The sequence below is a fragment of the Ctenopharyngodon idella genome, chromosome 16 (genome assembly GCF_019924925.1).
Source record: "Ctenopharyngodon idella isolate HZGC_01 chromosome 16, HZGC01, whole genome shotgun sequence".
Taxonomy (NCBI): Eukaryota; Metazoa; Chordata; class Actinopteri; order Cypriniformes; family Xenocyprididae; genus Ctenopharyngodon; species Ctenopharyngodon idella.
This window is the reverse complement of record NC_067235.1, coordinates 6,633,096-6,705,184: the sequence shown is the minus strand read 5'-3', so window position 1 is coordinate 6,705,184 and position 72,089 is coordinate 6,633,096. Positions and strand designations below refer to the sequence as shown.

General features: G+C 37.0%; 1 protein-coding gene across 1 annotated transcript; it reads right to left on the bottom strand.

The window, feature by feature from the left end:
* Positions 1-17,864: 17,864 nt before the first annotated feature.
* On the bottom strand, positions 17,865-62,037 carry LOC127497962 (lysophosphatidylcholine acyltransferase 1). The gene is made up of 14 exons (XM_051866818.1): positions 61,612-62,037; positions 41,158-41,297; positions 36,217-36,431; positions 33,400-33,512; positions 32,667-32,727; positions 32,273-32,331; positions 29,509-29,543; positions 29,262-29,316; positions 28,208-28,290; positions 26,017-26,142; positions 24,786-24,939; positions 23,834-23,932; positions 23,583-23,724; positions 17,865-21,468 (listed from the first exon to the last, which is right to left on the bottom strand). The coding sequence occupies exons 1-14, from the start codon at positions 61,723-61,725 to the stop codon at positions 21,308-21,310; spliced, it is 1,557 nt and encodes a 518-aa protein (XP_051722778.1). The 5' UTR covers positions 61,726-62,037; the 3' UTR covers positions 17,865-21,307.
* Between the last annotated feature and the right edge of the window lie 10,052 nt (positions 62,038-72,089).

Sequence of the window (72,089 nt, the reverse complement as noted above, 5' to 3'; positions counted from 1 at the left end):
AGTGTTGCCGCGGCCATTTCCCCTGTGTGCTTCAGCACAGAGAAAGAGAGTTCCCTAAAGGAGCATTGGGTTTGATTTTGCGTCTTTTTTTAAAGATGACATTCCACCTGTGTGTTTTTGGATGCGGTTGTTACCTGCCACCAACGGATGGATGATCACTGCCTCACGTATCTGGGCATGAAGCATTCTGAGTGGCTTTTGTGGACAAGTCATGCACCCACTGCGGAAAGATGACCATCTCGGAGTTGCGATCAAGACTCCAATGCCTGATCTATCTGGGGATGACAATTCGGCTGCGCTGCCTCCTTCAGGAATGGTAGTGTTGACTGAGTCAGACCCAGAGATGGCTATGGCTGTGCTTGTCCGGGCCACCGACAGGGTCGGACTCGTGTGGAATCCTCCACCATGTCCTGAGCCCTCGAGGTTGGATAATTGATTTCTCTGGGCGGCTCGCGCTGGTTCTCAGCATCCCGCCCTGGTTCCTTTCTTCCTGAAGGTGCATGAAAAGCTCACTAGGTCCTGGATGGCAGAGGGTGCGTGAGGGTTCATGTTTTGATTCTCCCTTGACACAGGCTGTTCCTGCACTTCGCGTTCGAGTATATCAGTACAAAGTCTTGCCCTTCAGGCTGTCCCTATCTTCCTGCGTCTTCACAAAAGTCATGGATGCGGCCCTTGTTCCCATGAGAGAACACAGCGTTTGCATCTCGATGACTGGCTCATACTAGCAGTCCCGAGATCAGTTATGCGAACACTGGGACCTGGTGCTTAGTCACCTCAGACAGTTCTATCTTTGGGTCAACTGGGAAAAGAGCAAACTCTCCCCTGTGCAGAGGATCTCTTTTCTTGGTGTGGAGTTGGATTCGGTTGAACGGACAGCACACCTCACAGAGGAACGCGCTCAGCCAGTGCTGAACTGCTTGAATGCATTTCAGCACTGGCTTTACGGCCGAGTCCCGAAATGGGCGTGGCAATGTGGCACTCACCGTGAAGTCAGTGCTGAAGTGCCTGTATGTGGACTGAACACAAAGCTTTAAGACCTCAGAGCAGCTCGTCTGTTACGGAGGCCAGCAGAAGGGAAAGGCTGTCTCCAAGCAGAGGATGGCCCACTGGATAGTGGATGCCATCATCTTGGCTTATTAAGCACAAGGTGTGCCCTGCCTGCTCAGGTTGCGAGCTCACTCTACTAGAAGTGGTGCATCCTCCTGGGCGCTGACACCTGGCAACTCTCTGACAGATATTTGTAGAACTGTAGGCTGGGCGACACCCAACATGTTTGCTAGATTCTATAGCCTTCGTGTTGAGCCAGTATCCTCCTTGTGTTCTCACCTCAAACAGGTAGGGACACCGTGAGGCCCCGGCTTAACGTTGGCTTGCTGCGCCCTAACTGTTGAGCTTATATTCTCCAGAGAGTTCCTGGTTGGGTAAACTCTGTTGAGTTCCTCCATCACCCGCAGCAGCCAGACGTGGCGGAGCATCTGGCACCAGGCCTACATCTGTTGTATCCATGAGAACCAGTACTAGGCAGGGTGCCCATATGTGTGATCCCCAGGCGATCCCATATGTGTTTTTTTCCATAGTAAAGCTTCTAAACAGAAGCTTTCCCTTGGCAGAGTTTTCTTTGCCATCTCTGCCACATGTAGCCTCCTCCCAAACTGAATGAGAGCAACTTTAGAGACTTCGTTATGAAATAATAGACAGGTCCGCGTCGGTTCCGGGTAGTACATTTATGGGATTTCTTGGTTCTGCACGGGTCCAGGTCCAACTTTTAAATAATAGACGGGTCCAGGTTGGTTCAGTGTAGCACGTTTACAGGTCTCTTCGAGTTCTAACAGTTTTTGGAACTGCTTGACAAAATGGCTTGGCCTAATCTGATTTTTCCTATAGCCATGAGAATTGACTTTATATGTGCAGAAGACAGACGTGCCTGCATCGTAGCAGAATCCCATATCACTCATAGAATAGTCCTCTGAACTGGAGAAAGCACACTTTTCTCTGAGTTTAGTCTCAAAACCAAGTACCTCATGTGGGCAAGAACGACTTCTCAATGTCGAACCGCCATCTCCTTGGACTGGGCTAGAATTAACTAGTCGTCAATGTAATTAAGTACACAAATGCCCTGGAATCGCAGAGGAGCCAGAGCTGCATCCAAACACTTTGCCCCCAAAAGCGAACCTCAGGAAATTCCTTTGCTGAAGAAGGATGGATATATGGAAGTATGTATCCTTTAAATCTATAATGATAAACCAATCCTTGGATCTGATTTGAGACACGATAATCACGATAAAGTGTTAACGTATTGAACCTGTATGTCCATAGATGACATAAATCTAAGATTGGACGTAACCCCTCATCCTTTCTGGGAACTTAAATGTACTGGCTGTAATAACCTAATTGCCTTTTGGGAAGAGGAATTTTATGACCTCTTTTACCAAAAGAGATTGAACTTCCTGTTCCAAAACCAGAGTCTGCTCTGTGCTCACTACTTAGCACAAGAAAAAAGGGGACGAGATTGAAACTGGATCCTGTAACCTTATTCCATGGATCGCAGAACTAGAACCAAAGGAGACACATTTGGCAGAAGTTGCCATGCTGCCATATGGTCTGATAGAGGCAGACCTCTGGTGTCATAGAAGTAATACATTCGGTGCCCTAAAATGGGGAACAGCCGAATATACTTCTCCAATATCCTCCTCAGAGAATGCAGGCATCCCAGTTCTGCCAAGTCCTCAGGCAGACACTGGGTAACTAATCTGCTGGAAATCACTGCACCCCAAAACACCACAGGTGGCGGAGTTAGCAGACCAATTTCCCAAGGGCAACAAGAGGGATGTTGGGAAACAGACCCGGGTGCCTGGAAGTGGCAAGGAATAAATTGGGAGAATGCTGCCAACTGCTTTTCAGCTTCCTGAAACCTCTCAACAACTGTCCTGACTGCGTCGCCACAGAGGCCAGATGGAGCAATTGGGCGTCCATTAAAAAGGCTTTGTCCCTTTCCTTAATGCCCAATAAACTGAGCCACAAATGTCTCTCCACAACAACCATGCCAGCCATTAAACAGCCAATGGAGCAGGCTGTTTGCTTGGTGGCACGGAGAGCCAAATCTGTGACCTGGCAGAGCTCTCTTACCGCCTCAGGCCCAATTCCTTTGCCTTCGTCCAGGTCTTTCAGCAGGTTCTGTATGTCTGTGGCTGCGTCCGAAATCGCATACTACATGAGTAGGTACTACATTTGAATTTGAACGTACTTCCCGACCGTTAAAAAAGTATGTTCTGTATAGTATAAATATGGGTAGTATGAATGGAATTCGGACGTACTACATCCGCCATGTTAATGTTGTCACGTGTCATGCGTCGTCACAACAGCGCGAAAATTTAAAGGGCCCGCTCTACTCCGCTTTCATCGGCAATGTTTTTATTAATGCAGATCACGCAGATCACGCTTTCGTCAACAACTTGTTAAATATTTGTCAAAGTATAATCACCTATTTAGCTAGCTATTTTACCTCAGAATAAAAAGACATGTCTGTGAACATCATGACAGAGGCTGATTTGGAGCAACGAAATTAAGTAATTTATTGTTATAAATTAATGCATATAAAAATACACAAGAGAAACAAGAAACATGAATCAATAACCAAACTTGAATACATATATATAAACAAATAAATAATGTGTAGATAGATATAGACAGAGGGAGAAATACACACAATATATACATAGCCTAAATATTATATACAATATACATAAATATAATGATAATAATAATAATAAATAGTATATACAAATTCTAAAGAAAAAAATATATATATTTACGTAACATTTAGAAACTGTGAGGCCTACAACCTACTGCTGTCTGAATGTTGCTGTCTGTTAAGTTTTCTAATCTCATTAAACTGCTTAACAACAAATGACTCTGTTAAATAAAACAGTGTTAACAAGCTGATGTAGCTCGATCTGTTCGTTAGCTTGATGTGCCCTTAGTAATAATGATTAAACATCTTTTTACAGCCGACTCTCAAAATATTCTCATCGACTTGAAAAGAACCGCATCGCCGCTTTCCGCCATTTTCGAATATGAAGAATCCTCTCCTGTGGCCTCACGGGATAGCACAGCGTCCATCGTATGCCTACTACAGAATTCGGGCGGAAGCAGTAGGTCATCCGGGAACTTCTCGCCTACTGTTTTTCGAATACTATGAATTCGGACATACTACTCGCCTCGCATACTGTTTTTCGCATACTATATAGTAGGGAAGTATGCGATTTCGAACGCAGCCTGTAACACCGGACATGTAGCGGCATACGCTTTGCTCACCAACCTCCGTCGCAAGTTCCTCTGTCAACTACATTTGTGACCCCCATTATCAGAGCCGCCAGAGACATAGAACCCAAACACAAGCTTGGACTTCCTCCTCAGAAAAAAAAGCCAAGCGGGAGCACAGCACTCTCAATGAGAGACGCTCACAATGCACGCAACCAGCACCCTCGAAGGGCTGACTGTGCATGCTCTGCTCCCAAACAAACAACACAGAAGTCGTACAAGTCACCAACCATAATGTAGTGCAGACATGGAGACACACTTTTTGAATTGCTTTCTTGACATCTTTCCAACCTTTTTCTTTTAGACAAACAAAACAATAAATAAGACATGTAGTGCTTCCTGAAGACAAAGAAGCTGATAACGTCCAATGCAGGCACCATTTTATAGTCATTCAACACACCATTTCACGTTTGCTTCAGAGACTGGTCACACGGAAGCGTTCCCATAGTGTCAACAACCTGACACAGCACTGAGTTCCCTCAAAAGGGAACTGACAACATCATATGGGTAACATGATAGATTTTTTTTTGGTGATTCCACAGGAAACATGAAGCAGCATATAGAGGAGACCGGGGCATTTTGTCACACCTGAACTACAGTGGGTATAGAAAAGAATAACATTTTTATATAATAATCACATTTTGTTGCTTTGCAGCCTGAAATGAAGACAGACACAGTTTTTTGTTTTATCCAGCTGTATTTACTCAGTGCAACTTATAACTTGTAACACCAGCATGTCAGAAAAAAATAAAATAATAATAACTGCACACTATGAAGCATTAGTTAAGCATTAGTAAACAGTCAATTCATCATTTATAAAGCATTAATAGACATTAATAAGCAGTTTATAAATACACCTATAAATGCTTTGTTCTTGATTTATGAGCATACCTATAATGTGTTTAATAATTGTATTTACATACTTTATTAATGATCAATTTCTCATTTTTAAATTAAGTATTTCATTATTTACAAACCAATTATTTAGGAGTTGTCAGTGGTTCATAAGATCATTTATAAAGTGTAAGTAAATGATTATTTAAACATACATTTATACATCTTATTATTTAGACATATAGTAATAGTTACTCGGTGTGTTAATAAATGCTTTATTAATAGTCAAGTCAAGTCAAGTCACCTTTATTTATATAGCGCTTTTTACAATGTAGATTGTGTCAAAGCAGCTTTACAATGATAACTGGTACATTGTTTGGCTGCACAGCAGCTCTTAAAGAATAGTGTCAATGCAGGCAGATCAAAGCACTGTTGAAATCAAATGTCAAGTCAAGTGTCCCCAACTAAGCAAGCCAGAGGCGACAGCGGCAAGGAACCCAAACTCCATCAGGTGACATTAGGTGGCAGACAAGTGGCAAATTGGTGTTAAAATGGAGAAAAAAACCTTGGGAGAAACCAGGCTTAGTCGGGGTGCCAGTTCTCCTCTGTCCAACAGTGCTTTGATACAATTCAGCTTGCTATCATAAGTCCAATAGGATCGCAACATTAAAAGTATTTATTTCAGTTCCATCCAATTTAGGATCGTATTCATCACGCCGGTATGGACGGTTGTTGAGGAACTGTGTCGTGGCTGTCGTGTCGATGAGGCCCTCACAGTGGATGATCTAGTTGACTCAATCTCTGCTGATACGTCAGGGCTGCGTTGTGGTCGTGTCAAGGTGCAGGTCCTTGGTCTCACCTGGATACGGCCCGGATCCGGTTGACTACGGTGAACCTCGGGATAAACAGAAAGACTAATATTAGCGTAGATGCCATTCTTCTTCTGATGTAACGAGTACATCAGGTGTTATCGGAAGTGTTCCCGGTTCCGGCTGACCTAATTTATGCAGCCTAATAATCCTTTAACGGATTTGAAAATATAAATTGGTAATGTATTACGTGTATGCCAGGTTAAAGAGATGCGTTTTTAGTCTAGATTTAAACTGACAGAGTGTGTCTGCTTCCCGAACAATGCTAGGAAGATTGTTCCAGAGTTTAGGTGCCAAATAGGAGAAGGATCTACCACCTGCAGTTGATTTTGATATTCTAGGTATTATCAGCTGGCCTGAATTCTGAGATCGCAATAGACGTGAAGGACTATAATGAATTAGGAGCTCGCTCAGGTACTGGGGAGCTAAACCATTTAGTGCTTTGTAAGTAATTAGCAAGATTTTAAAATCTATACGATGTTTAACAGGAAGCCAATGCAGTGTTGACAGAACTGGGCTAATATGGTCATACTTCCTGGTTCTAGTAAGAACTCTAGCTGCTGCATTTTGTACGAGCTGTAGTTTATTTATCAGGCGAGCAGAACAACCACCCAGTAGAGCATTACAGTAATCTAGCCTTGAGGTCATGAACGCATGAACTAACTGTTCTGCATTTTTCAGTGATAGCATATGTTGTAGTTTAGATATATTTTTAAGATGGAAGAATGCGGTTTTACAGATGCTAGTAACATGGCCTTCAAATGAAAGATTGGTATCAAAGAGCACACCCAGGTTCCTAACTGACGACGAAGACTTAACAGAGCAGCCATCAAGTGTTAGACAATATTCTAGGTTATTACGTGAAGAAGTTTTTGGTCCAAAAATTAGAATCTCTGTTTTTTCTGAATTTAGTAGTAGGAAATTACTGATCATCCAATTTTTTATATCAGCTATGCATTCCATTAATTTTGTGAATTGGTAAGTTTCGTCAGGGCGCGAAGAAATATAGAGCTGAGTATCATCAGCGTAACAGTGAAAACTAACGCCATGCTTCCTAATGATATCTCCCAAGGGTAGCATGTACAGAGTGAACAGCAACGGTCCTAGTACTGAGCCTTGTGGTACTCCATATTGAACTTGTGATCGATATGACATGTCTTCGTTTACTACTACAAACTGATAACGGTCAGATAAGTATGATTTGAACTATGACAATGCAATTCCACTAATGCCAACATAATTTTCGAGTCTATTTAAAAGAATATTGTGATCAATAGTGTCAAATGCTGCACTAAGATCCAGTAACACTAATAGAGAGATACAACCACGATCTGATGATAAGAGCAAATCATTAGTAACTCTAATGACAGCAGTCTCAGTACTATGGTACGGTCTAAATCCTGACTGGAAATCCTCACAGATACCATTTCTTTCTAAAAAGGAACATAGCTGTGATGATACTGCCTTTTCTAGTATTTTTGACAGAAAAGTGAGATTTGAGATCGGCCTGTAATTGACTAATTCTCTAGGATCAAGTTGTGGTTTTTTAATAAGAGGTTTAATAATAGCCAGCTTAAAAGTTTTTGGTACGTATCCTAATGATAAAGATGAATTGACGATATTGAGAAGAGGGTCTATGACCTCTGGAAGCATTTCTTTCAATAGCTTAGTCGGTATAGGGTCTAACATACATGTTGTTGATTTTGATGATTTAACAAGTTTAGACAATTCTTCCTCTCCTAAAGCAGTAAATGAATTGAATTTTTCCTCAGGGACACTACAATGCACTATCTGACACGATACTGTAGTAGACGGTTGCATGGTTATTATTTTTTCTCTAATATTATCAATCTTGCAAGTAAAGAAGTTCATAAAGTCATTACTGCTGTGCTCTTTGGAAACATCAGAAGTTGAAGCTTTATTTCTTGTTAATTTAGCCACTGTATCAAATAAATACCTAGGGTTGTGTTTATTTTCTTCTAAGAGTTTTGAAAAATAGGCAGATCTAGCAGATTTTAAGGCCTTTCTGTACTCAATCATTCTCTCTCTCCACGAAAACGAAATACTTCTAGTTTTGATTTCTTCCAGCTGCGCTCCATTTTTCTGGCTGCTAACTTTAGGGCCCGAGTGTGCTCATTGTACCATGGCATTGGATTAATTTCCTTAATCTTTTTTAAACGCAAAGGAGCAACTGAGTCTAATGTGCTGGAAAAGACAGAGGCAATAGTTTCTGTTGCAACATCGAGGTCTTCTAAGCTGTCTGGTATGCTAAGGCGATGAAAATGATCAGGAAGATTATTTATAAAGCAATCTTTAGTGGTAGAAGTGATGGTTCTACCATATTTATGGCATGGAGGCAGTTTAGCCGCCTTGACTAAATGTAGTATACACGAGACTAGATAATGATCTGAGATGTCGTCACTCTGCTGCAGAATTTCAACAGCATCAATATCGATTCCATGTGACAATATTAGATCTAAAGTATGATTACGACAATGAGTGGGTCCTGACACATGTTGTCTAACACCAATAGAGTTTAGAATATCTGCAAATGCCAATCCTAATGCGTCTTTTTTATTATCTACATGAATATTAAAATCACCAACAACAAGGACTTTATCTGCAGCTAGTACTAACTCTGATAGAAAGTCAGCAAATTCTTTGATAAAGTCTGTATTGTGTCCTGGTGGCCTGTATACAGTAGCCAGCACAAATGTCAGCTTACATAATGTTACATAAAGTACCATAGTTTCGAAGGAATTATATTTGAAAGACTTCTGACTAATACTGTAAATATTACTATAGATTACAGCAACACCTCCCCCTTTGCCTTTCTGACGGGCATTGTGTCGATAATCATAACCTTGAGGACTAGACTCATTTAAAGTAATGTAATCGTCCGGTTTTAGCCAAGTTTCTGTCAAACACAGCACATCTAGATTATTATCTTTGATAATATCATTAACAATAAGTGATTTTGAAGAAAGGGATCTAATATTTAACAACCCGAGTTTTATCATTTGTTTAGCATTATTATCTTTATTTTTTATTTGTTGAACATCAATTAAATTTTTACCATTAAATGTGTTTGGAAGTTTTTTGTTTTTACTAATTCGGGGTACAGACACAGTCTCTATTTGAAAATATCTAGGTGTAAGAGTTTCTATGTGTTGAGAGTTATCTGAATTTTCTGACTTCTGTAACGTGAGGCAGCTAGCAGACGGTCGGTTTAGCCAGTCTGTCTGCTTTCTGACCTGGGCCCCAGTTTGTCATGTTTCAGTTCTAAGACTATGTGCCATATTACTAGAGAGAAGAGCAGCACCATCCCGGGAGGGATGAATACCATCTCTTTTTAACAGGTCAGGTCTGCCCCAAAAACTTTTCCAATTGTCTATGAAACCTATATTATTTTGCGGACACCACTTAGACAGCCAGCCATTGAGTGATGATAATCTGCTAACTATCTCATCACTCCGACGAACAGGAAGGGGGCCAGAGCAAATTACTTTTCCTGACATTGTACTTGCGAGTTCACACACCTCTTTAATGTTAATTTTAGTGATCTCCGACTGGCGAAGTCGAACATCATTAGTGCCGACGTGAATAATAATCTTAGAGTATTTACGATTAGCATTAGCCAGCACTTTTAAATTTGCTTTGATGTCAGGTGCTCTGGCTCCCGGCAAACATGTGACTATGGTGGCTGGTGTCTCTATTTTCACGTTCCGTGTAATAGAATCGCCAATAACTAGGGCACTTTCAACAGGATTCTCAGTGGGTGTATCACTGAGTGGGGAGAACCTGTTTGATGTTCTTATTGGAACGGAAGAGTGGTGTTTTCCGCGGCTAGGCCGCCTCACCGTTACCCAAGTGCCCTGCTGCGCGGGCTCTACAGCCGGAACCGAACAATGTACAGAGTTCACTAAGCTAGTCGCATCCAAAACAGTATCTGAAGCCCTTGCATTCTTACTATCCTCGATTAAAGTTTGGATGCGTGTCTCTAATTCTGAGATTCTCTCTGTCAGCCTGACTATTTCCCTACATTTATGACATGTAAATCCCTCGTCGCTGACAGAGAGAGCTATGGTAAACATGTGGCAAATGGAACAGGTAGCAATGCTGGGAGAGGATGACATGACTCACCGTGTTTGTAGACTGATCCGACTTACCACAGCTGTTTGAAGAACGCGTTGAAAAAGGAGCGCGCGAGCGACTGTTAACAAGTTAACAAGCTAGCGCTGCAAATGCAAATGCGTTGTAACAGCGATTTAGATTCAAATATTACAAGCTAGCGATGTCAGATTAGTGTGGTAGGCAATATTACATATAAGGTAATAAAAAAATAACAAACAAAGCTATACGGAGTTACAGACGCAAACCAATCTGAGCAGCGAGGCAGCTACTGTACATATACATAAACATATTCCTACTGTAATTCATGATTAATTCGGGTAGTTATAAAACATTTAGAAGTGGTCAGTTAACTATTTTTGTGAGCTCATCTAAAGTGAGGACTATTCATGCCTCGTAAAGCTTTACAAAGAAGATTTAAAGGCTCAGTGATCTTCTGCAATGCTGTTCTCTAATGTTTTAAAGTTAGTACTGAGGTAGTTTTGACACTGTGAAATATTTTATTACATTATTAATGTTTTATAAAAACATTATTTGTTGTATTTTGGCACTCCTGTAATCCAGTGTTGGCACTGGTAAAATTTTATTCAGCAATGTTTACACTTTACAGAAATGTATTTTTATATCAGATTGCAAAAGCTTAGTTTCATTTTACTGCAGTTATGTTTTCTGGAGGAGTACAGGGATTTTTACTTTCTGTGAAATTGCAGAGGTTTACTTTTAATTTTATATCAAGTTACCCATTGTAAAGTTTCATTTTTTTTCCTTGAAATAAATATTTCTCTGTTCTGTATCCTTTAAATCTCCTTTATAAAAGCTTTACGAGGCATGAATAGTCCTCAGTTTAGATGAGCTCACAAAAATAGTTAACTGACAATTACTAAATGTTTTATAACTACCTGAAATAATCATGAATTACAGTAGGAATATGTATTAATAAAGCATTTATTAACACACTGATCTGGTCAGAGAGGCTACCAAGAGGCCTACAGCAACTCTGAAGCAGTTGCAAGAATTGTGTGCATGTGACAACAATATTATACACAAATGTGGCTTGTATGGGAAGGCTGCAAGAAAAAAGCCATTCCTCAAGAAAGGCCACATGCAGTCAGGACTTGAAGATTCTGAGGCCACATGGAAAAAGGTGTTATGGTCAGATAAGACTAAAATTGAATTATTTGGCCTCAACACCATACAATATGTCTGGTGGAAATCCAATACAGCTCACCATCCAAATAACACCATTCCTACAGTAAAGCACGGAGGTGGTAATGTCCTGTTATTCGGGTGTTTCTCTGCAGCAGGGACTGAAACACTTGTCAGGAAAGAAAGAAAAATGGATGGGTAAAATACCATCAAATTCTTGAGGAAAATCTGCTGCCCTCTGCCAGAAAGTTGTCAATGGGAAGAAGGTTTACCTTTCAACGTGAAAATGACCCAAATAGGGCTGTAACAATTCCTCGATTAAATTCGAATACTCGATTTTAAAAAATCCTCGACTTCAATTTGCCCGTGTCAAGTAACCGGTAAAATACCGGAAGTGGCGCTTTCCACGGACGAGAATCCATGAAACGCATTATTAGACCGTTTTCTAAGGCTGCACGATATTAAACCCGTTTAAAAATCATAATAAAGAATAATGCTATTGTGACTTTACAAAGGATGTAAATTAATTAAATAAATGTATGTGCTGCAGGTTTAATATTTATGCGCTGTAATTATTTACATACGTGTAGGTTATCCACGTGCGTCTCATGCGGCTACATTCACAGTATGCTGCTTCATGTGAACTGTTATTTACATGAGTGGCGCGTTTCAAACTCCATCTCTTCATATCCTGTGAGTTTGGATAGCTTTTAATGTTCATCTGGAAAGGCATTGTGCGACATTTAATCAGATTGTAAGGTAAGTCATCTATAAACCTTAGCAAACGCAGGAGAATACATTATACAGTTTCTACTGTGCTAACTGCTTGTCGCGATTTCAAAATATAAGTTTAAGCCCTCGTTTAAGTCCACATGTTCTTGTTCAAGAAATGGTTGTAGCATTTCTGTCATAAAGAAATGGCCAAATATTAAAGATTAATTGGACAGTTGAAATAAATGTTGTAAACCAATATTAAACAAGGATTAGATCGCGTTTAGAGTGTAAAAAAAAAAAAAAAATCGTCAGGCCACTGGCGCCCTCTGCAGGCATTTATAATACATAAAGAATATTGGTTGTACAATTCAATACATTATGTATTTTGACAGTTTTGTTTAATAAAACTATACGATTGCTTGTTTTTCATACTTGAATCAATTTTTATTGTGTTATTGCTATTATATATTTATTTTTAAGCCATATGTGTAAGTGAATGTGTTTTGTTGTGCAAGCACCTTCATAATGATCGCATTAGTAGTTGAGCTATATGCGCACGCCATGTTTGTTTATGCCATGGTCAGGAGAATAGATCTGTCGGATTTACACTTGAATTCTTCCACTTCTTTCGAAATGCACGGATAGATTTAAGTGTCCGGTTAATTGGGAGAAGAACAGGGTAAACTTTAAAGTTGCTTGCCTTACTCACAGTATGTAATATGTAGGGGAGAGTGGGGTAAGATGAGCCACTTTTTAATTATGTGGTCCTCAAGATAAGGGAAAACGAGGCAGAAGTACAATTAAAGTATTTAAAGTAATTTCAGGATGTTTCCTATCATTTTAAATGATCAGAATACATCTATGACAAAGAGTTCTAAAAATATGACTTCTTATAAAAAAGTGTTCCTCTGGCTCAGTTTACCCCAGGTTAGGGCTAAGTTGAGCCGAGTCAGTAGGTGGGTGTAAACTGACCATCTAACTGAATCTGAATCAAATCTGAATCAAATTTTAAAGATAATGTACCTATTTTAAAAACTAATTTAATAATCAAATTTCCTTTTACAAATATTCTTTGTAAAAATATTTTACAAATATTTCTTTTTTTAAAGCTAACTTAAGCAACATAAAACCAAAATGAAATTTCAGTGTCTTTAATTGTTTGCATCTCTGAAACAATATGTTGAACATCAAAGTTGTAACCTTCCCATAAACAGACTAAACAGAGAGTTTGTTGAGTAAAATTAAATAAAAACTAAATAAGAATGAATAAATGTCACTGAAACTAATAAACATTTTAGTTAAAAGGTTCTTCACATGTTAGGCCATTAGAGACTACAGGTGGAAAGATATATATGATTAAACATCCTCTGGTTCGTATCAGAGAAGGATTTGGTGTACCTGTACACTGTTCCTACCAAATAAACTCGAAAATAAAGATAAACTAAACCAGTTGCGTAATATTATATTGAAATGACACCAGTTTATACTTAAGATTTAACTTAAATTCATTGCCTTATGGTGGGCTAAGTTAAAATGCTGGCTCAATTTACCCCACAGCATTTGGCTCACTTTGCCCCATAGCTGCCATTTTAGGAAAAGCTAGCTAGCTTACCAATTCAGAATAATATTTAGCTAAATGACTTGCATGGTTTTATACATTGCTAAATCACCAATATTCATCATAAATATTTTTAGACCTGGACAAATTTGCTTTGATGAAACAGCCATTACATCTGTTATGCTAAAATTCTCTGGTGCGATTACTCGAGGAATCGTTAGAATAATCGAACGATTACTCGATTACCAAAATAATCATTAGCTACAGCCCTAGACCCAAAGCACACAGCAGAACTGACCACTTAAACCCCATTGAACATCTGTGGAAGTCTGCAGTCCACAAACGTTTACCATCAAATTTAACTGAACTTGAGAATTTCTGCAAATATTGCAAAGTCTAAATGTGCAAAGTTAGTAGAGACATATCCCAACAGACTAAAGGCTGTAATTAAAGCAAAAGGTAGTTCAACAAAATACAGACACGAGGGGGTGATCCTTTTTCCAACTCGGTGATTCTGTTTTTTCATTTTTTAAATTATCTTTCTGACATGTTGGTGTTATAAGTTCTTCACTAGAGTAACCTGCCCCGTTCTCCCCAATATATCTTTTTCAGTAACTTAATAAAAAAGCATATATTTTGTAAAATGTAACAGCAATAACATGAAAATAATTTGGTGTTTAGCAAACGGCACAGGCATCTTGTAATTCATATCCCAGAATGGCCTTTGAATAAATATTATTATCATTACTGGCTGACAAGGCTAATTCAATAATCAACACTATTCAGATATTAATTTTGGCACACACCACCTGCTAACATGATAAAACAGATTGAAGGTTTGATGTGGATTTTGAGATTTCACATTTAATGCTGATAGAGTCACACCGATCTGCTTCTTAATGATGGTGAAGAACAAAAAGAAATTTAGTAGAACAAAGCAATGAGCTTATGCTATATGAATCCTATATGACATGAGGGTTATGGGACAGGACAGTCATGGTCCAGGCGTCTTTCTCACAGACGTTACGCTATCATAGAGATGGACAATGTGGAGATTCCACAGACTGACAGTCATCAAGACTCACTGGTTTTAAACAATCCTCAACGGAGCTCGTTTCCGCCGCACACCTGGCTGGCTCCAATTAAAAGAGCATTTCATCCATCATTCGATGAAAACCACTTCTGTGAGAACAAGGATGCGGAGGAAAAACTCTGTTGTCAATCAGTGTTCTTTTACTATTCATCAGAGCCACTCTTGCATATATGAGAGAAGCAGAAAACACAGTGAAGAGCTTTTGCAGTCAATGCTGTGTGATCATCTGCAGTATATATATATATATATATGTTGGGCGGAACTTGATTGGGTAATTGTGGTTTGCTACAGTATTGGTCAATCTCACATGAATGACAGGTTGTTTTTTAATCATTATTAAAAAAAAAAAAAAAATATGTGCATGGGTGAATCATTTATAATAAATATGGCGGTATTCCATTAACAAAAAGAATGGTCAATTTTGATTTCTTGGTGACTTTAACAAGGTACATTGTGCCATATTTTTTTTTACAGACTTTTATAGAGTGAAAAAAGGACAGCACAGAATAAAGCAGCAAACACACTGAAATAAAGGGGTAGAAGGAAACTAAATCAGCAGTAGACAACATAATAGAACAGTTAGTTCCGGTTCTAGAATTTGATTGGTTGAGCAGCATTCCAAAAGCACTGATGTCACAGTCCAACAGCACTGCGAGGTTTCACTGTTCACCACAACCTAAATGGTTGGCAACATTTCAGCAATTCAGCTTTTTGTAAACTTTATGTTGAAATGTCGATTGTCACCCTCAGGAAGCCACGATGATATTACATGAGCTATTATATTTGAGGTTTATTTAAACTAAATGCGACACCAAAGTGAACTCTATGAAAAGGAACTCTATTTCAGGAACACTGTCTCAATCGCAGTTCCCTTGTGAGATATCCCCTTGTGATATAAACCTGTGACACCCATCAGAAGGACAATCTGCATTATCTTTTATGTCATTTAAAGGGATAGTTTACCCAAAAATTAAAATTTGATGTTTATCTGCTTACCCCCAGGGCATCCAAGATGTAGGTGACTTTGTTTATTCAGTAGAACACAAATGATGATCAAATTTTCATTTTTGGATGAACTATCCCTTTAAAGTGTTTAGATATATGTTTAGCATGCAGGATGATGATGCATTAGCCAATGTGATATTAAGGGAAATAAATAGAAATGTTTGCTAATTTAGTTATCATAGCAAAGTGCTAAATTATTCAAAGAGGCCACTAATGAGGCAAAAAAAGTTTTTTACTTTTACAGAATGTATACACTCACCAGCCACTTTGGTACACCTTGCTAGTACCGGGTTGGACTCTCTTTTACCTTCAGAACTGGCTTAATTCTTCATGGCATATAGGGTAACTGTGACAAGCAGGGCTCGGCTGAGAGCTGTGGGAATGGAGCAAGGCCGGTGCAGCGAGTGTTAATGAGTCCAATGAAGGAGCTCCAGGCCTGGAGCATTTATGCTGGTGTTTTGTTTTAATTTAGGCGGCAGTCATCTGTGAGGTGCTGCCTCTTTACTTTGTTTCGTTGCTTGTTTATTTTGGTCATTAAAATTATGTTGAACGTTCGTCGGTTCTCACCTCCTTCCCTGAACATAAACCTCGTTACAGTAACACTTTAGAATACTGTTCCATCATTAATGAATAACTACACAGGAACAAATGAATAAATCAATATTATCATTCTAGCAACTACTAACAAGAAACTCTGATTAACGAATTAGCAAATAATAGCGCTCAGTTGAATGTGGTTGATCACTATTAGCTAATCAATAACTTTTTTTTTCATACCTGCCAGAGGACTTCTAAGAACTACTACATACAGGTTCATAATGTGAATAATGCATAATATATAATTAATTCTAAAGTGAAGATCATGATAACCTAGTAATGACTCAAGTATTACCAAATCCTTCAGAAGGAATTACTAATTATTTGGAACAATATTGTAAAGTAAAAAGCATGATAACGCTCTAGAAATGACTGAAGTCATTGTAAGCTTTTGAGGTTTTTGTAAGGTTTTGGATAGTAATTGCTTCTTACAGATTTGGTAACACTTTTGAGTCATTACTAGTGGGTAACTGTGATCTTCACTTTAGAATACTGTTCCAAATAATTAGTAATTCCTTATTAAGGATTTGGTGCTACTTGAGTCATTACTAGTAGATTACCATGATCTTTACTTTAGATTAGCTAATAGTGAACTACCTCATTCAAATGAGCGTTATTACTTACTAATTAGTTAATCAGAGTTTCTAATTTGTTTTGACAATTTAGTTCAATAACTGAATAACCAATAACAAACAAGGCAGAATCCCAGTGATTCATCTAAATTTAATCCATGACTTATATACATGTACACATATGAATATTTACATTTTTAATTGACCATTTTTTAAAGATATCAACACTATGTATAGCAACACTATGAATACAAATTTAATGATTTCACTCAATTCACCTGTTTTAATGAAAAGCGAAGATGCCTGAAATCTAATTCATGAAATTTTTGAATATTAACCCTATGGATTATAAGTATTAAATGTAAACAAAATATATAGCACTAACAACATGCCACTCGGCCTCTTCTGTGACAATTCTGGTGCTTACCCCAGACGTCTAATTTTATATTTTAAAATTAAAAACTATATATTTTTTTTCTCCACAAATCTAAAAGCATTAATGTCTGCAAATCTCTTAATAAATAGATACAAAAAAAAAAAAAAAAAAAAAAACCTTTGATATTCAACATAAAATTGTAAATAAATATTTTCCAGACACAAAATTAGATCGACTGACTAAATCTCACAAATGTTGACATTCAAATGAAATGACAAAATTAAATATAGCATAGCCATTTATCAAATGTGTTTAGTTGTGCGTGAATGTGTTCACACTCGCGTGCATTTGTGGAGTTTTTGATAAAGTTTTCACTAAATATTTGTGCAATCTATAGTCTAGAGAAAAAAAATTAAGATGGGATGAGGGGGGTCATCTTAGCCGTACAGCTATATAATACATAATACATTAGATAAACTTCAAATCAATTCAAAATCAATGCATCATATATTATTTTCATATGACAACCTAAACCCAAGTATTCCCTGTGGAAACATCCTCATCATAGAAGCTGGTCTGAACTCGCACTCATGTTTCCTCTCCTCTAGAGGGCGACAGTGTTATTGAAGAAAACACAATCGAGAGAGAATGTAGTCAAGTGTCCCTTTTTATTAAAGAGTCAGAATGACAAGTCATTTCATTGCAGTCAAAACAGACAAGCCCAGGTATCTTGTAAAAATGACTCTTTTGATACATTACAAAATAAAAGTCAGGGCAAAATAGAAAACAGACCTAAAACATCTATGTCAGCCGGACAGGTGTCAGAAGAGCCATCAGAAAGACACGTGACCTGAAGGAGTTCAGTCTTTCTTCTTCAGCTCGGTGTAGGACACGCCGTCACGGGCAGAAGAGAAATAAATAGAGAACCCTTTACAAACACAGAGAAGAGCATGTCTTTCTCTGAGGTATTTAAAATAAACCATACACTGAAAAAATAAAAGTTACACAGCAGAGAGATGCTGGGTCCTTATTTCATTTAGAAAACTGATGAATAAAAAAAAAAAAAAAAAATCCATCTTAAATCACTGCTTCTGCAATTGTGAGAAAGGAGACTGGGATATTGCTCTGGTCTGAAGCTAACAAACATTTCTGATTGTTACATATGATTTCATTCAATAATATTTTGGCCATTTCAGCAAATAATCCAAAAACATCAAAGATTACAATACGTATGGATGAATCTCAAGAGAAAAAATTTGGATATTAAGAAACTATTAAGATATTTTTGAATGGTGACATTTTCATAACAATTAAAGCACATTCCCCCTCCAGCCATTTGACTGTTTTGGTTAATTCTCATTACAGTATCAAAATAATTAAAAAAATATGATTGTTTAATTTAAATCAGCATAAATTAAAGGCAGTTACATTAAATGTGTTTAATAGTCATGAAAATGTCACAATGCAAAAAACTCTTAATTGTTCTTAAATATAGGCTTCTTGCTCTTCACTGTGAAGGTTTTTTCGGGTGAAGATGAACATGTTCTTGACAGGTTTTAAGAGATTCACCTCTATACGCACAGAAAATCAATGATTCCCATCAGAGAAGATGAGAAACTAGTTCAGATTCAGAGCGAACCCACAATCCCTTTCTACTCAATCCAGTATCATCTGTGGTCTGTATAGGTACATATTAATACAAAGCCACTGTAACATCATAACCAATCACCTGAACATGCACACCAGCATACCGTCACATTTGTCAGAGAATTCATGAAAAAAGGCTTAAAAATCTAAAGTGCCAGCACAAATAAATGTACATCAAATTTGGAAAACATGGGGGAAAATCCATGAGAACTGGACTGAGCTGGAGAATCGAACCATCATGTGCACGGGACTGTACATCAGGGTCGAGATCCTTCACTCGCCATTTACTGAAGTATGATGCGCTTTTGACTGTTGATTGTGATGGATTGTCAATACATTCTCTTTTCCTCTAAAATTACATTGAAATTCAAGGCCAACAATAATATTTATGAAATGTGTATAGGACAAAAAGAAACTGTAACAGTAATAATTACATACATAACGTCATCACCAAGGAAAACATCACAAATGTATGTACAAAGGAGCTAATCATACTAGTTAAACCAAGTCAATCTGAAAATAACACTTTAGATCACAGATCTTTCATGGCAGTGAGAAGAAATTCTTTTATGTATATCAAAATTCACAAAATGCCCCGCATTCGGAATATTCAAAATACATATCAGAAATTGTTTTTGTATTTTTTTTTTAAAAAAGGTGGTGACATCAATAAAATATTGCTTTGCCATGGTGTTGAATTTAGTTGTGAACTGACAGTGAAGCTGAAAAGCCCTTTCAAGGGTCTGAGAAATTTCACTAGAAAACTAAAGTGTGAATCAAACAGATCCAGGATCAGGCTCTTGTAATAAATGCAGATGTCTAACATTACATGTTCATGAAACGCTGTGGACCGAGACTAAAGACTAAACTGATACTCATCAAGAAATAAAATCTGCATCTTTCACATTAGCTAATCAAAAAATTAAAAAAAAATCTTATAAAAGTTATGAATATTAACAGTATCTTTCAGCAAAATAAACTTTTGAAATCTTTGTGGTAAATTAAATTTATGACCAAAATTTAAAAGAAAAACTTCAGCCTCATTACGTGTAATATATAAAATAAAACAACAACAAAATCAAAAATTCAATTCGGTCGATGTTTTCAAACAATCACAGGCAGTAGATTTATTCTCAGCTTTTTGTGAATGAACTGTCCATTTACCACAAAACATCATTCACTAGAGATTCAATGCGACATTAGTTGGACTGACTGTGCGAAGAAATGAAAAAAAGGAAGACTTCACTGGATGCTTTACTTTACTTGATAAACATTAAGAGAGAAACTATACTCAAAAACATCAGACAGAGCCACTTTTCTTGGCCAAATTTTTGGACTTTTGGAATTTTTCACTAGCCTCTGTGAGTGAAAAATAGAAAAATACAGGAATATGTTGTCTATCAAAAAGGTAAACACTCCATTATTGACTATATCTTATGAATAACATCGTTTCAGATTCCTGATTTTCTAACTACACCAGTCATTATTCTGTATTTGGTCCATATAAATGCAAAATTTTGTCTGTTTATTTCAGTATCTGAAGTTAATTAAAATAAAACGTAAAAAAAAAAACAAAACAAAAAAAAACAACATTAAATGACCCCCCAAAAACCCAAGCTGAAACAGCTGATTGAGACGCGATGAAAAACTGGTAATTGGATGTCCAGAACTTACAAAAGTACAGTGCAACTTACTGTACAAAAGGATGAATGAAAAGAAAAACACACACACATAAAACAAACGGTTAGCCACTTTCCCGCACCCCTGAGCTAAGGGACGAAATATTAAGGAATAAAAACTGATTCATTTTGATTCAGACCAGCACTTAATCGATCGTATTTTGTACCTCAAATCTGATACTCATAAACGTCCAGCAGGAGGAGACAGAGTTCAGATATCTGTCACTGGCACTCAACGATCATTTAGTCAAATACTGAGTAATACTGCTGTCAAGCATCGAGCCCATGCAAATACTTACTTATGAATTCATAAAGGCATCTACAGTCATGAAACAGAAAACAAAAGATGTGGATGGTGAGGGACTGAAAAAGAGAGTGCAAGCCAACTGAGGAAACCTTTTCGTTCCGTTACTGGGACATTTACACTTATTCGCTTGCGTCATTTTCATCCCATATTTAAAGAACATGCACAGTCGGTCAAGTATCACTCGCACAAATAGATGACCCAATGAGAAATGAAATAAGTGCTTGGCTTTCAAGTATTTGTTTTACCAAAAAAAAAAAAAAAAAATATTCCCTTCAATTTGCTCTTAAAATAATCATAATAAGAAAAGTTCCCGAACTCAAAGTGATTGAAATTATGCTGAGGGGAAGAGAAAACCAGCAAGCGTAAAGTAACCAATCAAATGTCATGGATACCAGGTGGTAAACTTTGCAATAATGCTCCGCCCTCGTACTCTTGTTCTTGGGGATGTGTAAGATGGGCTCAGTTGAGTTTCTTCTGAGGAACGTGGTGGTCGCTCGGGCTGAAATCAGCGCAGAAGCCGTTGACGTGAGGAGGGGAGCTGCTGCCGAATCCTGCATTGTCTGAGTAGAGGAACTGCTCAGCGAAGTCAGGATGTTGCTCCGCAAACTCCCTAAAGCTCTCTGCCACGAGGTGGCGTCAGAGGAACAATAATAGTCAGAGAGGGAATACAAGCACTCATGCAGACTCATACAAACATGCAGTTCAAATGTTTCTGTTAAACACACCTTATGGAAATTATACCAAAAAAAGGCGGACTTTAAAGATGTTAATGTTATCCATCCCTAAATGACACCAGAATGAAGCACACTACTACTACTACACTAACCTGAATACATTAACCAGCATTAAGTCACTGTAAGGCCGCACGATTTGAGGAAATAATCTGAGATTTTTCTAATAAGAATTGCAATTGAGATTTAAAATAGGATTTTAAAAAAAATCCAGTTTTGCTGTGCTTGTTTGTAGGGCTGCACAATTTGTCCAAAACTTTGTGATATATTAATATTAGAGGTGGGAGAGGAAAAAAAATTAAAAAAAAATAAATTAAATTAAAAAGTCGATGCATTTCGATTCTCTCTCCAACGATTCTGACAAATCCAGAATAGATTCTGAGCTTAGTTTTTAAGATGCGCGATGATTCTGCGTATGTTTTAGAAACACCCATATTCTGCTTGCTTCCAATTCCTCACAGACACACAACACTCAAACCATAAAATAATCTTTCATAAAGTTTGGAAAGGTTGAAGCTAATTACAATGACATTCACGGGCTTCATTCTACAAGATATGCACGCTTTGCTTGATGTTATGCTTTGCAGTGTGCGGTCTCGCCCATCTGTATTTTCCTTACAAATGCTCTACGAAGGCATCATTTATATTGTTTGGAACACAGTGGGCTTATATATTAAAAATATGAAACTCACTGTCAGAAGGCTGCTTTCAATTTCAAATGCTCAAGTGTGCTTTGCGAAGAGCGCTCCGTGTAAGTGGTTAATTAAATGTACATCTCAAAATGGTTTTATGATGCAAAATTAATGTAAACAGTCAGTTGTCTTAAGGGATTAAACAGAGAGGACAAACCACATCTTATATTTCAAAAGAGATCTGTGCATTAGTGTGAATGCAGCTTATTAGTTTTCCTGCTGCCTATGATGTCATCAATAATGATCAAACAGTAAAGCTGAAAAAGAGAAAAATCACTCACAGCTCTTGAATGGAAAACGTTCAGATACTCTTAAAGGGTTAGTTCACCCAAAAATGAAAATTCTGTCATTTATTACTCACGCTCATGCCGTTCCAGACCCGTAAGACCTTCGTTAATCTTCAGAACGCAAATTGAGATATTTTTGTTTAAATCGAGGGCTCCGGAGCGCCAAAGTCACGTGATTTCAGCAGTTTGGCGGTTTGAAACGCGATCCGAATCATGATTCGATACGCTGATTCATTATGCTCCGAAGCTTCCTGAAGTAGTGTTTTGAAATCGGCCGTCACTAAATAAGTCGTTATTTTGTTTTTTTTTGGCGCACCAAAAATATTCTCGTCGCTTTATAATATTAATATTGAACCACTGTACTCACATGAACTGATTTAAATATGTTTTTAGTACCTTTATGGATCTTGAGAGAGGAAATGTCATTGCTCCCTATGTAGGCCTCACAGAGCCATCGGATTTAAACAAAAATATCTTAATTTGTGTTCCGAAGATCAACGAAGGTCTTACGGGTGTAAAACGGCACGAGGGTGAGTAATTAATGACAGAATTTTCATTTTTGGGTGAACTAACCCTTTAAATACTGAAAGAACTCTTTTTTTATTGCTTGTAATATGTTTTACTACTATTTACTACTTGCTTTTATGTTTTGAAGCTACATTAGTTTATATATTTAAAATTCTTAACATACAATTATTTTTATTTAATTTTTTAATTAGTATTTTTTAAATAGTACTTATAATTACATATGTAATTAATTTTTTAAAAAAAGATTTAAGTCGGTAAACAATTTAATTAATAATAATAATAAAAAAAAAAGTAGATTAAGAATTGTTTTGGAATCGGATCGTGACTCCTTCGACTCCCGGCGAAGGGGTAATTAATTATGCAGATCTAAACTGATGCATCAAGTAGAAGCGCTAAGTCATTAGAATAACGTCACTGATGAATCATTCACAAGACAAGGTAAAAGAATAAAGAAAGCAAACCAAGACTTTCATACAGAAATGAATGGTTCTCTTACCGAAGGTAATTTTGCCAGTGTCTTCATCATCAATGGCTCTGAACAGACGGTTGACTTTGAGTTTTCCAACGCCCAGCGCTGTCCTCAACACACACATCAGCTCGTTCTCTGTGATCGCACCATCCTCTTCTGCCTCAAACATCTGAAAGCAATGCATACATCTCATCTCAGAGCTGAGCATCATCACTGCAATGATCAATTACTCCTTAAAACTTGGCTTAACCTATTAGTTTTTAAGAGAAATCACACACCTTGAAGGCCAACCTAATAGTGTCCAGTGTTTTTGCAGGCCGGCACACCACAGAGAAAGCTATCACAAACTCTCGGACATCCATCAAGTTGTCTTCATTCTACTCAGGGAAAGAAAGATAGACTTATTTCACTGCATTGAGCACGAGAAACAGCTAATGTATGAAAAGATAGAGGAAACTGCAAAGCTTATGCAAATGATTTTCACACTAGGCAACTAAATATCTGTTGTTTGATATATTTCACTCGCCAGTGATTGAGTTAGAGACTAAAAATACATTTAGGACAGATATATTTTCACTGTGTGTCATGTATTACAACCATTTTACACTAGTTTCGCAGGGAAGAATGTGTTAACTCATTCATGAGGCTGCAGAAAGAGCCGTTCAATATTTAAATAAAGTGAGAATACAGTGAATTGGACCTCAGAAAGTTGCATTTTCCCTCTTCATCTTTACAGTGCACTATTCCCATTGATATCAATGGATTCACCACATTCTCAGCTCGTTGCTTATAGTCTCTTGGCTGAGAGTGCTATCTCTTGGTTTCTTTCTCTCACACACACGCAAAGAGTGAGAAAGGGACAAAATCCTTACAGAATTAATTATATTAGCTTTTCACATTAAACTAAGCCTTTAAGACCAAGCACTAATGCGCAAGCATCAATTTGTCAGAATTTCAAAGACAGAATGTGTCAGTCTGTCAGAATTTAGTATGTTTTATTAGTAATAGTATTAAATATTTTTTACAGAAACGTTGAATAATGTCTCAAACATACAAGCCCGTAATTCTCTAACTTCTGTTCAATACACAAATGTACTCATTGCCACATTTTAGTTCATAAAAATGCTCAATTGACTGAGTTTTCTATTAGTTTAGTTGAGAAGAGAAGCTGATTTTATTTGGAATGTGCCATACATAGACGGTAGATGTATTAAAAGCCAAATAATTTACCTCGTCAAAGAGAGCAAACATGTCTCTGAGCACGTCTGACACGGGCAGGTTGAGGAACTGGGCGAAATCCTCAAGACTCAGTCTCTCGCCCTGGAGTTTACGAGCCCTGTTTCCATAATCCTGCAGGAGCTTCTCTGGGTTCTCACGCTTCAACCTGAGATTAAACATTTACACACTATCAGCACACAGATGCAGGAGCAAACCTTACCTGAACCTGTCATCATCATGGGATTCACTCACATTAATGGAAAACACAAAAATGGAATTTACAGTATGATGCTGAATGTGACAGAATTTGGACTAATAAATCAAAAAGTAGGGCTGTACAACTAATCAAATGGCAACATGGAGTGCCTGTGAATATTAAAGTGACTGCTTTTGAAATAGTAAGTCTGCAACTCAAGCACGCGTCTGCCGTCTCACTACATGAAGATATAAACTTCTTCTGCAGAGCTGCTCTGAGAATCATTTCACCAACATTTTACCATTTCAGAAAACTATAGTCAGACACACAGGAACTCAAAGCTCTTTGCGACAACCAAAACAAAATAAAAGAAATTGTGACAGAAATACAGTATATTTCTACTGTACAGTAAAATGTTCTTCTGAAATTTTTATTAATAACATTTTTAAAACGTGCATGTTTTCATTTTAACAGTAAATTTCTGCTGTGCAGCACTTTGACAAAAAGGAATTATTACATTTTCATTTGATTACATTTTAAAAAGATTAACTGAAGTGTTAATGCCTTCATTTGATTACCAGAGTTTTGATAATAAATTTGTATTAAATCAAAAAAAAAAAAAAAGACCTTTCGTAGGGCCCTTTTACTGTTAAATAATAAATTAAGTTTTATGAATTCAATTGATTAGATAAACATTATGATCAATACAATTGAATTAAACCATTGAAACAAAATACAGAAAAATAACCCACCCCAAAAAACCAACAGACAGAATTTGGGAAAAAAATAAAATGGATTTCACAGGGCCCTAAAATGTGATTTTTGTTAAACTTTTAATAAATGGTTTCAAGATTTCAATTAATTAGACATGTTTTTGTTCAATAACATTTTATCTAACCATTAAAACAGAATCCAGAAAAATGTACCCAGAAGGAAAAAAACAAACAAAAACAAAACAAAACATAGGACCCTAAAAATGTAATTTTTGTTAAACTTTGAATAAATTGTTGTTAAATTGTTTCTGTTCAGTGACGTAATGAGACTCACCCCAGACTCCGGACCAGTTTTGCAAACTCCAGCAGACACGTGTCCACGGGCAGCCTGATCTGACCCTCAGCCATGGCTAACTGACAGTCTTCAAACGAGTAGTCTGTCACGGGGACCTTCAGGGCCCTTCACACACACAACACGTCAGTGTTAGACATTCGCTCTCATTTCATTCAGGCACAAACTATTCTCTTCAGATCTGTTATAACTCAAAGTTGCTGTTCAGAATACCACAAAAACCACAAAATAAGGGTGAATCTCATAAAACCTATCATGAGCATGTGCTGTCACATTTCATCACAATGTCCAAATAAAAAAATAAAAAAAATCTATATTTTTACATTAAGAAAATGAAGTTGTTCTAGGACTATTACATTTTTTTTTTTTTTTGGCATTGCTGACAGTTAAACACATTGTACCCTTTCATCTCACAGACTTGAGTCTTCTGTTATTATTCACAATATTGAATCTCACTAGATCATCATAACTTCAGAACAAAGATTTTTATTTAAGTGGTATAAATGAAGGTATTACTACCATCATGCATAAATTCTTTCAATAATAATAAAATCTTTGTTTTTCCCCTGCATTACATTATGAGAAATAGGGGGATGTGAGTGGGAGTAGTCAATGGATTAAAATGTTTAAAATCGCATTAATCACACTTTTGTTGTGATTAATCATGATTAATCAAGGAGTCCATATAATTGTATTATATAATAAATTTATGCACACCAAAGCACCCATGAAAAAAACATTACAGACATTATACAGTGTATAGTATGTGTACAGAGCAACAACAAAGAGCTTGTTTTCGTTTTAGTTGAGTCGAGCTGCGATACTGAACAGGACTACATGGAGGCGCCAAAAAAACTCCTAAATCAACCACCTTGACTTGACTACATAAACCTAAGATTACTAAGAACACAGCAACGTACACATGACAAATTAAATATTATCCTGAGTGCGTGTGGAAACAGTGCAAATGTACTGAAATGTGTCTGTACATAAACACAGTTTGCGATCAGTGATCAAGAGCGCGTACATACACGGTTTGTTCTTTGTGCATCAATATAACAGACTCTCACGTGCTTACTGTACGACTCCTGTACGTCACCAAAATTGCGCTCTTCAGAGACTATCACAGAATATGACAAGAGCTCGTGTTTTAAAGCAAAGTACATGCTCGAATGAATAATAATAATTCACTAAAAACTTAAGTCTCTCTTCTCTCTAATATCAGTCTGGCCTTCTTTACATTAGCGCTGTTTTAGACTGATTGTTTGAATCAATTTGATTACTGGATCACTGAAAACTTTTCCAGAGTTTAACATCTTAAAATGGTCTGATCACAAACAGAAAAGCAGGATCAGATTAAAGGGTTAAAAGAATAGAAATGTACTCCTACCAGAGTTACAGGTGCATGTAGATGGTCAGTGTGATAAACTCAGGGTTGCCAGGTTTTCACAACAAAACCTGCCCAACTGCTACTCAAAACTAGCCAAATCTTCCTCTGGTAAAATTCACATTCCGGGGGCTAAATATCATGTTGTTTTGGGTAGCTTCAACCCACGGACATGAAAAACATGACATTTTTTGGCTCCTCCATGTGGGAAATCTGCGGACTTGGCAACACTGGATAAACTCCCGACTTCTAAGATCATCTAACTGCGTTACATAAATTACGTTAATGATGCAGCTTCACGTTTTGTAATTTGTGTTAATTTTGAAATTAATCGCATGCGTTAACACTGACAGCAAAATAGAAATATATATAGAAATATATATGAAATATGACAAGGACATGTTTTTGGCAGGTCTTGTGAGATTCATCCATGAAGGCCTGTTTACAATGAAAATATAAAACTATTTGCAAACAGGTTTTAGCTAATGTTGACATATATACATATAAAAAAAAAATACAAATTAAAACAATACTGTACATATTACACTACTGTATATATTACACTAGCCTTTTTATTTCTTTTTCCTTTTCCTCTTTTACATCTTGCATGTTAATGATTTTCATGGTGAAAATTCAGACTTATGGACAGGTCACAATTTAACAGGCTACAAAAGGTATTCAAACTTAAATATCTAAGCATTTATGTTTATACACAAAACATATCTTACGATTAAAAAAAAAAAAATCCTGACAATCCAGACACAGCAAGGAGAACTCAGATCTTACTTTGCCATCAAGCGGCGCACATTGTGAGCGAAGAGCGCTGGATTGTTCTTCTCCTCCTCTGAGGGAGAGTATATGGGCAGATACTGAGAGAAAGAAATAGAAAAACCTGTCAGCAGTTTCCTTCACAAAGGAGACATGTCTGTTCAAATCCAGGTCAAGTGAGGTCTAGGCTCACAGACACAGCCCAAACACGTTCACGACACGCTTCACTTCCAGCGCGATTCAAGCTCCCGAGAGCGTGAGCGGGTAAATGAGGTCGCTTCACTCCCATAATGACAGCAGCAGGATTTACATGCGTCACCTTGTCCCTCTTTACCACTCACAATTAAAGCCACTTTATCACGTTAATGGCTTCTTCATGAAAAGAATGAGTCTGGAGAATTTTCAGGACTCTCAATTCAATGAGGAAGACAAAGCCATCAGCTCAGGAACCACTCTAAAACACAGTGAATATACTAATATGAGTACTCTACTGTTCTTGTTCTGTTCCAAGTCAAGCATCTCTAATATTACTGCTCATAAGTAGAGTTAAAGCATCGGTCACATTTCTAACCCTGTTAAATTTCAGCTCATGTAACTCCTGAACGAACGACACCTTACGTGGCAGGTTTTCCCCTGAAAGACCATAAAACTCTCACAGAGAGGGAGACATATCTAGAGATCATACTATCAGAATTTACCTGAACAACCCACAAGACCCCAGAAACTCCCTAAAAATGGTCCAAAACACCCCTGCAAATCCATATTAGGTGCCATATGAAATCAGTTTTTATTAAAAACTTCTGTTTTGCCATTTTAATTGTAAAACGCTTTAATATTCACAGACACTAGTCCATATCTTGATTTGATTAACTGTGAAACCATACTGTTAATTTATTTATCCAAAATTTGCCAAATTCCTTGACATTCCATGTTATACACTAAATTTTACTTTTATGACTGGATCCATACTGATAAAATCCACTACAAACACCACAGTAAGCCCTCAAAGCACCCAGTCTCATGGCCCCAGGTCTCCAGATAACAAATCAAAACATGGCTGAGAGAGACTCACCTCAATCTCAAACTCATTGTGAAGCTGACACAGAGTCAACCACAAGATCTTAAATCTGCAAAAGAACAAAGTTACACTTAGTGACGTTCCTTGATATTTAAAGTTTTATTAATTTCTCTTCTTTATAACAATGTTTAATTCTAGAGTTCTACATTTCAGTCTGGTGTTAGTAATTTGGTAGTAAAGATCCATCTTGACACTCATAACACACAGGCAGGCAACCTCTGGTGTGAAATGTGGCACTTACGCTCCAGGCCCCTGCCACGTCCAGGTAATAGTGTCCTGTCATGGGAAAGAAAAACATTAATCCATCATAATACAGCTCTGTAGTGGAAACCTAACCTTATGGAAGCTTGTTTTCACTATGGAATATAAAATAAAAATGTTTTTACAACTTTTTATCTCACAATTCTTTTTCCTCACAATTCTGACTATTTCTTGGAATTATTATTATTATTTTTTTTCCCTCAGAATTCTGCATGTGAATGCAGTCATGTCTAAAAAACTGAGGAAAAACAGAATTGCGATATTTAAACTCAGATTCTGAGAAAAAAAGTCAGAATCGTGAGATATAAATTCGCAATTGAGAGTTATAAAGTCAAAATCGCGAGATATAAATTTGTAATTCGGAGACAGAAGAAAATCATAGAGGTTTGAAACTACATGAGTGAGCACATGATGACAGTTTTCATTATTACTTTAATGGCATAAGTTTGTGGAAATGCAACTCCTTTAAAGGGGACCTATTATGCAAAATTCACTTTTATATTGTTTTTGTCTGCAGTTAGTGCAAACAACCACCCTATTGTGGTAAAAATCCAATCGAAATCTGAAACAGTGTCTCAAAATGAGCCGTTCAGGAATGCACTCCAATGTTACGTCACATTGGAACAGGCCCCGCCCACGACTGGTGACGGAATCTGCCCTATTAGCTTAACTCCTCCCCTAAATGGGCTGTACACAGTCCGCCATGTTTATCTCCTCACCACAGCATTTAACAGCAGTATTCAAGAAAAAAATGTATTCTTATTAAAGCTACTAAAGTTATTCATTCAATTGTGATTAGCGGTTATTCTTTTGTTGTTTGGTACATTAACAGCATATACAGCAGTTTCTTTACGTGCTGTTTATGTTCACAGACCGACTGTGTTTATGTGAACTTTGTGTGTTTTTGACATAACCTTGTGTGTATTTGACAGTTTAAGATGCGAAAGAGAAATTAGTGTAATTACTCACGCAACAGAAAACTGTCTGTTAGACAGTTGCGTGTGCATGCTTCGGATGTGTCATATCAGAAGTTTAAACTGATATGGCTTTAAAATGCATGCAAAAAATAAAGTTTCATGATGACAAAGAACTGCAATGTCACATGAGCGTGACCACAATAGAGATGAATGCTAAAAACATCTGCTTGGTTTTGATTGAGTATCCAAATACTTAAAGAGATTCCGCACACTCTACCAAAGGAGTAGTCATCAAATGCTAGATAAAAACAATGCTTTACTCAAAAAAGACAAACGTTTTGATCACATGTGACCTTTGTCAATGACAAACTTACAATGATCAGTGCAGGAGCCATCTTAATTTAAGAAGTCACATGGTTACATAGATCACATGATCAACCAAGCCAGACTATGACAAATAATCCAAACAAAATGTTGAACAGCATGCTACAGAAAAAAAAAAAAAAAAAAAATACTACTACTACTACTAAAACTATTTATATCATGATGATTACAATATTTATAATTTTGTATACATATTTTCATGGGTTTATATCTAGATCTATTGACCAACTTTGTGATTCAGTATGTGAATTTAATTTTTTTATTTATTTTTTTATTTATTTATTTATGTTTATTTTGTTTCTTTTTTATAATTTATATTATTAGTAGTAGTTTTTTTGTTTTAGTTTTTTTTCTGTAGCATGCTGTTCAACAATTTGTTTGGGTTATTTGTCATAGTCTGGCTTGGTTGATCATGTAATCTATGTAACCATGTGACTCCTTAAATTAAGATAGCTCCTGCACTAATCATTGTAAGCTTGGCATTGACAAAAGTCAGATGTGACTGAAATGTTTGTCTTTTTTCAGTAAAGCATTAGGCTTGTTCGACTTCATGCGGCGGGGCCACAAAGATCGGCTGCCGCCTGACAAAAGCAATGCATTCTGGTTAGAAAATTAGTCCGAATTTGATCGGCACTGCAGCCTTACGATCACGTGTGCCATCAAAGTACCGCGAGAGTAAAATGAGACCATCTGCCTAGGTCAGGCGCTGCAGTTGCTCAAAATCGGCTGCGAAAGCCTTGATGACGACACACTTTATTCTCATTGGTCAGATTCTGTGATGACAACGACGACGCATGTTGCGTGTTTTTTCTTAGACAAGTTCTGTATTTAACCAATCTTGATATTGAATATCTGGTATTCAAAACATGGGAATTTCAATCGCATCCACTTCTTCGGCTACAATCAATGCAAAAATCGCATGGTCTGCCATGAATGACGTTGGTTCAGCACACTACGGAAAGCACAAAGCGTCCGACCTGACGACCGTCTCCCAGCCGGTGGCAGGCTAGTGTAGTTCATGTCGAACAAGCCTATTGTTTTTAATCTCATATTTGATGACTTCCCCTTTGCAGACTTTATTGAAGTATTTTACTCTTTGGAATTTCTTGTCTATGCGCCTCATTTGGACTAATTTGAAGGCGCAGTGAGTTCCTGACTATTTTTCGATTGAATATCCAAGGCACAAGCTGTAAAGGCACAGCAGCAGCTCATTTGCATTTAAAGTTACATGCATGAAAACAGCAAGTTTTTGCTTCCACTCAAAAATGGGCATCGACAACATGGTATAATAAGAGATCGGTGGGGTATATTAAAAAGAAACACGTTACTTCCTTCTGGAAGTTGCTTAAAACCGGTTTATCATATCAGATATTGAATCAAGAAAAAGCTTTCCAGTTTTGTGTGCAATACGCATGAGTTGGTGTAAAAAGTCAAATGTCTCACCAGTTGGTTTGGGTAGCGGATCACTACAGGCTGTACAGGAACCGCTGGAATAAACGCTCCTGAATCACACAAACAACATCAGCACATCATGTTTGTACTGCACATTCGTTATGCTCTAAATACAGGCATAAAGGCATTTGCATAAAATCAGTACGGAAGAGACACTGAACAGAACCCCTAGAAAACGTATTAGCCGTTTTGTAGTTTCAGAATCTGAAAGAGCTTTATTGCCAAGTGAATTTGTCTTATATAAAGTATAAGTAAAAAGACACAGTTAGGTTAAGTAAGAATAGACATATTTACAGAATATGAACATATTTGCAGTATTATGGACTATTATGAATAAATAGGAGTGAATTTACAAGACAATCAGGAAGCAAGAACACACACACACCTGGTTTGAATGTGATCAGACAGGATCTATTGGTGCACGTCCCCTCTGGAAATATCATTATCTGGAAGACACACAGAGTTTTTGATTGGTTCACAATTATTCATTATTTCACTAAGTCATGTGACAAGACGACTCTTCTTACGCCTTGCATATTAGGAACAGATTTAAAAAGAAACGCAAACTCACAATGTACCAGTCATATATGATTTAAAAATCAGACAACATATTAAACCCACACATTATATATATCACTCCGTCCTCAATATCACTTTCCATCACGTTAGTCTTTTGTAAAATGCATTTAACAAAAGACTTTTCCTTAATGACATCATCCTGCAGGAAGTGACATCATTTTGGAGGGAAATCAACATCAGAAGCATCAGTAAGTATTATCAATGAATCTGATGAATTCTGGGATGATTTCTGGTGTTAGTTGGTTGTGTCTAAAACATCTATCCTGTTTGTCCAAATGACAAATCAGACTGATAAGATCAACATTTAAAAAGATGAATTTCAGTTATGGTTGGTTATATTTAATAATGTTAAAGTTTGACCTGAGCAGATATCTGGAAGTCTGATTTACGTTTATAGAAATACTTCCTCAAATTTCAAGCACATTCATTTAAAGATTTCAGAATGTTCTTCAAAAGAGGAATGAGCCTTTCACAGTCTTACTGACTTTCTTTGGGAAATATTGTACCGAATCAGGCTGAATGAGAGTCGGTGGTCGTACCTGAGGCCACTCTCCTCCTGAATGAGCTCTTCTCTTGATCTCTTCCACCGTCTTCCGTCTGGAGTCCTGATCCGACCGTGACACAAACACAGGCCGGATGTATTTGATCAGAGCTGGAGGAGGCAGAGATATGATCACATGGTTCACATGCGGATGTTCAGAAGGTCACACAATGCTGTAAAAACTCATCTGTCCTGGTGTGATGGCTGTACAAAGGTTTTTTTTAAAGGTGAGGTGCTATTTTTACCCTCGAGACCTTAATGAGCTGCTTGATTGCAGGAGCTGATTCAATGACACATTGAGGACAGTGTGAAACGAAACGCTATTGGGTGAATCTCATCAAAACGGTGAAGATTGAGCATAATAATTTAGAAAAAAAATTCTGTGACATTACAGGGTAAATCTCAGAAAATGCTTGGTGTCATTTTCCAAACCAAAAGATTTATAGTTTTCTATTTTGCATAAAGAAAAAGATGTTTTTAGGGCTGTTATGATCATCTTCATGCGTAAACAATGACAGAATGATCTTCTAATTAATAAAATACATTCATGTAGGAATTACATATGCTTAACCATCATGTTCATGTCCAACAGATTTTATTACATTAAATATTTATTTCTTAAATTATAATAACATTATTTCACCATTCAAAAGAAAGAAATAAATACTATTAATCAACAGGGACAAATTAGATAAGACATTTATAATGTTACAAAAGATTTATATTCCAAGTAAATGCAGTTCTATTGAACTTTCTATTCATCAGAAAAATCTAAAAAAAAAAAAAAAAAAAAAAGTTTCACGATTTCCACAAAAATATGAAGCAGTAAAATGGTTTTCAACATTGATAATAAGAAAAGTTTCTTGAGTAGCAAATCAGCATATTAGAATGATTTCTGAAGGAACATGTGATACTGAAGACTGGAGTAATGATGCTGAAAATTCAGCTTTGCATCACAGGAATAAATTATATTTTAAAATACATTACAATAGAAAACAGTTGTTTTAAATTATAATATTTCACTGTTTTACTTGCTTAGCATAAGTGATTTTTCAAAAACATTCAAATCTTAGTTATTCCAAATGTTTAAAATGTGTAAATAAATTATTGAAATTTGCTTTATTAATTTAAGCTTTTCTTGGCTTCTCTCTGTATAGTTATGTTGAGACGTCACAGTGTCACACTCACAGCTTCCTCTTTCACTTCCCTACAGCTGCTGCTAAAACTCATCATCCTCCAGACCCCGTCACATGGAACATCAGTCTACAGCAGCGCTGCAGGGAATGGAAGCGTGAGCTGCTCATCATTAGCTCTGAAGGTGTGTGGAGGAAGGGCTGATGATGATGATGATGATGATGATTGAGATCACTGCTGAGTGGGAGAGCAGATATGGACGAAGATCTGCACTATCCAGGGATTAAGCTGCAGCATGCGGCTCAGAGCCGCCTGGCTGATCAGGGACTTAACGCCTACACCAAAATTAGCATGCGCTAACCAGCTTCATCTAATTGCCCGGCCACAAATTGCACAGTGCGCACATGCTCTCAAAGGTGCATCATATAGACTATCAGCACACAAAAATTATGCCTGTAGCCCTGTACCATGTTTAAATGTGACTAACCTTTCTAAATGTTGTAGTTTTATTTATTTATTTATTTACTTTTTGTGGAATTTGCACCAGTGGTGTTCTGAATTTTTTTTTTTTTTTTTTTTTAATAAATCAAATGAAAATTCATGTCCCAGTTACACTTAATGTCACATTTTCCTGTTTAAATAAACATACAATACTATTTTATATTTTTACATTAACAATGTAATTAATGTTCTATTTAAAATCAAGTATAAATCTTAATCAAGTTAAGTGTTTTTAAGCATTTTACATTTATTTCAAAATAATAACTAATTAATAGCATAATTTTGTTTATTCAGTCCAATTCACAAAAGTGGAACATGCACGAAAACAAGAGGTGGGATTTTTCCCACGGACCAATCATATCCAATCATAACCAATGATATCCAATCATAGCATTGCCCCATCTCACGTGACTTCCCCCATTCATTCTCAATTTACCTCCACCGGACACTTTAGGGGGTCTGTTAAAACTCAACAGGCTCAGGGGAGGCAAGAGAAAAGCAGCCTCCTGCTGTAACTTCACTCGCTGGTGCCACTGTTGGACGGCGTTACTTTAGAAGACAAGTGATTTATACAATTTTAAATGTCATATTTTATAATATTTGTGTTGTTTTATTTTTGTGATTATGGATTATTTTCTCATCCAATTTTCTGAGGAGGCACTGCCTCCCTTGCCTCCTCGGAGGAAACGCCCCGATTTTTATGTCTAAATTAAATTAATTGAGTTCATGTTGTCGACCAGACTAATACAAACTAAAACTGTATCCAGCACCACCGTTTTAGCAAAACAAAAAGCCTAACACTGTATTCCTTAAAGTCCCTTTCCTCAGTGGGATAACTGGATGCATTTGAGAAGATAAAGACACCTGTGTATCTATGATCATTCAGCCTGCACTTGTGCATTTCACATGCAATCCCTCGATGTTACCTCAATTCTTCCTCTATTTTTTGTTGCTTATCTCCAAGGTCCCCTCAGTATAGCAACATTATAAACTGTATAAACTATTTATTTTATATTTATATTAGTGATCGACTGTATATATCGCCTAGGGAACATGACAAGTCAAACTCTTGTTATGATAATACAATGATAATGAGAACAGGCTGAATGAATGAGAAAAGTGTTCCTGTCCTGTTTTGTTTCGCTGCCTTTTAATAATGGATATATTTGTGCACACTTACTTCCCCACACAGGAATGTCTTTGCTCTCCGCTTTCATCACAATCGACGCCATGGTCATGGTGACAGGAATAGCGTCGAAATAAGACGAGTGAGGGCCGAGGGTGAGGATGGACGCTTCGGCAGGCAGAGCCCTTCTGCCTTTAATTCTGATCCAGTGGAAGCCGCCCGCAAACCACATGACCCGCATGATGGTCTTCAGCACCACGTCCACCACCCTACAGAAGAAGAGCGAGTCTGAGATCAGACCACATGCAGCATCATTCAGATGAAAGTTTTGGGAACATGAAGGGGGATTTGTTTCATTAGTGCGAGTTTTGTCTGAACACCAATGAGCTGTATGTGAACTGCTGTTATGTATGCTAGGGCTGCACCACACTGGAAAAAACTGACATTGCAATATTTTGTTTTTCTCTAATCGTGATGGTTCGGGACGAATTTATGTACCATTACACCCTATAGGGTACGGACATCATGGTTCGGTGCATACAGTCAGACGATGAATACAGCAGTCAGTCACAGGTTATCCACACTCCAATCCAGAAGGGGGAGCACGTAATGCAACACTGTTTGCCAACCGCCACAACAGGAAAGATGTTCAGAGTTCAGATGGCATGCAAGAGCTTGCTAGTAGCCTATATACACTAAGTTTCGATTCATTTTTGTGATGCCTACAGGGCTGTTGCGGTGAAGGAATTTCCCTTGCGGTAATTTTGAGTGGCTCAATAGAGCGATATGCGGTATTATCACCATATATAAGATCGTAGGGCTATTGTTATATGCATAACAGTTAGTTCTCTCTCGAATCTGACTGGACAAGAGACTTTCTGCTGATATTTCACCAGTATAAGCAGAACAACTCATCTCTGCGTGTTCTAGATGGGGTGTCAGTCAGTGCAGTTACACTGTTATGCCACAAGGTGGTGGCAAGGGACTGACTTTGAGTCACAAATTAAACAGTTCATTCAACTACACTGTTAAAAATGAATGTGATTTTAAAAGTAAAATATTGTAAAAACGCTACGGAAAAAAATTGTAAATAGGTTAACAGTAAGTTCCTGTACTATATACAGGGAAAAACTGTAAAAGCTCTTACCAGACATTTTATGTAATTTTCACAGTAAAATGCTGTAAATTTTACAATTTTTAGAAGTAAAAAAGAACAAATCAATGTATAATTTACAGTCAAAAACTGTAAACTGATATTCCCACAATTCCCTGTGTGACACTCCACATTTGAAAGCATTTTGTTTAAAAAATCATGTTTCTTAATAGTTTTTGTTATCAGTTATGTACATTAGGGTTTTATGTTACATCTTCTGTTGTTTAATGAATGTTTATTGCATTATGTAAGTGTTGTGGGTTACCATGATGGTGTTTTGCGTTTGCGTGAATGACTCTTTGCACCCTCTTTACATTAGTATATACTTCAGCTTCTTCATGTGGCTTTCTCTTTTACCACCTGCATTATTATGGTGGTTGTCAGTATATGTTAAAGGTACAAAACGGATTTTAGTAGTAGTGTGCATTGTTGAATTTACTTGTTTACATTCAAATTTTCTTGTTTGTAAATTACAGTTTTATACTGTAAAATTGACAGTTTGTTCTGTAAATGTGTTTACAGTTTTTCTGTATTTTTTACAAAATTATTCTGGCAACCACAGCTGCCAAAATTATTTTGTAAAAACTACGGAATATTTTTTACAGTGTACACATTAAAAAACGCTGATTTATTCAAAGAGCGATGCAATGATACAAGCTGTTGAAATCATTTTAACTTTAGTAGGCTCAGCTGACGAACAATGCATCGATACAAAGACAAAGATTTCATTTTCCTTGGACATGACAACCTTTCACGAATCACCATAGTACACATTATGTTATCATTACTAAATTATTTGCACGAAGTGTAAAACGAGAAGAGCATAACCTTCCGAAAAAGAAAACATGCAAATATCGCGTTCTTGCATTGCTTCACGGTTAGCTCCTCAATAGCGCGGTATTATGATATTGCGGTTATCACAACAGCCCTAGATGTGCACAAAATTCATGGAAAGGAAACCGGGACGGCAGAAAGTAAGCGGCATCCCGTTTGTTTTCTTCATTTTACAAAAGCACAATGTTTTGTTTTTATTGTGAGTATACACAAATAAAAATAGACCCTTTAGTTTTGAATGATGTCTTACTCTTATCTGTGAAATGAAAAAAATCTAGGAGTTTTGACCAGATGACTCGAGTAGCTCATAGGCCATATCCCCACTGTTTTTGACCCATTTAACCAATTATTATGATTTTTGTTGTGACTATTGGTAACAGACGTAGGCTAGTAAGAGCTGTGCGCGTAAACCTCACTCCCCTGATCTCAAGTGATGCTCTAGCAACTGACGCTAGAGGTTGCAGCTTTTAGCCTCCTTGTTAGAGCGTCTGACTCCAATGCGAACGGGACCGGGTTCGTGTCCCGCTTGGAGTGGGCATGTGCGAACTGGAGGGGCTACATATTATTAGATAAAAATATTAACCTGTTAACCCCCATTTTGTTGAGTTTTGAGCTTTAATGATTGTAGTTCATAAATGCTTTGGAATACAGACCTAATGTTGGTCTCTTTTTAAAGGCACTTGTGAAAGCACTTCAAATAAAAGTTTACTGTAAAACAAATGTATTGAACTATTTTTTTTTTTTTTTTTTTTTTATTCTTTAAAAAAAAAAAAAAAAAAAAAAAAAAAAAAAAAAAAATCAAAGCCATATGTATAATCAAGTTTTGTTCCAAATTTGGAGTTGATATAAAAATGTAGCCTGCTAAAAGTTTTTGAAGTACAATTTCCATGGTAATGCAATGACCAAACAAATCATACCTAATTTTGATGGTTTCTAAAATATGTGATAGGGAAAAAGGCAATTAAAAAAAAAAAACATAGCAAGTGTTGGGTTACCAGAACACTGACAGATAACAGGTTATAATAAAAAACACATACATTATATATATATATATATATATATATAATGCTTGTGTAAATGAATACAGTGCCACGTCACTCCGAAATACGCATTATGCAGCAGTGTTTTTATTTTTTAAAATTAAATCACAGCCTTTGCCATTTTTATAATCGCACACAACACTTGTGCATCAGCATGTACACTACACATGCAGCCCTGACTTCCTATGAATGTGGTTTGAGTGCTCAGATCACTCAACGTGGATATTAATACCAAGTTTAAATGGGGAGCAAACATTATACTGCAGTGCAGACGAGTACACGCTCAGACACCTGTGAGCTGAATCTGAGGAGCTGCTCAATGGAAAGCATTAAGCAATGCTTAACCATCTCATAGCTCAATAAGACACAACCGCTTCGTTAATTAGAGGTCATGTGAGGTTATTAGTAGTTATTAACATTGGTGGACATAATTTGCATCTTTAAAAAGAGTGTTTAATTAGATGCTGGATCTACTGTTCAGAAAGAGGATGTTTCCCAGTGGGCATCTTGAAATAGCCATTGAAAAGACAACAGCATGTGTATGTGTGTGTCATTGAGACTCAGTGTGACATAAGATCTGTGTGACTATGCCTCATATCTGCATTACACACCGAATCAAACACACCTCAGCTGAATATACACTATTGTTCAAAGGTTTGGGGCTAGTAAGTTGGTAAGGTTAGTAAGCAGAAATTAATACTTTTATTCAGCAAGGATGCATTACATTTATCAAAAGTGGCATTAATGTAATTAATAATTAATTTATAATAATTATAAATGTCTTTCCTGTCACTTTAGATTAATTTAGTGCATCCTTGCTGAATAAAAGTTCTGTTTAAAATAAATGCTGTTCTTTTGAAATTTCTATTCAATAAATAATCCTGAAAAAATAAAATGTATCATAGATTCTACAAAAAAATGTGAAATAACTTTTTTAAACATTAGTAATAATAATAATAATAATAATAATAATAATAATAATAAATGTTTCTTGAGCAGCAAATCAGCATATTAGAATGATTTCTGAAGGATCATGACAATTTTAAAATATATTTGCACAATTATTTTAAATTATAATAATATTTCACAATATTACTGTTGTCACTGTATATTTGGTTAAATAAATGCAGCCTTGGTGAGTAGAAGACACTAATTTGAAAAACATTATAAAAAAATCTTACCAAGCCCAAACTTTTAAACAATAGTGTAATATTAATTATTAAAGCAGACGTGCATTATACAGATTTGAAAAACACTTTTATTTTTTTTGCACTTGTATCCGGTGGTGCAGAAACAGAGAAGCTGCTTTGCTGCAATTGTGTTGTGCTGGTTTTGTGCAACACTTGTGTACTACACATCAGCTCTCTCATCAACTTCCTGATTTATGAAATAGAGGATCTGAAGTCAAATTCATTTCACCACAGACAAATCATAAACACTACAGCAAGATTCAAGAAAAAAAATATATATATACAAAGAGGTTGTTTTCAACTCTGAATTAGTAATAGGGACTTCAAGCAACAGCTGCTGATGGAACGGCAACTAAAGAATGCAAAAATCGCTAAGCAACAACAAAGAGGACGGCTTAACAGATCATTTAATCATTTGGCATAGTAAAAAATAAATTACATTTAAATAAAAGCAAGAGAATGGTTGCTTTGGGCATTAAATGACATACAGATACAATTAAAATGCCACATAACCCGAAAATATAACATTTACTTATCTAATCTGTCACGTATCATTGACTACGGCAAACCGGCTATTCTCCCGTACTATACGGTTACAGTAGAACGTTAAGAAGTAGCAGTTAAATTCGCGCATGCGCAACAGAACGCCGTTGCCGTTGTATCAGCAGCTGCTGCTTAAAGTCCCTAATAACTATGCAAATGCTGTAGCTGTTTGTCTTCAGTTGTTCTCGCTGTAGTGTATATCTGTGTTTTGAAATAAAGGAGAGGAGGTCTTTACTTTCTCCATAAGCACTGCGGCTCCACCACTGCCTCGGAGCGGCCCACGGATGCGATGAAGGCAAACGGCCAGGCCAACAGCATCATGAACGCAGCTATGAAGAGCCGGATTGGGAAGAGCGTCACAGTCATCAAACCGATCTGAAGAGAAAATGGCACACACACAAAACAAACCTTTTAAAAAGGAACCATTTCTAAACAGCTGAGAAATGGTTCACGTTGCCTGTTAAAGGGTTAGTTCACCCAAAAATGAAAATAATGTCATTTATTACTCACCCTCATGTCGTTCTACACCCGTAAGGCCTTCATTCATCTTCAGAACACAAATTAAGATATTTTTGATTAAATCCGATGGCTCAGTGAGGCCTCCATTCAAAGCAATGACATTTCCTCTCTCAAGATCCATAAAGGTACTAAAAACATATTTAAAACAGTTCATGCGAGTTCAGTAGTTCTACTTTAACGAGAATACTTTTTGTGCGCCAAAAAAAACAAAATAACGACTTTAACAATATAGTGATGGGCCAATTTCAAAACACTGCTTCTGAGCTTTACGAATCGAATCAGTGACTCGGATCTCCTATCAAACGGCTAAACTGCTGAAATCACGTGACTTTGGCGCTCCGAGTCACTGATTCGAACTACTGAACTCGCATCAACTGTTTTAAATATGTTTTTAGTAGCTTTATGGATCTTGAGAGAGGAAATGTCATTGCTGTGAATGCAGGCCTCACTGAGCCATCGGATTTAATCAAAAACATCTTAATTTGTGTTCCGAAGATCAACGAAGGCCTTACGGGTGTAGAACAACATGAGGGTGAGTAATAAATTACATTATTTTCATTTTTTGGTGAACTAACCCTTTAAAGGCTCATGAGGGGTCACATCTTCAGTTCATGGAAGTCCATTTCGACCATATAAGAGAAAAAAAAAAAAAAGCATGTTTTGGTAAATCATAATTATGACATACTAGGTTATAATTATGACATAAGTCAAAATTATAGTCGGAAATGTGTCAAAACTGACAAAATTCAAAATTTTAAGTCAATAAGTCAAAATTTTGATGTCATAATTATGACAAAAACTCAAAAATATGAGAACTTCGAAATTATGACATACTAAGTCATAATTATGATTTTCTGTCAAATGAGTTTTTAAAATGTCAATTTCGACTTTTTATAGTAATTTTAATCTTAAAGTCAAAATTCTGACTTTTCATCTCGAAATTATGACTCAGTGTGTCATAAATTCGACTTGTAATATTTATGGTTTACAAAAGCATGTTTTTTTTGTTTTTTTTTTCCTGATGTGGCAGAAAAGGGCTTCAATACATTATACTATGAAAACATGAAACTTTCAGAGCTCAAAACTTTGTCCAGAGTGAAATGAGAGCAGGTACTGACAAACAAGTCTCAAGTACTTGGTGAGTTACTATCAGACTAGGGATGTTCATTTCATTTATTTATTTTTTTTCCTAACCGACAACCGATGCTCATTAAGTGATCACTAACCGATAACCGACAAAATTATGTTAAATTAGAATTAAATTAAAATAGAATGGATAAGTGTTTGTGACCCATTAAAAATACCAACATGTGTTTTCCAGAGGTTGAGTTTTACAAGCACAAACAGCAGCATAAACAACAGAACAGTTTGTTCTACATACGTAGCATTGCTATCTTGACATCGCAGCATGTTCATTATCAAAATAAAATACACTGCTCAATTTAAATAATCCATACAATCTGTGCCATTCAGCGTGAGCACTGCCTCACTGTGGTGTTATGCCAAGCAATTCTTTTTGCATGTGAAGGATGATGTTTTACATGGATATTGGAACGCCAGTGAAGTACAAAGCCTATAGTTTACATAATAAGTAATGGTTTAGCATACAAATGCATCACGGGTATGAAAACATTTGGATTCGTGCTGAACGAGAGAGGTAGAGCCCAATGCCGGTTTCTGTTTTAGTTTCACTTTAAAGGAATTAAATTTGGCTTGACGTTTACATAGCGGCCTTTATTTTTCCATTATTGTTCTGTTCTGAATGACATGAGAAATCAAATTTGCCTTGATCTTTTGACATAATAGGTCTTTGTCACATAGTGACAACACAAACATAAATCGCAAACTATAAGGTGGAGATTCATGTTTTGATTTATTCCAATTAATCACTGAAGGTTTGGTGGCAGATTTAGTCACACAAACACCACAAGTGGCTTGTGAAGAAAAATACTGAAATCGTCATACTGGCTGTATGACGATTTCATGTAAGCAGAATATCACTGTGTAGATCACTAAATGTTTGTTATCAAATCATCAGTGCTTCTGCAGTGTAGAGAGAGCACATGCGCAGGGTTGCCAGATTGCATTGAGTAAAACAGTGGGCAGAAAATGTATCCTTTTAAGAGAGAAACATCTGTTTGGGGGGGATTTAAGAAAACACAAATGTCAAATAAAAAAAAGTGTTTTTAGGATAAATAACAAGCGGGCCACATCACCAAATTATTATTATTTTTTTTTTAAATAAATCGAGAGCAGCAGATATCGTTTTTGTGATTAAAATACAATTAGTCATGCAGCCCTATGCATAGTTATACATCATTGCTCCATAGGCCCCGCCCATTGCCGTTCAATCGCTAAATGGCTGTCATTTGGATCCGAGCATCAGGAACAAGTGAATGGTTTATTTTAATGGCATCCCGGATCGCATTGGAGGATTATGTTTGTTCAGAACATTTTGTTTTGTAAACGAGGCACAGTGTGATGGAGAGTTTGCAAAGAATCTTTTGTTGAAAGATGAAGCAGCCAACTTTATGGATCTCACAGCAGCTACAACGCGAAACACGAGTAAATGATTTCATAATGCTTTGTCATAACAGTTGCCGTTTACTGACAAGCCTTAAAGGAACTTGCCTTGCACTGCTCTGCGATGCGCCACTAATTACGTAATCACGTTGGAAAGGTCATGCGTGACGTAGGCGGAAGTACCGAGCAAGTGTTTACAAAGTGAATGTGCAAAGACTAAGTCAAACAGCCTTTACAAAAAAAGGTAACACAACCATGCCAGACGATTTTGAATTTAAAGGAGAAAATGAGATGGAGTTTTTCGCCCTACCCCAGTACTTCCGCCTACATCACCTGTGACCTTTCCAATGTGATTACGTAATGCCTGGCGCATCGCAAAGCAAGATGAGCATTTGTGGTTAAAAAGAATATAAATGTTTATTTTTTTAGAAAATTCGCTAGATAAGACCCTTATTCCTCGTCTGGGATCGTGTAGAGCCCTTTGAAGCTGCAGTTAAACTACAATTTGGACTTTCAACCCGTTGGTAGCTGTTGAAGTCCACTATATGGAGAAAAATCCTGGAATGTTTTTCTCAAAAACCATAATTTCTTTTCAACTGAAGAAAGACAAACATCTTGGATGACATGGGGGTGAGTAAATTATCAGGAAATTTTCATTCTGAAGTGAACTAATCTTTTAACTGACTGACAAAAACATTTGCAAGTGTTACTCATGTATTTTCCACAGAGAAGGCTTTTGGCAAATTGACATCAGTGAACCATAATATTTGGTATGGTCGATATATTTAGTTCACCTGATAAAATACATCCTGTCTGGAAGCAGGTTAGATGCCAAGACAAGACTGAGACATTGAGATGTCTTACAGATCTTCCATGAGCAGGTGTGACATGGGACACGTTCAACAGATTACAAAACAAATAAATAAAAGCTTTATTATGCCCTTAATCCTAAAGTGATCAGGCTGATCCGCCGCCTTATCAAACAGAAGCACATCTTATCAGCGGAGGGGTGTTATGGGATATCTCCAGTCAATATTTATCTTGCTCTTATCGGCACTTGGCTGCATTTGCACACTGATAGCTTTCAAAGTGACCAATTAACAGCACTAGTGCTGTGAGCGCTGGAAGATGTTAATGGTTTCCAATGAGCCGCTTTAATTGAGTTGATCACAGACCAACAGGCTGCCAATCCTATATCAGTGAGCAGAAGCGTGGTATGAACATGCACTGAAAATACATGGCGAGAGCTCAGGAATCAAGGGTTTTGCTGATATCACCAGCTTCATGCTGGAAACATTTAGAGGTGGAAGTAATGAATTACAACTACTCATGTTACTGTAATTAAGTAGCTTTTTCTGGGTTTTTGTACTTTTTTGAGTACATTTTTAAATCTGTAATTTTACTTGTACTTAAGTACAAATTAAGCTAAGTAATCTACTTCGCTACTTGTAAAATCACATTCCGTTACTGAGTACGCCAACAATTTGAATATTCAAACCTTTGACTGGCATATCGGTAGCCAATAAAGAAATCCGAGCAGCGCGTTCTTATTTCACTCATCTCCCCGACAGCGAGTTCGACACACACCCGCCTCCTCCTGTCACTCACACGTTTCAGATACAGAGCTTGAATGTCAGCGCGAGATTGCATGTATTGCGCATAATTTTAATCATACCCGCAGGTTTCTATGGCGTATTTTAATTACAAATGTCGAGAGCGCATTGTTGTAACGTGCAGAAAACAACGCAAGCTCTCAAATGTACAAGTGAACTGCCTCTCCTCTCACTCAGATATTGAGTGCACAGTGCACACTGTCAGACTGTGTAGTGTGCAATCGTGAATCTCTCCATGCTCTTAAATTAAACGTTGTCAAAAGTTAACAATCAGAATAGACCTCCAAGCCTGACCAATGAAAATGCTACAGGAAATCTTATTGGCTATAAGTGAAATGCACCAGAAAGTCTCTCATCAAAGGTGGATCTTTAATTTCTTTACAATGTAAATATATGTTTCAGAATGGGCCATTTGTATAATTACAAATAAAAATAACCTAGTCTGTCTAACTGCATCACTATATTGTACAGACATTACAGGTTAAACCCCTCTGATGTTCTTTTTATCTAAATAAACAACATATTATATGGTTCTTAAAGGGTTAGTTCACCCAAAAATGAAATTTCTGTCATTAATTACTCACCCTCATGTTGTTCCACACCGTAAGACCTTCGTTCATCTTCAGAACACAAATTAAGATATTTTTGATGAAATCCGAGAGCTTTCTGACCCCAGACTGCAACGTAATTGCAACTTTCAAGGCCCAGAAAGATAGTAAAGACATTGTTAAAATAGCCCATGTGACTACAGTGGTTCAACCTTAATGTTATGAAGTGACGAGAATACTTTTTCTGCGCAAAAAACAAAAACAACAACTTTATTCAACAATTTCCTCTTTCCATGTCACTCTCTGAAGCTGTTCATGTGAGCAGCACGACACATGCGTGTGATGCTGATGCAGAATCCGGCCAATAATGAGCCGACCTTCTGACGTAGAACCTGGAAGTGCTGCACTGTGTTTACTACGTCAACAGTGTCAGAGACTGACACAGTAGAGAAGAAATTGTTGAATAAAGTCGTTATTTATTTTATTTTTTGCACACAAAAAGTATTCTTGTCGCTTCATAACATTAAGGTTGAACCACTGGAGTCACATGGACTATTTTAACAATGTTTTGACTACCTTTCTAGACCTTGAATGTGGTAATAATGTTGCAGTCTATGGAGGGTCAGAAAGCTCTCGGATTTCATCAAAAATATCTTAATTTGTGTTCTGAAGATGAACGAAGGTGTTATGGGTGTGGAACGACATGAGGGTGAGAAATCGTCATATTTCGAATACCTCAACTGAATTTAGGTAATTTTTTTTTGTTCTTATTTTTATTACAGACTGTTTGTCTTTTTTGTAAATTCAATTCAGTTTGAAATCAAGCTTTCTTGTGGTGAGTGTGAGCTATTGCAACAAAGTTACCCTATTGTAAAGACACAAACACACAAAGTGCGCAAATGTTTAAGTGAGATTATTGTAATGGTAATTGATCAATGTTTAAATATGCAAATAAAAGCCTAAATTAAAATCTGTTCATCGTATAAAGCGGACGTGTCTCTTCAGAAGACTTGAATTAAACCGCTCCATTTAAATTTATTACTGTTACGAGTCTTGTGCTTTTTGAAACTTGAAAATAATGATTGTCTTGACAAAATGGATGGACAAAAAAAGTTAGATATTAAAATATCTACGGTATACAGTATGTGGTGGTTTTTCCCATGGTATTTAAAATGATACTGAATATTGATCACTTTCAAGGTATTGTATTGAAGATAGAAATTCCAGTATTGTGACCACTAAGTCATGCACTTCATCAATAAGGTGAAAGTGCTTTGTTTAAAGTAGCTATTTTCTACTTAGATCCATGATTTGATTGAATATTTTTTGATAATTTATTAAATATCGCCGGCTAAAATGTAATTTGTAATTTTAGTACTTTGAGTAGTTTTTGAGAAGAGTAATTTGTACTTTTACTTGAGTTCTTTTTTACACCAGTACTCTTACTTGTAATTGAGTATTATTTCAGCAATGTAACAGTACTTGTACTTAAGTACAAATTTTCAGTACTCTTCCCACCACTGGAAACATTAGAAAAAACAAACTTGCCGACCAGCCGTGAGCTCCTTTGTGATGTCATTTACTCACCGTATTTGTTTTTCTATATAGTACAAAATGAGAGTCTTCAATTAATCAAACAGCTCAAGCTGAAAATTACAGCAATATAACATTGATTACTGTTATTGTTGAACACCAGGGCTCGACGTTGTGAGCATTTCACTCACATTTGCAACTAAAAGTAGATTTGACCCAAGACAAAGGCTTTTTTAACACTATTGGAGCATAAGAAACAACATTTATGAGACAGTTCTTATCAGATTCTATTAGACAGATTAATAATAGTCTTGAAAGTTTGTTAACATGGGGAGGTGCACAGCATTCGCATGTAAATGGTAAAAAACAAACGCAACCAAGAAAACAGCTTCGACCATGTTGATTCAGTCTTAATTCAATATAGAATTTGCTGTTTTTGAAGGCAGACAAAGTAAGTTCTCTCAATGTTTTACACCATAATTTCACCCAAACTAATTAAAACAAGTTTAAATGGGTAAATCTTCTATAAATATTTTTGATTCTTCATTTTCTTTTCTGACATAATCCAGTTCTTGTTAAAACACAATAGACATGCTTATTCTGTGCATTTTGAACACTTTTTGTGTGAAATCATATTTATTTTGTCCATCAAAATTGTGCTTTCACTTTAATTGATTGTGAGCAGTGCAGCAGAAATAGAATTGGCACAGAAAGCCTCGCTTCACTGCTGCTCGTGTGTTGCTCCTACTCCAGGTGTGAATACACCCATTTGTTAACATGAAAAAAAAAAAAAAAAAAAACGCTCACATGCCGCTTAAAGCTTGTGGTGTAAAACGGCCGCAATGGTTCAAATTTCTCATGGTTTGGTTTCTCATGGCTCAAAAAAAGAGAACAAAATAAGAACAAATAATCAAACTACAAGCAATAGCACAAATAAATTTAAAATAGCAAAGATACAAATTAAATAAACTGATTTTCAGGTTTTTCAGGAAGGTCTAACAGAAATTAAACAAAGTAATCATTTGTTGTGTGAGATGTGATGTTAAACAAATAAGCAGCATTTCGACTATACCACTTCTACTTCAGCTGCACGAGATGAGAAAACATGTTTTTATCATTTCTTGGGTCAAGAAAGATTCTGAGTTTGCGATATATTTCCTCCTCCCCACCACGAAACGCTCACTCTGTCTGGATGCACTTAAGTAAGGACAACTATCACATATCACACATGCACACTACAATAAACAGACAGAACACAGGTTAATGCAGTGGTACAGTTACGCTTCTTTTCAGTTACGTCGCGTCAGTTACTCTTTTTTTTGTAAGTTGAATAGGGAAGGCATAGGACGCAGCGTAAGCATTTTGAACTGCAAGAGGCATTACACTTTCTTCATAAGTTGAATACGGAAGGCGGTCTGGAGAAAGCTAGATATTTTACTTTATAACTTGTTAAATATGGATATTTCCCTTACACAAACACGTCGCTGCGCTTCAGAAGGCCTTTATTAACACCCTGGAGCCGCGTGGAGTACGTTCATGATGGATGCACTTTGAGTTTCAAACAGGTGGCTTCTGTGCCCTGCCATTATAAAGATTAGGAGCATCAGGGTGATTATTAATATAACTCTGATTGTATTCATCTGAAAGAAGAAAGTCAGGATGGCTTGAGGTGAGTAAATCATGGGGTAATTTTCATTTAAAAGTGAATTAATCCTTTAAATAAATCTTTATAAAAAGTACTTTTGTAGTACAATAATGGTATTAGATTATATTTTAGGAAAGTCTTTTTTCCTTATAATGAAACTCAGTTGTTTGGACACAACGGACTTTCAAAATATCTTCTCGTGTCCCACAGAAAAAAAGTAGTTCACACAGGTTTGGAACAACATCAGGGTGAGTAAATGATGACAGTAAATAAATGTCACTTTTGGGTGAACTGTCCCTTTAAAGACACATACTAGGGTGACAACTGCCTTATTAACCTTGTCCCCAAGAAAACCAAAATCTTTTACTTGAATGATTACAGACTTGTGACCTTGAAACTGTCTTGAAGTGAAGACTCATTCTGCATCATCTGAAATCCATGATTCATTTCCTCTACAACGTCACACAGTGCTGGGATTCTTTCCTCCTGCTCGGTTCACGCTTATCACTCAGTGAGTCTGTCAAACCTGTCAAGCCTGCAGGTGACACCACCTGTGCTGAAGCCACCTCAAACTGCGATGGATACACATATTTACATGAAGAACCATCTGGTGTCATGGTGTGGAATCAACCACCTGGAGCTGAACACCAAAAAGACAGTGGAAACTAGAGCTGCAGTATTAATCATTAAAAAAAGATTGTGATCTTAATTCAAACACATATGCAATCTTATTCCTAAATGCCAATGATTCGGCTACGTCTCTCTTAAACCTTTTACAAGTACGAACAAAGTGTAACATTCAAATCTGCGTTTGCTCTGCTGCTGATCCAGAGAGAGCAGATGTCATGTATACACTGTAAAACCCGTTAAGTTCAGAATACTCAATATATGTAGTCACCGATTACCTCAAAAAATTTAAGTAAAGCAACTAAAATCTTTTAAGATAAATAACATAACAATAAATAACAATTAAGTCAAACTGAATTTTTAATGTTTAAGTCCACTGTACTTAAAACTATTGTTTACCATATGTAATGTTTCTCATTTTTCAATTATTTTGATGTAGTGGTTGTAAAACCCGATGAGTTCAGAATACTCAAATAATTTGAGTAAACAACTCAAAGATTATCATAGCAGGAAAAAAAAAAAAAAAAAAATGTATTTTGTACTTACTATTACAATTTAATTGAAATATTGAATAAACTAACACCTAATCTTTACGGTTAAGTGTTAGTGAGCAACAGCACACCAACATGCGTAGTAAATAGTAATATTACTATTTACTTGCATGAATTGTTAATTGACATGCATACAGTGGCAAGAAAAAGTATGTGAACCACTTGCAGAATCTGTGAAAATGTGCAAAATTTTAACAAAATAACAGAGATCATACAAAATGCATGTTATTTTTCATTTAGTACTGTCCTGAGTAAGATATTTTACATAAAAGATGTTTACACATAATCCATAAGACAAAAAAATAGCTGAATTTATTAAAATGACCCAGTTCAGTTCAAAGTTTGTGAACCATTGATTCTTAATACTGTGTGTGGTTACCTGGATGATCTACGACTGTTTGTTTGTTTTGTGATGGTTCTTCATGAGTCACTTGTTTGTCCTGAGCAGTTAAACTGAGCTCTGTTCTTCAAAAACTGCGGTAAAGGGTTCAAATATGCAAAAAATGCTAAAAAAAACTGAAGAATCTGCAGGACCTGGAGATTTTTTCTGAAGAACAGAAGAAAAAAAGAAAAAAAAAAAAAATGTAAAATGTAATTGTTTTAAGTTGCATCAATGATTTAACAGACTTTAATTGCAGTGTACTCAATCTTTGTAAGTTAGTAGTACTGTTCAGGATTACAGTGGAAACGGCTTGACAAACAGTCTTTTCAATAACACAGCATCATTATTTCTGTAACAATAATTCAAATTATCCCAGAAGTACTGGGATATACCTATACTAGGGGTGGGCGCTATACCGGTATGAAAGTGACAACCGGTATGATGTTGTGCCATGATATAGATTTTGCTATACCGTGGATACCGTTAAATATTCATGAATTCTAATTTTGCCTTTGTATTTTTGCCTTTTAACACTAGTAATGACAATACAGAGTCAAGGCTGAACGTTTAACTTTTTGTCTTCTACCGTGTCCAACGCCTCACTACACAGGCATTAGTAATCAAACACAGAGAGCATTGAAACAGTCCAAATTAATAGAGCACAAACCGCCTACTCAAAAACACAACAGCAACAAATAAGCGTGCATACAGACAATAGGAGTGGGAGAAAAACAAATCGATGCATAGATGCAACGATTCTGGATTGATTCTGAGCTTAGTTTTTAACCGATGCGCGATGACGCTGCATGTGTTGGTGCGTGTCCATGGCATGGAGAGAGCGAGCGTTTTAATTAATTCCTACTGAAGTTGAGCGTGAAGCTCGGAAAGTTCAGAAAAGCTGAAGCACATTACATGGAAAAGGAGATCAGAGTGGCAAAGAGGAATTATTCCAATAAGCTTCGGAATCAGTTCTCTTCTAATGACACGGCTTCAGTGTGGAAAGGTCTGAAAGTCATCACCAATTACAAGACACCATCCCCCAGCTCTGTGGAGAATCAACAACTGGCAGATGATCTGAACAAGTTTTATTGCAGGTTTGAAAAACACCATTCACACCTCCTGTAACCCCCGTCTCCCCCACACCTGCAATTCAGTTCAGTGAAGATGACGTGCGGCAGGTCTTCAGAAAGAACAAGAGAAGAAAGGCACCAGGCCCAGACAGCGTTTCACCAGCCTGTCTGAAAACCTGCGCTGACCAGCTGGCCCCCCATCTTCACACAGATCTTCAACAGATCACTGGAGCTGTACGAAGTCCCCTCATGCTTCAAATGCTCCACCATTATCCCCGTCCCAAAGAAACCCAAAATTACTGGACTTAATGACTACAGACCTGTGGCTCTAACGTCTGTGGCCATGAACTCATTTGAAAGACTGGGTTTGGCTTATCTGAAGGACATCACTGGACCCTTACTGGACCCCCTGCAGTTTGCTTACCGAGCAAACAGGTCTGTGAAGGATGCAGTCAATATGGGACTGCATTATGTTCTGCAGCATCTGGACAGACCAGGGACTTATGTGAGGATCCTGTTTGTGGACTTCAGCTCTGCTTTTAACACCATCATCCCATCACTCCTCCAGCCCAAATTAACTCAGCTCTCCGTGTCCACCTCTGTCTGTCAGTGGATCACGGCCTCATCCACGGACGGTGACGAGTCTGCTTACAGACTGGAGGTTGAACAGCTGGCTATCTGGTGCAGTCTTAACAACCTGGAGCTCAACACGCTCAAGACAGTGGAGATGATCGTGGACTTCAGGAGAAACCCCCCTGCTCTCCCCCCACTCACCATCATGAACAGCACTGTGACTGCAGTGGAGTCATTCAGGTTCCTGGGCACCACAATCTCCCAGGACCTGAAGTGGGACTACCACATTGAGTCCATTGTGAAAAAGGCCCAGTAGAGGTTCTACTTCCTTCGCCAGCTGAGGAAGTTCAACCTACCACAGGAGCTGCTAAAACAGTTTTACTCTGCCATCACTGAATCTATCCTCTGCACATCTATATCTGTCTGGTTCAGCTCAGCTACCAAATCTGACCTCAGAAGACTACAGAGGGCAGTCCGGTCTGCTGAGCGAATCATCGGTATAACCCTCCCCCAAGGACTGTACTTATCCAGAGTTAGAAAAAGGGCAAAGAAAATCACTCTGGACCCCTCACATCCAGCACACTTCCTCTTTAAACTGTTGCCATCTGGTCGACGCTACAGAGCACCAGAACGACCAGACACAGGAACAGTTTCTTCCCTCAGGCAATCCATCTCATGAACACTTGACAAACACGGAACACACAACACTATTATACATTATTTACTTAAAACACATACTTATTTATATTTCAAATTTGCACACATCATAACTGTACATACAAATTGTCTATATTATATATTGTTTTTTGCTTTTTTTGCACTTTGTCTATCTTGTATATTTGTATATTATTCCTTTATTCTTTTTATTATCTGTGTCTTGTCTTGTCGCTGTCACTCTGTTGCACTGTGGAGCTTCTGTCACTACAACAAATTCCTAGTATGTGTAAACATACCTGGCAATAAAGCTCTTTCTGATTCTTTCTGATTCTGATTCGTGGGATTCATTGCACGCACAGGGTATGAGAGAGCTGTGAGAAATGCGCACTTTGCTTGATGTTACGGTTGCAGTTTGTGGTCTCACCCGTCGGTAGACCTATTTTCCTTACTAATGCTCCACGAAGGCATCATTTCTTTTGTTTAGAATGCTGTGGGCTTATATATTAAAATATGAAATTCACTGACAGAAGGCTGCTTTCGATTTCAAATTCTCACGTTCGCTTTGTGAAGCGCGCTCGTGCATGCGGCTGTAAGCGACTAGTGCTTAAATGTACTTGTACTTATTATTTACTAGGTGACTCGCTTGTTTTGAAACTTTATATATGTCCCTATATAAAATTCTTAAGATACAGTTGTATTAATGTATTTTTTAACTTTTAATTATTTACAACGTAATCTACTTATAATTCCATATGTAATTAAAAACAAAATTAATAAGCAAATTAATTAATAAGAAAAAAAAGTATCAAGGATTATTTTGGAATTGGATCGTGACTCCTAGAATCGGAAATGGATCGGATCATGAGGTGCCTAAAGATTCCATTTCCCACCCCCTAGATAAGATACATATATTGCCTGCAATTTAACTAAGGTCTACTAAAATGTGATTCCATTTTTTTTTTTCTCATATCACGATATAATATCGATATTATCTAGACAGTGGAAAAAATCGTGATATGAATTTTAGCTCATATCGCCCACCCCTAACCTATACCTGACTCACCATCACTATTTTTTTCCTGTGAGTTTGTCCACAGTGTCACAGAGAAATGAGCTCTGTGTCTTTAAAAAGTTGTGCTTCGATATATATGGATATGGAAATAAAGTTAAATGTCATGCAGTAAGTGCAGTACTAATTTAGCTTCCACACGCTGCAGAAACACTTAGATTTGCATGTTATAAATAAGTCGTGTGTAAGGTCGCACATCATGCTTTTGTGGTCATCATTTACTAGAGATGCACCGGTCATACATCGGAATTTAGTTTTATTATGGCCATTCTCTATTCTACAATATGCACTTGCACACAAACTGCATTGCAATCATTTCCCAAAATGTCATTTGTGTGGTAATATAACGAAGTCTGTAAACAGGAAGTTAACAGGCCAGAGAAGGGACACTCTGAAAACAGATGCAAAGAGAACAAAGACGCACCAGCAGAGCAAATACTGTACCAGGCAGAGCAAGCTCACTGTTCGCAATGCTCGAAATATATTAAGAAAAATATAAATACTGAACTGGGGGTGGGGGTTTATATGAATGTATATAAGGGAACTGACTGTCTTCAGAAAGGTTTTGATGGCATTTTCTTTTCCTCTTACTAGGGCTGGGTGATTTTTCCGATCTTTTCAAATAATTTAATGTTTTGCCTAGATTTTATTATCTTTAAATCGAGAAATCATGACTTTGAATAAAAATGTTAGCAAACGTTACAATTAGACATGTTGACAATACAGCAATTAAAACTGTTAAGAGAAGAAAATGATCCGACCACATGATGCCGCACCTGATTAACTGCTCTCGTTTGGCGCTCTACAAACGTAGAACACATCGCTAGTCTTAAGCGGCTGTTCACTCAGAAATGCGTTATTGTGTTGAAAAAAAATGAGACGCTGCTTTGTGTACAAGGGGTTACCCCAAGACTTTTACTAAGACGTGATCTTCGCAAACTTTTCCAGAAAATGTATTTATATTCAGATATAAAGGACCAATTAAAACAGCGTGATAACTTGAAGTTTGAAATGCTGCTTGGCAAATTATTATAATTATATTATAATAATAGCTACTCGTCTATGGAAAGTTGACTGGCACAAGCTTCTTGTGTTCTTTTTTTAACTAGCACAGGAAACGTGTCTGAGGATGATGCAGCTAGGGGGACCTTTTTAGTTTTATCTACAGTAATATTTTATATTATATAAGTATATAGCTAACATTCCAATATTAAATCAAATGATGGCTCCATATGCATCCACAGGAGTCTGGGCTAAGCCTTGAATATCCACTGACCCTAGACCTGCCCCTGGTGTATGGTTTCAGAAAGACAAACAAGTCACAGAAAGTAAATTATTCACTCATAACTCGTCATGAAATCTCATTGGTCCAAAATCAAATTCCGCATAAACTCCAAATGTATTCTGACTGGCCATGTCAAGAGGTAGACAGAGAGGATGGTTCTCAAATAGTGTTGTCAAAAGTACTGGTACTTCAGTACCAAGTTGGTACTGAAATTTTGAAAATGTGACGATACCCGCATTTCTGTAGTACCGAGAATCCGGATATATTCGGTGCCCACTGATAGGCCTGTGCCAGTATTTACTTGAATATGACACGAGTGAAGCACAAAGCTTTGTTTACAAAAGAAATAATAGGTTAGCAATTAAATGTGACATCGCAGCCATGGAAACATTTTGATTCATGCCGAATGAGAGAGGTAGGTGAGTCCATAAATTTAAGCTTTGTATTCTGTTTTGCAAATCGCGATCTGGTCACCCGATTAGCAGAGAATTTAACAATATTCCATTAGTTATTCCACTGAACATGGAATCTCTGTTTCTTTTCCCAAATCTTCACTCACGCAGGGGATTATAAACGTTTCTTTCTTTTGTTCGCATTTAGGCCTTTTATAGGCTATTCGCATTCTTTACTGTGGTAAAGTAGAAAAAACACCGTAGGACAGAAACCTTTTTGCTTGCACATCAATTTCTATTTAACACAGTTTGTGCTTGTTATTAGACTTTATAAGGCACGTCAAGTTTATTTGTATAGCGCGTTTCACACACGCTGGTGATTTTTACTTTCGCTTTCTCTGGCAGCGCAAAATCAAACACAGCCTGAATGTCTGAAGATAAAACTCGCTCTTCAGACCTTTTACAACAAGTGTCAGTTGCTTGTAACATCAGGAGATAACATGAAGATATTATTAAAGAGAAATGGTCTCTTTCCTGCTCTTGTCCCACATTCCTCTCAAAGCGCAGAGCGGCTATATGACGCATCTTTGTGTGGAAATAAAAACAAATGTTTTTTTTTTTTTTTTTTTTTTTTATTAATATATAACTTTCTTATTATTTAAGTTACCATTATTTACCGATATTTATTTCATAGTTTTACAGGCTGTAGTGTGTTGTTTCACTGACGGAACAGGTAAAATAAACACGCACGTCAGTTACCCCTGTTGAAAAAACCAGCATATGCTGGTAAGGTAGGTTTTGAAGCTGGTAAGCAGGTTTGAGCTGGTTTATGCTGGTCCTATGCTGGTTCAGGACCAGCTTAGGACCAGCAAAGGACCAGCATAGGACCAGCACTTGACCAGCATAAACAAGCTCAAACCAGCATACCAGCTTCAAAACCTACCTTAACCAGCATATGCTGGTTTTTTCAACAGTACAAAATAGATGTTTGAGCATTTATTTATTTTTTAAATTCAAAACTTATTTCATTGAGGTAGCCTATATATACACACATGCTCCAAATCATATTTAATATGTTTTTAAAATAGGCTATATAAAATAGTAAAATAGTTCCAACAGATTTTAATGTGGTACCGAAATTGGCACCGAGAACCGTAAAATTTTCATGGTATTGGTACCGACTACTGGAATTTTGGTACCGTGACAACACTATTCTCAAAACTTTCTTACACGAACTGACGGAAACACTTCTGCCTCCACTAGACAAATGACTTTCTTCTGTGAAGAGAGTAAGAATCAGTCCAACAGGTGTCATTCGTCAAGGTGGGTTTAGCGTTATCTACACAATCACAGAGATGTGAGCCTGTATTGGTCAATTATGAACCCAGAAGTAATTCAATAATCAATTATAGTGGGTGAGACTGAGAGCAGTCGATATCTGGTCAAACATGGTCAAAAGGATTTGCACCATAAAACATTATTCACCATCTCATCACAGAAATCTCCATAATCAATAATTCCTGGCAGTAGAGTTGCCACAATACCAAAATTTCAGTAGTCCAAAATTTGCCCCCCAAAAAAGAAATAAATACAGGTGAATGAGAAAAAAAAAAAAAAAAAAAAGTGCATGTCAGCACACTGTTGTAATGTGAACTGAAATCTGATAAAGAACATGTAGCTAAAAATATCATGTGGTTTTATTTTTTGGTAAATGATTTAGGTGCATCACAGCACAGAACACTGAATGTTAAAAAGTACTTTCACAATTGGTTCAATTGCTTGGTCTGAGGATTTCGACCGATCCCGCTGCCCTTGCTAGACTGTGCTCACACTGTATTTTTTTTGGGTCTGATCTGCGGTACACTTGCGTCAAAGCGGCAGCTGTTTACCCCTGTTTGCTAGGTAACGACACAGGAGAAGACGGATAAATGCAAAGTGATTCTTGTCCCAATTTGTATAGTTTGGATACCCCAGACCAGCTTTTTAAGCAGATTCAGGTATGGTTCATGGGTACACACCAGAGCTCAGAAAACAGCATTCACATGAGCCGAGGTCCAAGAAACAATTTCCATTTACTGAGTTTTTCCATTCACTTTTAAAACGTAATCTGCTGAAAATCTACAGAAAAGCAGGAGGCAAAGCAGGTCTGGAGTTCGTCTAGCACTCAGTGACCTCAGAATGAGTTCACAGCTAGCAAGCATGAAGAGTTTTACTCTTTTCTCAGAGTCACATCTGGGATTTTCTAAAAAAAAAAAAAAAACAACAACTAAGCCAAACAAATAGCTGATGTTACAAGCATCAGAACGATGTTACAACTTTACACAAAGTTACTGGGTTCCTTCAAATATCCTGAATAATCTCACTGACTGAAGGACTGAATATCAGGCATTGCAAGAAATGTGAAAGATCACCACTTTACAGCCACAAAGCACAGGAAGTCATCAACGTGGAACTACGTGACAGCTTCTTTATTCTCACATGGCTGCAAAAAACCACCACATGAGCTCACAAACTGAGTAAAAGCCAGTCCACTTTCAAGTTTCAAGCAATATTTGGAGTCAACCCCTCTTAGTTGACTTTGCATTGAGTATTTAAAACTACATAAGAGCAGATCGCACTTGTTGAATGGTTTTTAATGGAAAGCACGCCCTAAATCTGAGAAATAAAACGTCTGTTGTTGCATGATTGAGAAGAAAATATTTTTGCTGATGGTCCTCTCTGCACGCACTCTTAAAGACAATTCTAAACCACTATGACGGCTATATTTACATTTGTTCATTTAGCAAACACTTATCCAAACTAGTGACTTGCAAATGCTTAAAAGCCAACAATATTCACAGTTAACAATGTCAAGTTTAATGTATAAGCTAGATTGGTACATAAGCTAAAGCAGAGGTGAAATGCAGAAGAGAAGAGAAAGAGAACAGAATTTTTTTTTTTTTTTTTTATGAAAGAGCTCATCCTTTTTTAAAGTAGCCAATAGCGTTTCATTTACATAACAGCCCAGCAAAGCCATATTTGTTTACTTGTTTGTCATTGACTTTTTCACACAAAGCTATCCTATGACTACAAAAGCGCTATAATATATATTTTGAAGTCTGGCTATTTATTTTTGGATGAACCATCCCTTTAAAAAAAAAAAAAAAAAAAAAAAAGACAGTGGCAGATTACTGAACCTCTTGGGAAAACACGCTTTAAATTAACACTTAAAGCACTCAGGATTGATGACAAATGTAATAAAGATTAGGACACCGAAAGAACGCAATTGCTTCTGCAGGAAAAATCTAATGCACTTATACCATTTGTAAACATGACCATTTGTTTATTATATCATAAAGATTCCTCAAGGAGCCGAAAGTGATTTAAAGTCACATAATAACTTAACGCAAACATTCCACGAAGCTGAGTAAGCAGTACAAAAGCACATAATTACACCCAGCATGGACAAAACTGCTGCGTTTGTGCTACTAATGGCTCACCATGAAGTTCACTTAAAAACCTTTTGAGAAACGAGTGGGCTGTACATACTACCACAATCGTCATTACATAAAGCAATAACTGTACACTTGACATCTGATTATGTTGTTTTCATTTAAACACTGACATCTACATGAAAAAGTCATAATACCCAATGCAGATATATTGCTTTTCAAACATACGCTGGTTTTCAAGTGTCTGAAAACATATGAATCTGTGGTTATGAACTGATGACTAGACAAACCAGAAGACTTGAAATACTTAAGATTAATGGACAATTCAAAATGCTTCCAGTCATTCTGACCAATATCTCGACAATTATATTTCCCTACTGTAGAAACAACCTAATATGAAAGGATGCTAATAGAAGTGAAGAAAAGGGATGAAGTAAAGTTTTAAACTGGCCCTTGTGAAAACAGACCAAGTGAGGATAAAGCAGAGATTTCATGTGCATTTCAGTGGAATAAGTCATGGGATATTGTTCACTCTACAAGAAAGAAAAGCCAAGAGAGATTTCATGTGCATTTCAATGGAATAATTCACAGGATATCGTTCACTGTACAAGCAAGAAAAGCCAAGAATCTGCACTTGATAAGACTAAAACTGCCCTGGCCACAGCAGTTCTTGTGATATCTGTTACGCCACAATAAAAATATGAGGCGTTACAAAACTTTACTGACAGATAAAAACAAAAGAAGTGGGAAAACTGACAAAGCCAGTCTATTGCAATGAAGACTGATTATTCAAAGTTTGTGTCTCACAAATAAGAAACTTCTGTCTTCAATGGCCCATTACCTTGAGGCTTCAAGATCACTTTTAATTAGAGAGCTGAAGAATTAAAGGATTTCAGAGGCATAGACCCGAGAACCAAAGCCTTTAACATTGAGATGCTAAAGGATCCTGGAGAGGTCAATTCAGTCCTTGTTAATTGCTTGGCAGTCCTTGAAAAGACGGCTTGTCACACACCTTTACATGTGCTGATGCATACAGGGCGACTAAACTCACACATTACCATGAGCATCGTCAGATGTTTTAGGATTATAGTTCATGCAATAATGCACATATAAAGAATAGTCGTTTTCTTTATTAAATGATAAACATAAGAGTCATTACAGCTAGTGTCATTTCTGAATTCTTCATTCTTGTCAATGGAAAGAACACATTTTTTGTTTCCCCATACTTTTAGGAAGTTTTGATTATATTTCGTATAAATACAGAATTTATTTGAATTTAGGAACTTGGGTATATCTTTACATCCAAGAGTTTGAGATTAACCCGTTTTATGATTTTAAAAATGAAGATCAAAAAGAAATATCCTTCTAAAACTGCATTATGGATAACCCACTAATCAATAAACAAATGAGAGTCACCGATCATGTGACTCTTTGTACAAAGAGTGCGATTTTCTTTCTTCCACTGAAGCACAAGAAGCTCTGTGGATCATCTCAGATCCTGTTGGCGAACACGATCATCAGCTTTAGTTCATGTGGCTCCAGTGCTGCTGACCAAAATACTGAGACGTTTCGACTTATGCTGAATATGATTTTTTTAAAAATGCATTACATTAGAAAAATGCAACATAGCCATTTTAACTAGTGGTCTTTGCTTAAAAAAAAAAAAAAAAATTACTTATTTTCCCGTAAAGTGAGGTTTATTGATAGAGACCTCCGTAAACACATATGGGCTCATCTTCACCCTGCAAAGCTGATTATCTGTCAAGCAGCTGCCATCTCTCTACAGAAATCACCCTACCACAAATACAATGGACAGACAGATAGATAGAGAAATAGATAGATAGATAGACAGACAGATAATAGAATAATATAATAGGTAGATAAAATGTCAGACAAAACGATACACAGCCAGTCAGAACAATGGAAAGATTCAGACAGGCAGTTAGACATACAGACAGACAGTTAGACAGATACTTTTCTAAGTTATATGACGTCTCATGGATGTGGCACACACTGGTATGTTTTAAATTCCAGCTGATGGCGCAGATCAGCTCGTAAGACAAAAGCCCGTTGTAGCCTCACATGTGCTTAAGAGCGTTTCTGCTGCGGCAGCTGAACATGCATGATTCCTGAATGCTGATAGGCTCCTCGAGACAGAGTGCAACATGTAGCACAGGAAGGAAACTCTCATCTGAGCAGGCCAGAAAGGAACATCTCATGGCCTACATCCCCATCCACATCCACATTATCACACACAAACGCAACACATACCTGGAGCTTCTGAATGGATGTGAATCTTAAGTCATGCACGAACGGGTTTCTGAATGGAGGAGGCAGCTCGCGCTTCTGCTCTCCATCCGCATGTGTGCTCTTGATCAGCCTCATCCTCGACAAATCCCAATCAATTACAGTAACCAAACTGCCGTGATATCCGTATCTGCGTCCTTTAGGCCTGCTGATTCCACTTCAGCGCGTTATTATCTAGCAGTCCTGGAGCTCGAGGAGGGTTGAGGGATTAGGCGGATCATGTATTTGACGATCGCTCCTCTTTCCGTGTGCGCAACAGCAGCAGTCAGTCCCGCTGGATGTCATGGAGGGACAGAATCCTGCCGGTGGTGCGCATGCGCGGGCCCGCTCCTCCTCCGCTCACGCCATAAGATGCTCCACTGTGATGTGACTACGCACGCGCAGATCCTCCATCCGCTCCAATGGGCGGCAAAGGTTGATGGCTAACAGTTTCCTTTAAAAGGCATCTATCTTTTTATAAACACCCAATTTATACACTGAAAAAAAAAAAAAAAAAATATTATAAATCTACAATGTTTCTACTAAGTTACATTAGGCCTATATATATATATATATATATATATATATATATATATATATATATATATATATATATATAAATATATATGTGTGTGTGTGTGTGTGTATATATATATATATCAGTATCAGTATATATAAAAGTATGCAACTATTTTCAACATTGATAATAATAAGAAATGTTTCTTGAGCGGCAAATCAGCATATCAGCATATTAGAATGATTTCTGAAGAATCATGTGACACTGAAGACTGGAGTAATGATGCTGAAAATTCAGCTTTGCCAACACAAGAATAAATTACATTTTAAAATATTTTCAAAGAGAAAAGTTATTTTAAATTGTAATAATATTTCACAATATTACTGTTTTTACTGTATTTTTAATTAAATAAATGCAGCCTTGGTGAGCAGACAAAACTTCTTTTAAAAACATTAAAAATCTTACCGATCACAAAGTTTTGAATGGTAATGTATATATTGTAAAAAAATATTTTTATGATTTATTATCACGACATTTTTTCTTTTGTCAAATCAACTTAGTTAATTAATGTGGTTCAGATAACATATTACAACTCAATAACATAACTCAATATTTTGAGTTTCTGTTGATTAAATCAATCGCCTTCATTGTATTAACTCCAATTTTTTAATTTCAATGAACTCAAAATTTTAAGGCAACCAGGTAACTTACTTTTTTAAGTTAAACCAACCATTCTTTTTTACAGTGAATATAAATATATAAATCTATCAATTATTAAGTAATTTTCATCACTGAACACCTAAAGCTTTACTTACCCAGAAGACAGTGGTGCTGGCGAGAAGAAAACAACAAAATCACTGTAAATTTTACTGAGCAGAATTTTTTTTTCTATTGTGTGTCGTTTCACTCAAGCTGTAAATTAATCAGATTATGTTATTAGTGCACATTTTTAAATCATTAACATAATACTATCAAACACAATCACAAATCATTTGAGATGTACAAACATAAAATACAACTAAAGCTGCAGGCAGCACTTACAGGGTCAGTCACACAAATGGCAAAATGCACTTAATAAATCATTCCATGATGATTTTAGGCAAAGTGGTTTAAAAAGCTGTCACTAAATTGGCATGGTATTGTCAGACAGGGCTATAACCAAGGTTGCCAGGTTTTCAAGCTCTACAAAATGTACTATATAAAGTAGTATATATTTTCATCTGACAGATGAAGACTATAATGTTATCTTTATCCAATTTGTTTAATTTTCTTTCTATTCTCGTGTCATGTATGTATGTTTGAATGTGCCCAGAAAAATTCTGAATTTGTGTTCTCTTGGCAAATGAAGATCATTCTTTAATTTTCATAAAACCTGCGAAAAGACTCGCCGTAAAATCCCCACTAATACACAGACTGATAGTACATTACATAGTTACATTCTGCAGACCCCTTTTCAACAGTGACTGGTGTTGAAATCCATCTTTTCACGATGAGGGATTCATGCACAACTATTACAAAAGCTGCAGACATTCACTGATGCTCAAGAAAGAAACAGTGGATTAAACATGGACATAAACATTTTGAACAGGATGGCCAGAATACATTGTTTAAAGATCTTTTTTTTTTTTTTTTTCATTTACTGTCCTTCAGAAGAAATATATTTACATATTTTCCAGAGGACAAAAAAAGTACTTACACCAATCATCTTGTTGTAAATGTAATTTTTAAACTTTTCTCTTTTTTTTAATTATTAGCCAGTCATTTTGCAGATTCTACAAGGTGTACGTAAACGTATGACTTAATCCACAATTCATCTCCGTGTATATGAAGACCACTGGTATAGGGAGAGGTATTGTGGATTAAATATACATTTTCATGATACCAGGCAAGAGTTTGTATACTCGAGAGTCCACCGGTACACAGAGAGGGATTGTGGATTGAATGGTTGAACTATAAAAAAATAAACAAAGAGTAAAATAAACAAAGCATTTCAAAATGCGTATTAAGTGAAAATGATGATTTATCATTTTGAAATAAATAAATGCCTACATTTTTACTTCTATGTAATTTATCTTTGTTTATGCATTTTCGATTGCTCTCTGTACAAATAAATAGTTACAGAAAGAGTCCCCAAGTGGAATGGTTCCCAACCCAGGTCCTGGAGTAGGCCTACTCCCAATGCTGCATGTTTTTCCTATCTGACACACACATTTAAGGTCTTGGAGTCTTTATTAAGGAGATTGTGAGTTGAATCAGGTGTTTGATTGGTTGCTTGAAAACTGAAACTTTTGAAAACGGGTTTCAAAGTGCTAAATTTTCAAAACAATACTCTTATGGTCTCTGTGTAAAGTACAGTGACGTCATGCGCATGTGCATTACGTGTACAGTCTATAGTTATGCGCGAGTACTTGACAACAATGGCAACGCTTCTCCAGCAAAGCAAATGAGCTGCTGCTCTCAAGAAAAGGGCGGAGTTTCAAGAGCTCGTACTAGCAGCGGCGATTACCTCACGCAGACTCACTCAAAGGGTTAGTTCACCCAAAAATGAAAATAATGTCATTTATTACTCACCCTCATGTCATTCTACACCCTTAAGACCTTCATTCATCTTCGGAACACAAATTAAGATATTTTGATTAAATCCGGTGGCTCAGTGAGGCCTCCATTCAAAGCAATGACATTTCCTCTCTCAAGATCCATAAAGCTACTAAAAACATATTTAAAACAGTTTACGTAAGTTCAGTGGTTCTACCTTAATATTATAATGCAACGAGAATACTTTTTGTGTGCCAAAAAAACAAAATAACGACTTTTCAATAATATAGTGATGGGCTAATTTCAAAACACTGCTTCGAAGCTTTACGAATCGAATCAGTGATTCGGATATCCTATCAAACGGCTAAACTGCTGAAATCACGTAACTTTGGCGCTCCGAGTCACTGATTCGATTCGTAAAGCTCCGCAGCAGTGTTTTGAAATCGGCCCATCACTATATGTGACGTCAGATGTACGTCATTGCTTACGTTGCGTGAGTGCCCACTACTGACAGAACCTTTGCAATGGGCTGAATTGGAACGTCCCAAGCCCTTGATCACTTGGAATCCGCTATGGAGTTGATTTATTATTTATTTTTTTTCCCTTGCGAAATTGTTTAATGCAGCATTCTATATCTATAGAATGTAAATTTACTGCACTACTACTACGACCATTACAACGGAGACGCATTATTTACATTAGCCAAATTCTAACATCGCCAACTAATTCTAATTCTGACCTAGCCAATTATCGGCCTGGCATGCATAAGGGGCCGTTCACATGTCGCGTTGTTTGCACACTCAAGTTCGTTACTTTAAACGTAGAAGCACGACAAGCGCACCCACAATAGAGAGTGACCCATTACAGCGTTTTTACCAGGTGCATCTTTGCAGCAGCAAGATGAAAAAAATCTCAACTTTTCAGAATTCCGCAAGCGCATCACAGGTCATGTGACAACAACCAACCAATCAGCTTCATCCTTTGCGTAACAACATTAGATGTTTCTCAATACTCAAACTGATGCTTCCTCATTTCCTCACTCCTCCGTCCTTCAGTCTGTGACCCGGAAACCGATCAAAGAAAGCCATCTTGAAGAACATCTCAATTCTCTAACTGCACTGTGCGGAGGTGAGAGATGAGGAGTGAGGAAGCTTCCTGAAGAGCTATGAGCGAGGATGCACAGGTGTATCTTATGCGGAAGAATCGCATTTTTTGAGGGCCTAAACATGCTCGAAAACTCAAGAAACTTTGCACACGCAACAGAAGTGTTGAAAATTTACGTCTGATATGGGTTTCAGAATTAGGTGTGGCAAAATGGCTTGATAGCACCACTTAAAAAATTTCAATTAAATGCCCCCTTCGCGCTACATTTCACGTACAGGTATGAAATTCGGTAGACACATGTAACAGCCCAATACCTACAAAAAGATCCCTGGGAGCAAAATCTGAAAACCCAACAGGAAGTGAGATATTTCAAATTTTCTCTGCAAAATTTTTGCAGTTTTTGCCATTTCCAGACATTGAACTTTAACTTTGCGACAATAAATTACGAAGATCTAGAGTTTTTGCTGAAGGGCGTGTCCGTGGTGGCCTGACAAAATTTGATGTTTCGCCATGAAACAGGAAGTTGTTGTAACTCGGGCATACAATGTCCGATTTACCCCAAACTTCACATGTTTTATTACAGTCCTGGCCTGAAGACTTCTACATGCCAATATTCAGTTACAGTCATAGCGCCACCTGTGGGCAACAGAAAATGTCATGTTTTACACTGTGATTAAACTCTCATTGTGATTTAACCAGAACAACATTATATTTGGTCAGTCTAATCTTAAGGCCTTAGCGATGTTAAATTGCAAAGATCTTGAGTTCTTGTTAAACGGCGTGTACGTGGTGGTCTGACAGAGTTCATCGGGTGAACAAGAACATTCCAATATACAAATAACCTTTCCTTCGATTCCCCCATCCTCGTTTTCTTTCCTTGCATCCTCCCCTCACATCCTACGGGGGTGGAGCTGAGACACGAGGAAAGCAAGTGAGGAAAGGAAATGAGGATACACAAATAAGAAATGAGAAGCACCCCATGTAATGAAAATAGTAGTATATACTCATTTGTTCTAAAGAGCGTCCTCTGGTGATAACATTGAAGAAAAAAACAAACAAAAAAAAAACCTTGCATAATGGTTCTTCCAGCAGCTCTTGTCATGAGGAAATCAGCATCTGTCTCCTCTCCTAGCATGGAAACTGTAACTTGACAGGAATGAACAGACACATTCACACATGTGAATTGAAAGAAAGGAGATTTTGAGAAAATTTTGAGATTTTCAGGAAGCCCAACACTGTTTCATCTCTCTGAGACGTCTAGATGATGTTGAATTTCTGTGCAGAGGCTGTAAACGTGTTGTGGTGTATAATATTTTACCAACTGTTAGTTTTATATCATATTTTGTATTTTATTCAAGCTTGGTTTCGGGGCCTGGAAATGCAACAGAGCACTTTGGTCAGTGATGGTGTTTCTACAGGCTTTGGTGCCCTCTTGTGGCTGGTCACTGGCATTGACAAAATTACAGTTTAATAATATTAGCCACAAGAGGGCGCCAAAGTATCTTGTGATGGCAGAGTGAATTGTTTCCCTGTAGATTGTCTAATTATATTATCTTCATTTTTGTTCCACGAAAAAGTCATTCTGAAATTTACAGTTTGCACAAACAGGCATCCAGACCCTACAACAATTAAATAATCAATCATTTGCTTTTATTTCCTGTGTTTGTAATATAAACTAAACATAAATGATGCCATAATCTGTTTAACAGTTGTGAAAAGTAAGTTTAAAAAAACTACATTTCTCTAAAAATTTAGAAACAAAAGAATCTTAAAAATAAGGAGTATTTATAGAATAATTTATTAAAGTATTTACAAGATATATTTGAAACTTTTTTTTTAAAGCACTTAATTTAAATATGAAGTTGGATGACTTATGGTTGTTTTATCAAACTGCCCATTATCATTATGTGCCATAGTGTTACAGAACATTTTTATCCCTACACTGAAATTCATTTGAAAAGGATCCTGTCATCATTTACTCACCTTCATGTTGTTCCAGACTTTCTTTCTTCTTTCTTCTGAATGTACACAATGCTTTCTGCTCAGTGAAAAAGATTTGTTTGGGGCCTGTCAAGCTAAAAAAAAAAAAAAAAAAAAAAAAAAATCTGACAGCACCGTAAGCATAAATGTTTGTTTGTTTGTTTGCTGAAAGTCTCATGCTGCAGTTCAGAAATATAAAGGTATCACAACTGGTCACAAGACCCGTGAAAAAATATGGGTCTGTTCCTCACAAAGCTATTATATGACTTCAGAAGACTTGAAATACAGTGCACAGGTCATTTGAACTACTTTTTTGATACTTTTATTGTGCTTTTCTGTCCTTTTTGGAGCACTTTAGTTGTGTGGAAAACAGGATTATTATAGTTAAAGGGGTCATATAATGGCACTTTTACAAGATGTAAAATAAGTCTCTGGTGTCCCCAGAGTGTGTATGTGAAGTTTTAGCTCAAAATACCCCACAGATCATTTTTTATAGCATGTTAAATTTGTCACTTTTTGAGGGTGAGCAAAAACGCTCCGTTTTTGTGTGTCCCTTTAAATGCAAATGAGCTGCTGCTCTCAAAAAGAGAGCGCAGTTTCAAGAGCTTGTCTTAGCACTATCAGCGCCGATTACCACGCAGACTCACTTAAAATGCCAGAAACTGTTCAGCCTTTTATGTTCAAACCTGATTCGTACAATGATGGAGAGACTCAGGAAGAAGTGACAACATGTAGAATGCAACAGGACGTTTCTAAACGGTTAGTTGATTAATTTATGTTGCTGATGTGGAGTTAACTATCTTAAAGTCATTGATTATCATATTCTGTCATGCTAATAAATCGCTCCTGTGGGAACTGTTGTAAGATGTCTACAAATCTAGAGAATATATGCTGCATGAAGATAGAACAGGTAACGTTATAGTTTAGTTTAATTGTGGTTATAACTTCAGTGCTTCCCACAGGTTTGAAATATACTTGCGGTGGTAGCCGGGTGAAAAATCCTCCTATACCCACGGCACAAAAATGGTCTACTACATGTGACAAACAACAAATAATGTGTGATTTTTAACAGTATTTTTATTTATTGAAATTAATTAATTACATAGCATACTATTACATTTAATTACATATTAATATTATGCATTGCAAATTATGCAAAATTACAGCATTTAAATGGTTATCCTTTTTCTATGTTCTCCTTGCTATGTCATATAGTGTTTCTCTCAGTGAATGGGACACAGATTTTACAAGTAAAATTTATATAATGAATAATATGCGGGTCAAATAATGTTCTTAGTCTTTTCTTCCTGTGGTGCAGACTACAATAATTTACTATGAATTAAATGGAAATCAAATTAAATACAATTTATTCTGTAACCAAAATACCAATAATGCCCAGAAGGAAAAAAAGAAAAGAAAGAAAAAAAAAACTTAGCGTGTGACTTTTAATTATAAACAAGCCCGAAATACACCAGGACTCTTATTTTGAAATGTATGGACCTTATGCGCCAGAAAAAACAAGCGCGCCGCCATCTTTATAAAATTGTCTTTGAACTTCCGTTTTTGCGGTAGCTCTGTACATTTCTATGGCATCGCTGTCAAAGAATAATTAGCTGGTGAAGTGGATTTACCAGTTGTAGAGTTAATGAAAAATACCATGAGCATTGTTATGTTTAAAGCAGATGTCTTAACAGTAGACCAAGAAGATGTTAAGTAGTTCATTCATAAATACGTAAGATCGCTGTGGAAATACAAACCGGAAGCCAAAAGACAACGAGCGCAGCGCTGAAGGCCATAAAGTAGACATTGTCATAATTCATCAACTTGAGTTCATTAGCAATCGTTTGGCATACATCTGCACTTTTCGTTGATTGAGAATCACTTTGAAGCAGTCTGAAGCGTTGTTGCCAAGCGGCAACCTCCCCCAGTTTCTCGTGAAGCCAATACGGAAGTGACTTAAACTGCAATTCATCAACTGGCCGCTAGGGACAGGCTGCAAAAGATAGCAGAATCTTATTGACCCACATGTTAAAATGGCCAAGTTTACACCAGAAAAAAACATGATTACAGCCTGGATCAAATTGTGGTTTTGGTCTATATTTTGCCTTTCATGACAACTCTGAGGGGTGTGAATTTTTTTTTATAACTCATCCGTTTAAATTATATTAAGCCTTAAAGTTCCGCATAATTAAGGGCGTGGTCACTTGAGTGACAGGTAGATTGCCTCTGCTGTCTGTGAGCGTCACCTCAGCTAATTCCAGCCACTGAATTTGGCATCTCTGCCGTGTTTGTGCTTTTTTCTGGATTATTTTATACAATTATAAAATAATATGGCTTGCTAATCTTCGAGGGTCGCATCATTTCTTGAAGAACTGTAATAGAGAGCAGATCATTCAGAAGAAATGTGATGCAAACAATGGATAATATATCAATATTTCATGGATTTAACGCTTTTGTGGACAAAAGTACTGTTTTTTGTTTTTCAATGGACACTCATGGACATTTTTACCCAAGTGCCACTTGGATTCATCTCGCGATCGCTATTTCATTATAAAGGTATGAAGTCCCGTTTGATTTTTCATGCTGTTATTTGCACACCCGACACTGGTGCTGGAGCATCTATATCGTAAAAAAAGACACGATATTGAGACACGTATATTGAGAGTAAACCTTTATAACCTTCTAATGATATAACTTATCTTTATTAATATTTTAGATAGTATCTAAGATAGATAGATAGCTCCTTTGCCTGCTAACATGATCACGTTGAGCTAGGCGGGCGTGGTTTCAGCAATCAGGCAAGTTAGTGCCAACCATTTGCCCATTTTCAGTTAACCGGGAGTGACGCGCTGCTAAGAAGGCACCAGCCTCATTTTCGCTTCAAAAATGCTCTTCAGAAATCTACGGGTGACATTACGGACACTACGTCCATATTTTTTTTTTAGTCTATGGTTGTTGCGTGAGCCTGTAGAAGTGTAGAACGCGCAACAGCGCCGCCTTGTGACTTTGCAACATGCAGCGCTCTTTGTTATATCCACCGTGTCTCTGCAGCGCACGTGGCAATTACCGGGAGTAAACAGTTCTCGCGCACAGAACGAGCAGGTATGAAACGCGTAGGGCCAGGGGAGATTTTCCACTAGTTAATCGATCGCGGATGGTTTCATTATCTTGGGCGGATACAAAAGTATAAGAGGATAAAAATAATAAAAGCATAAATGTGTCTCCAAATATACTTGGGCAGCCGTTAATATACCTGGGCGGCCCGCCCAAGTAAAGTCTATGTGTGGGAAGCACTTAACTTACGTCAGGGCTCGTCAACTGGCGCCCGCGGGCCAAATCCGGCCCGCCAATCATCTTCATCCGGCCCGCGTGCACACCAACCTCCCTCTTCCTCTTTTCCTGGCAGTGGGGCTACATTTGGTTAGATACGTGGCCGAAGTGGCGCCTGCAGCTGTACGGCTATATACACACTGTTCGTACCATGCACGCTCCTCCGACTGACCTGAGAAACGTTTTCCGTGCGAATATTTCAGCAGTTATTATGTGATATCTGATTTTTTTTGTACATAGTATACTTTATTAGTATGATGTTTAGTGAGTTTGGTCTGTTAATATCACTGTCTTGGTACATTAAGCCACATTAAGCGTTTTAGAATGTCCCAGGGAGGTGCGTTTATTTCCGGTCACCATTATTAAAACAGCGTTGCTAGTGAGAAGCGTTTTAATTAGACACACACCTCTCGGTATTTTATTTTATTACTTACTGTTTATTTGTCTAACAATATTTAAAATTTAGTTAGTCTAGTAGCTTTTGGTGTCATAACCCTATTTATTAAGGTTACATGTATCAAAAACAACAAAAAACAATAACTAGGCTTTTTTTATAGGCCCATTTTCTTTTATTTTACTTTATTAATTTTTTGTTGTGGGGCAAGTGAAAATTTTGGTGGGGCAAGTAAAAATTTGAACCACTGGCCCGATCGGGCCAGTAGGAAAAATCCTTAGTGTTGAGCCCTGATATGTTGTACAAGTTTTCCTTGTCTAGCATTTGTTGTTTGCTGTGGTTCATATTGGTCAGGCAGAAATGTAACTGCCCTCATTACATGTTGTGATGATTTTGATGGTGAGAGAGGAGCTATAGCCATGAAACAACTACTTAGGACATATTATTACAATCTCATTGTGCATATACACAGACATGTACTCTTGTTGTTGTGAATTTTGTGCCGCAGTGGTGCAGTGACTGCAGTGATGGGCATCTCTCTGAGCCATGGAAATATTACTGCAGAACATTTTTCTTTACTCTTGTAAATGAGAAGCGGATCGG

What these genes read in the sequence shown, in the direction of transcription:
- LOC127497962 (XM_051866818.1), bottom strand. Translation starts at nt 61,725, where the DNA reads ATGAGGCTGATCAAGAGCACACATGCGGATGGAGAGCAGAAGCGCGAG. An exon ending in AGACATTCCTGTGTGGGGAA is followed by an intron (nt 33,513 to 36,216) that starts GTAAGTGTGCAC and finishes TGCCTCCTCCAG; the next exon opens with CTCTGATCAAATACATCCGG. An exon ending in ACAATGAGTTTGAGATTGAG is followed by an intron (nt 28,291 to 29,261) that starts GTGAGTCTCTCT and finishes TCTTTCTCTCAG; the next exon opens with TATCTGCCCATATACTCTCC.